This window comes from Nannobrachium achirus (genome assembly GCF_963921795.1).
Source record: "Nannobrachium achirus genome assembly, chromosome: 12".
NCBI classification, from domain to species: Eukaryota; Metazoa; Chordata; class Actinopteri; order Myctophiformes; family Myctophidae; genus Nannobrachium; species Nannobrachium achirus.
The window spans coordinates 54815789-54887877 of record NC_137832.1 but is presented as its reverse complement, the minus strand read 5'-3'; the positions used below and the strand labels follow the sequence as shown (position 1 = coordinate 54887877).

The 72089-nt window shown below is 42.7% G+C and overlaps 2 protein-coding genes across 2 annotated transcripts; one reads left to right on the top strand and one right to left on the bottom strand.

Annotated features, from left to right (window-relative positions):
• Nucleotides 1-9272: 9272 nt before the first annotated feature.
• LOC308295722 (zinc finger C2HC domain-containing protein 1A-like) lies at nt 9273-10268 on the top strand (the record flags this gene model as incomplete). The annotated part of the gene is made up of 1 exon (XM_080738769.1): nt 9273-10268. The coding sequence occupies one exon, from the start codon at nt 9273-9275 to the stop codon at nt 10266-10268; it is 996 nt and encodes a 331-aa protein (XP_080594895.1).
• Nucleotides 10269-31935: 21667 nt separating this feature from the next.
• Nucleotides 31936-62467, bottom strand: apba1a (amyloid beta (A4) precursor protein-binding, family A, member 1a; the record flags this gene model as incomplete). The annotated part of the gene is given in 18 exon segments (XM_080738768.1): nt 31936-32007; nt 35222-35320; nt 35322-35363; nt 36268-36387; nt 40443-40655; nt 41756-41935; nt 42468-42653; nt 46378-46464; nt 47553-47585; nt 48100-48245; nt 48731-48770; nt 49730-49831; nt 53781-53906; nt 55119-55369; nt 57370-58108; nt 58383-58550; nt 59354-59586; nt 62266-62467. Coding segments are annotated over 18 exon segments (3039 nt in total).
• Nucleotides 62468-72089: the final 9622 nt, after the last annotated feature.

Here is a 72089-nt window from a genome sequence, read left to right as displayed (position 1 = left end):
GACTGTGTCATGGAGCTAAAACAGGGCTATGTTAAATACTCAAAATGACTCTGATGGACCAATCAGGGTGGTGGTGGGGGGAGGGATCAACAATAGACAGAAACTGGATAATGCTTTGTTAACTGTCCCACCCAAGTCCCTGCTAGTCTGAACAAACATCACCTTCCCTCTCATAACACTACTACTACTACATTTATATAAAGCTGCTCTTGCATTTGAATTCAAGTCTGACACAAGTTAAGGTTAACTTAGGTAGTATTTCATTTTGCTGGCTTTTAGGGTCTGTGTGTGAGTGTGTAGGCTCACAAATTATTATAATTGTCATTAAGTGACTCTATCTATCTATCTATCTATCTATCTATCTATCTATCTATCTATCCATCTATCCATCTATCCATCTATTTATTTATACTTACTGTTTACATTTTCTATAAATATTTATTTCTATATAAAACTCAGTTGTGTGGAGTTATTGTGTGCCTTTTCTTGTAGCTAAAGAGTCCATTTGTTCACTAGACATTAAGTCAAGGTTACTATTTTGAGTTGAAGCTAAGTGTTTTATTGCTTTGTGGTTTAACATGATTTAAAAGGCAAATTCATTGTTATGGTTACTTTAGAAGACTGCTTTTGCATTCATGAGTTAAAAAGAGAGCCAAGCTAATTCAAAGAGTTAAGTTAAAGGAACACAAAACATGACCTAACTCGCTGCCATTGGACAGACAGTTACAACATAGGCCTACTCTTATCTTTCACAGAACAGACAATTATCATTTGTTTTATCTATTTGTCTATGGGAAATAGAGCATTATATCAGCCTATTCAATTGATAATGACCAATGGGTGCCAGTTTCTAAGTAGTTAACCATATTAACTAAACAATATATGTGGCCTAGACATGGATATTGCCCAATCAACTCGTAATCTACAGAAATGTCCACCACATCACACAGTATAAAACTTAGTAGGCTCAGTGGATTCACCTATGTTAAATCATGTCAGGTTAGTTTGGTTCAAGGTTCAAGTATAATAATTTATGAGACAAAAATGTAAACAGCACAAATGTACAATCACATCTCGGCTAGAATGATAACATAAAGTCCTGACTACTCCTTGTTATTGTGGTCCTAAATACTACAATGATTAGTTTGGATGCATTGCTTCTATCATGTCCAATTAAAAATAAATACATTACATACATACAGAAATCTGCCTTCTCCTGTATTGTATTAGTGACATTCATTATAAATAGTAAAATAACACGACAGAGCAAAAAAGGCCTCTGTTGTGTCTTTATCTGATCACATGCAATCAGACACTCACACTGCACAGCAATATATAAACTTTATTACAGGCTCAAGGCCCACAGGGTAAGAAGACAATACATTACAAAGATAATAATAAAAAAAAACAACAACAGAGAGTACATTCACAAAGCCCCACCGGAGCTAAAGAGGCACTCATGCCAGTGTCCTCTAACGGTAGACGTGTACCTGACAGAGCTTTCCCCACATTGGTTACAGATATAAGGTTTCTCTCCGGTGTGAATTTGTTGGTGTATTTTGATATGTTCCAGTCTAGGAAAGCTCTTTCCACACTGGTCACAGCAATAAGGTTTCTTTCCAGTGTGATTTTTCTGGTGTGCTTTGAGATGATGCATATCACTGAACCTTTTCTCACACTGGACACAGCAGTATATGGCTTCTCACCAGTGTGGATTTTCAGGTGTCTTTTCAGAGCCGTCTTCAGAGTGAACCTTTTCCCACATTGGTGACAGCAGTAAGGTCTCTCTCAAGTGTGAATCTTCTTGTGTTGTACGAGGCTAGATTTTACAGTGAAACGTTTGCCACAGTGTTCACAGCAGTAAGGCTTTTCTTCGGTGTGAAATCTCTGGTGTACTTTCAGAGCAGCCATTAAACTGAACTTTTCCCCACATTGGACACAGCTGTATGGTTTCTCTCCTGTGTGAATTCGTTCATGTATTTTGAGATAAGACAATCGAGTAAAGCTTTTCCCACACTGGTCACAGCAATAGGGCTTCTCTCTAGTGTGAATTCTCTGGTGTTCTTTTAAAATCCCCTTTTGAACAAATATTTTCCCACACTGGTCACAACAATAAGGTTTCTCTCCAGTATGTGAACGCTTATGATCTTTTAATTGTCCAGACCGAGCAAAATACTTGCCACATTGTTCACAGCTGAATGGCTTCACTCCGGTATGAATTCTCTGGTCTACTTTGAGATAATAAATTGAGCTGAAGGCTTTTTCCACATTGGTCACAACAGCACTGTCTTGGTTTAACTGAGGACAGCACAGGACAGGGAGAGAAAACACACACCTGATAAGAGCCAGATTCACACATTGATCAGCATTTAAGTAACATCATCATTATTATTGTTGAGTCTGAAAAGAACAATACAATGTGATAGATCTTTACACATCTGACCCATAACATTATTAGCAATTCACATGGTTACTATAATAGGTGAGTCTTCTAGCTTTTTAAAAATGTAATATTTCATTAATTCTTTCTCTTACTAAGTGTAACATCCCACTTCTTAATTGTATATTATTTGGAAAGGGTTAGCAAAATGTTTGCCATAAATTCAAGGGAAAGTCCTGTTCTGGCGAAGCCCGAACTGGCGAAGTGGGGATTTGTCTCCTACCGTAGCGATCTGGCGAATCGATTGTCCACGACACTGCAAGCGGCGCGAAGGCCAGCGGACCTTGGTCCTGCTCTTCGCCCCCGAGCGCCGCAGGCGCGAGTGGCCGCGAAGAGCGGGCCAGGGCCGCGCGGCCGGCGGAGCGCCGCGCGAGTTACGAAGCTGTGGTGAATGCAATCGTTATATTTATGCCCAGGCCGTAAGGCCTGGGCAAGCGCACGATAAACGCCCTGTCCAGAAGACGTTCGCCAGATCGCTACGGTATCGGACATTTCCCCACTTCGCCAGTTCGGGCTTCGCCTAAAAGGTACGTGCCCAAATTCAATGCTGAGTTGCATTTGTTTTCCTACATTTTCCCCTTCAATGTATTATTATAATGTATTTACTATTTCTTACTTAGGTCTACTTAACTTTGTATTTTTACATTATTATATTGATCAACATTAACACATAGTGTGTGTTAGGTTAGGTTAGTTGCAGAGTGTCCACAACTGTCCAGAATACACTGTACATAATAGACTCCAGACTTCAAGTGAAGATGAAATCTCTAGACGGCACCAGCGGCAATTCTGATGAACGGGTGGAACCCAAAGACCATCAAGATCTCTGTAAGTCACAGACTGAGTAAGTCTCCAGATAAACTCACACACATCAAAGTGTTTAAACATTACTTTTATCATTCATGACATAATATCATGTTACTGTTACCTACATGCCTTTATATGGGGAGAACCAAGCAATTTTGACCCAGTTATGATTTTGCTTTTAATAGAAAGGAATCCCTTACATTGTTGTATGTTAAATTACTTTCTGATCTGTTTGTGTTCATTATAACAGCCACAGGAAAGATACATTGTTTCAGATTGTTCCAGAGACTGATGACAGACCCTGGATGTAGCTCTGTCAGGTACACGTCTACCATTAGTGGACACTGGCATGAGTGGCATGAGTGCCTCTTTAGCTCCGGTGGGGCTTTGTGAATGTACTCTCTGTTGTTGTTTTTTTAAATTATTATCTTTGTAATGTATTGTCTTCTTACCCTGTGGGCCTTGAGCCTGTAATAAAGTTTATATATTGCTGTGCAGTGTGAGTGTCTGATTGCATGTGATCAGATAAAGACACAACAGAGGCCTTTTTTGCTCTGTCGTGTTATTTTACTATTTATAATGAATGTCACTAATACAATACAGCAGAAGGCAGATTTCTGTATGTATGTAATGTATTTATTTTTAATTGGACATGATAGAAGCAATGCATCCAAACTAATCATTGTAGTATTTAGGACCACAATAACAAGGAGTAGTCAGGACTTTATGTTATCATTCTAGCCGAGATGTGATTGTACATTTGTGCTGTTTACATTTTTGTCTCATAAATTATTATACTTGAACCTTGAACCAAACTAACCTGACATGATTTAACATAGGTGAATCCACTGAGCCTACTAAGTTTTATACTGTGTGATGTGGTGGACATTTCTGTAGATTACGAGTTGATTGGGCAATATCCATGTCTAGGCCACATATATTGTTATGTTAATATGGTTAACTACTTAGAAACTGGCACCCATTGGTCATTATCAATTGAATAGGCTGATATAATGCTCTATTTCCCATAGAGCAGCTACATAGTCTCAAATAGATAAAACAAATGATAATTGTCTGTTCTGTGAAAGATAAGAGTAGGCCTATGTTGTAACTGTCTGTCCAATGGCAGCGAGTTAGGTCATGTTTTGTGTTCCTTTAACTTAACTCTTTGAATTAGCTTGGCTCTCTTTTTAACTCATGAATGCAAAAGCAGTCTTCTAAAGTAACCATAACAATGAATTTGCCTTTTAAATCATGTTAAACCACAAAGCAATAAAACACTTAGCTTCAACTCAAAATAGTAACCTTGACTTAATGTCTAGTGAACAAATGGACTCTTTAGCTACAAGAAAAGGCACACAATAACTCCACACAACTGAGTTTTATATAGAAATAAATATTTATAGAAAATGTAAACAGTAAGTATAAATAAATAGATGGATAGATGGATAGATGGATAGATAGATAGATAGATAGATAGATAGATAGATAGAGTCACTTAATGACAATTATAATAATTTGTGAGCCTACACACTCACACACAGACCCTAAAAGCCAGCAAAATGAAATACTACCTAAGTTAACCTTAACTTGTGTCAGACTTGAATTCAAATGCAAGAGCAGCTTTATATAAATGTAGTAGTAGTAGTGTTATGAGAGGGAAGGTGATGTTTGTTCAGACTAGCAGGGACTTAGGTGGGACAGTTAACAAAGCATTATCCAGTTTCTGTCTATTGTTGATCCCTCCCCCCACCACCACCCTGATTGGTCCATCAGAGTCATTTTGAGTATTTAACATAGCCCTGTTTTAGCTCCATGACACAGTCATGACACAGTTACATGTGTGCAAGTTCCTGATGCTGAACTCTCTTCTGGACTAAAGGTGAAGTATAAATAAATAGATGGATAGATAGATGGATAGATGGATAGATGGATAGATAGATAGATAGATAGATAGATAGATAGATAGATAGTAGGTTGATGCACCAATTGATGCAGGTTAGAGTTGTCCTATCTAAAAAAGAAGGTAACATTTGAATTCCCCATCAAAAAATACATACAATAGACATCCAATTTGTTTTTGAGATGGATACGGTACAATTGGCAATTATAAAATACCAATTGATGCAGGTTAGAGTTGTCCTATCCCAAAAAGAAGGTAATATTTGAATTCTCCATCAAAAAATACATACAATAGACATCCAATTTGTTTTTCAGATGGATAGGGTACAATTGGCAATTATAAAATACCAATTGATGCAGGTTAGAGTTGTCCTATGCAAAAAAGAAGGTCATATTTGAATTCTCCATCAAAAAATACATACAATAGACACTTTTTTTTTTTTTTTTCACTGCTTTTTTTTCGCGGCCTCGTCCATGGACTCGTCCACGGCCGGCCGTTTGCGTCCACGTCCGCGGCCTCGTCCACGGCCGCGTCCCCGGCCGTCTGCGTCCACGGCCTCGTCCACGGCCGGGACGGCCGGCCGTTTGCGTCCGTGGACGCGGCCTCGCGTCCACGGACGTTTTTTTCGCGTCCGCGTCCATGGACGCGTCCACGGCCGCGTCCATGGACGTGGACGCGGCGGCCAACGGCTCTTGCTGTTTACTCCACTGTGAATATCTGAATATTTAATCAAACCTCTTGAAAACTGTCTGGGGTGCACACAAAAGTCAGTGTAGACATGTAAATGAATTGTTTTGAAATTAAATTAAATGCTCTAACATAACATAACAATGTGAACCCATAGTGTCCCTATTCTGGACATGACACACAATAATAGGTGAACATTGGGTGAAAATAACTGATCTACAATGTTGTGAGCTTGTACATCAGCTATTTTTGGCTAAGAGGTTTGGTGTGGAGAGAGAATAAATAATGAGGAGGCCAACTACAGAGCCCTGGGGGATGCCGGTCAACAATGTGTATAGGGTTTTAAAGGAGTAGTTCACCGCCAAAATGACTTTTTTTCTATTGATTACTCAGGCCATGGAGAGTAGAGTTCAATAATATTTTTTGGTTTTTGTCACATTCCTAAGACAAAATTTTGATTCGAGTAAATTTACCCCCATTGATTCCGGATGGTGACCCGTTTCGAAACGGGTCACCATCCGGAATCAATGGGGGTAAATTTATTGTTATCACATTTTTGTCTTAGGAATGTGACAAAACTATTATTGAACTCTACTCTCCATGGCCTGAGTAATCAATAGAAATAAAGTCATTTTGGGGGTGAACTACTCCTTTAAGTTTAATGGAGACGGCACTTGTGACAGAAAATGATAAATGTTTCCATCCAGGTGACTTTTTTTTATGATAAAAGTGTTACACAGATCCATGCATACTGTCTGTTTTTCTTTTCCAATAAAAGGGAATACTTTTGAAAATGGTTTGTGGTTTTATTTTAAATCTATGGGTAGGCCTACTGACTATATGGTGGGTACAGACTGGTTGATGGTTGACAATGGTACTGACGGACAATGCATTATGGACATTAAATGGACACAATTCAAATGTACCGGATTTAGCAAAGATGCTAATTTTCATCCGCAGTCCCCACACGAAAACATAAAACAAAACAGGAAAACAAGGAAGTACCTTACATTAGTAAACACAACATAAATACATACAAGAAAAAAGTACAAAGTGTAAAGTGCATCTATATAATTTAACAGCGATTTTTTTAAAGTCAATTAATTATTATAAGTAACTTAATAAAGTGCAGTATTGCTCAGGATCCAAGTATTCAAGTAACTTGTTGTACTGAGTAACTATGGTTGACTATCTATAGGTACTGACTATATGCTTGAGTGGTTGACTATGGGTACTCAGCTACTCTGTTTGACTATGACCACACCATACTAGATTTACTAGCTCTGCCTGACTCAACACAAAGCCCAGCATGATTATGGGAGATTTAGTGATATTCAGGTGTCTAGTGACCTCTAGTGGTGCTTGAGGGTATGTACTTTCTTTTTGTGTGGAGACACATCAGTCAAACCAGACAAATACAGATGGAAGTAAATAAAGGTAAGCTTTTAAAAAATCGTCTGTCAGGTGGAAACCTCGTGTCCAAAGCTGTTACTTTTCAGGATTCGAATAAATATAGCAAAAGCAGTAGATCTGCAAGCTCAAAACGTGTCGCTTCGCACCACTTTTCAAATTTGTAGATCTGCTACATTTGTTTGACACTGTTGTATGATCAAGTAGGTCGTTAATTTATGAAAAGGAAAAAAAGAAATGTCTGCCTTCATGCTCACATTGTGAAATGGAGGTATGGTGCCTTATTTTTTGCCACCCCATTTCTTTCAGAAATGACACCTCTGCGTGTGACCTCCCTGTGACCTTTACTCTCTGCATTCTGGCCTTATCTACAGCTGGTGTTTTATGTGTCCATGATCTCAGCTCTCAAACTCAAGAGTATGCACTGCTAAGCAATAGAATATAATGATATAAATTCACTTCATCAAGACCCATGAGTGCTGTGTTTCCATTGTTGCAATGTAACACACACACACACACACACACACACACACACACACACACACACACACACACACACACACACACACACACACACACACACACACACATTACAGGTAAAGGCTCAGAGAGCAAGAAGAACATAATTATCAGTAATGAATGTAAGTATCATGCTTTAAAGTAATTAAATGTGTCTATGGAGTTAACATTACTCTAATAGACCCCCAAGTGTGGTTATAATATGTTTTGCATGTGTCTATGGAATGAATATTTCTCTAACATACCCCAAGTTGTGGTTATAATATGTTTTATATGTGTCTATGGAGTTAACATTTCTCTAATAGACCCCTCTAATAGGTTATAATGTGCAAATATGTCTTCTCTGTGTATTTTTGGTTACACTTAGTAGATATTATAACTAGAAAGATACAATTGGAAATTGCAAGTGTGGTTGCCGTTGACTCTAATGGGGAGCCAATCAGAGAGGGGGGAAAGGATGACATCACGATATCAAGGTATCGTGATGTCTGATTGGGTGAAGGGTTACAGCAGATGATGAGTAACTCGGACAAGTACTTGAATGGAAAAACCCTTGGAGAGAAAAAAGGTTACATCAGATGATGAGAAAGCTAGACAAGAACTCAAGAACTATCGTCTGGTTGCCCTGTGGGGCAATATACTATCATTTATATATTATTATAATTTATAAATTGTAAGACGGAATTCAGTTCCCAGTGGATTTCACAAGGCCACAAGGTGCAAGCAGGTATAAAAGGACTGTAATTTCTTGTTAACAGACAGACACAGATACAGAGGTCTCTAAATATTGCATCAATTACTGATTGATTGATCCACAGTGGTTCTCGACCTGTGGGTCGGGACCCCCAGGGGGGTCCCCAAATTATTTTGCGGGGCCCCCAGATGATTAATTTAATGTGCAACATTGTTTGCCTCACTCAACAGTAAACAAACCAACATAAAGTTTAAGAGTATAGAGGGTATCTGCATGTTTTTAAAGTGACAATTTAAGGACTTTTTAGTACCTCTAAAATGATAAAATAAACATTGGCCAAATTGTCATATATTAGAGGCAGAAATTGTGAAAATAGCCGATCTACATGCTCACAACGCGAGGCGTTGTGAGCATGTAGATCTGCTATTTTCACAATAGAACCGTGTTATACAAAGTGTAATGCCTCAACTCTTAGTGCTTGTCAGTTTTGGGGGGTCCCCAGTTAAAATATGATTATTTTGGGGGTCGCGGCCAGAAATGGTTGAGAACCACTGATGCACCATATATGTTTGTTGACGTCAGGTTGCCTTGGTTACATGATATTTCTGCCAGTCTGGAGCTTAGTGGAACTCTATTGGCAAGGATGACGACATTTGATGGCGCATGACATCGAGGCTTAAAGGACCGCTGGACACCATGTCAGATCATTTTCCCGTTTGTGATAGGTTAAGATGGAAGTAACAGTGTTAACCAAGGCGGATGAAGCAAGGAAAAAAAAAAATGATGAAAAGTCTGTTCGTGTGTCCATCTATATGGAGGATGAGAAACTGCAGGACGGAACACTGCAGGACAAAAAACTTCAGAGAGAAACGCCCCAGGACAAAACATCTCAGGTTCAACAGGACAAGGAACACAAGGAGGATGAGACAAACATACCAGATGGATCAGAAGCTCCTCCCAACTTTGAAGTTGAACTATCTCCATGCCAAAACTGCGGAAGGAGTTTTTATCCCACAGTGCTGAATAAACACCTTCGCATCTGTCAGAACATGAAGAGCAGGAAGGTATTTGACGTCAGCAGATGGAAAGCTCTTGAAGGCCAAGATCCCGCCACCATCAAACCCAGCAAATCAAAGCCGCCAGAAGAAATGCCCATAAAGAAGCAGTCCAACTGGAAAGAAACACACGAAGAGTTCATCGCCAACATCCGTAATGAGAGAAAGCTGGCAATTCAGGCTAATGCCGAGCCTCCTCAACCAATCAATGCATATTTTATGAAGTGTCCATCTTGTTCATTGAGAAAGTTTCCCAGTAGGGCCGCATCCTACACTCACTTCAGGACCTGCGGGGAGAAGAAACTACCTGGAATGTTAGCAGCAACCAAGCTGTCAAGTACTCCTGTCAAGAAGTCCCCCACAACGTCCATTACTCCCTCATCCCCTTCTCGTTTACCTCAGAAGACTGGCTCTGGACAGTCCACTGGAACCCCACCTAGTAAGACCTACTCTTCTGCAACGATAGTAAAGACTCCTGCCTTCCCAAGCCCACCATCCCTCCGTCAGGTAATTAGACCTGGCCATGGCACAGTGAGGAGCACTCCGCCTTCATTGGGACTCAATAAGAGGAATGTCTACAACAATGTCTACAATGTCCCTAGGGAAGAGGCCAACAGTGTGAGTGAAGTGGACAATGGCGGAACGAAAGGCAGGTACTGCCATTCGTGTGGGACTAAGTACCCTATAGAGTCTGCCAAGTTCTGCTGCGACTGTGGGACCAAGAGAATGTGCGGACTCGGAGGAAGAAAGTGAAAATTATAAGTGCTGTAGAAGAGTCTGTTTTGTGTGTCCATCTATATGGAGGATGACTTTGTGGACTTCCAGTGCCGGATCATTATTCCTGCCATGTTTCTGGGAGTGATAAGCATTTGTCCGTAGTCTGGACGAAACTATTACAAGGTCATGGAATATCAAAGAACATCCCTCATTTTGACCGTCTGTATGAAGCTAACAACCAATCAAGTTCCAAAGAACACGTTTGAGTGGAAAGTTAATCAGAGCACAGCGGGAGAGGGAATCTTGACAGCGACATTATCACAGCTGTGGCGGCAAATAGAGTTGGGCGGAGTTGACTATCCGTCAGACATTTTGGCGTGACTGGACAACCCGCGACGCGACGGCACATGTCGAACATCCTCCTTGTTTTTTTAGTAATTTCTATTGACAACGATTAACCAGAAACCGCTTCACAAACGAAAACAGCACAGCAACAAATTGAGTTCAGAGAATAAGGATGAGCTGCTGGGTGAGTTGGAAGAGTTGGGACGTCCTCCGTTTCACCCGATCCCCAGCAGGTTCTTGTTCCGCTTCCACTATGCCTTCAACTTCTTTACCTTCCAGACCCGCAAAGAAGAGATTCTCTAAGCCCCACTGACAACCTCAGCTTTTAACCTCTAATTTCTTCTTCCTCCAATAATACTTTAGGCCTATATGTCTGAGAATAGATCTCGACCACAAATAAAGGTGAGGGGGAAGTAATAATTATTTCTCCCCAGTTTATGTGTGTAGAGTATGTGAGTCCAGTGCTAATCTTAACTGCTGGACCAATCACCGCCAAACATTCTGCGCATGCTGCCAGTAGACACTAAGGTAGACACATGCCAAATATATTTTCAACCCGTGAATGGCTACTACGTTATTTGTTTATTTTTTTGTGCGTGCATTACCTCCTCTAGAGTAGTCCTTCAAGCATTGACCCACGGTGGCGCTTTTCAATCAACCTTGTCCACGGTAACATCATCAATGGTCATATCATCGTCGAGTCCCTCAGGGGTGTGTCCTCAGTCTCTTCTATACCCTCTACACTAGTGTTTTATATCCCTGCCCCACTCCCGCGGGGAGTTCAGAGAAGCAATATGTTTGGGGACGTTTGTGTTCTTATTTTTTGTATACCACTGCATATTTTCATTTTCCTTTCAAGTAAGGCATGGGCTGCAAATCCGTGACTGTTGTTGTTTAGTTATGCATTTGTTGGGGTTATTATGTTAGCTAAAGTAAATTGTTGAATACAAGGGTGTACTGGTTGATTGAATGGACTTTTGTACAGGTGGTAGTCTAGGACAGCTACAACTCCGTAGTATGACAGTAAGTAAGTAAGCTTTGCCAAGCCATGAGGCCCATAGGGCAGGAGCCTATCTCCTGTTTCTGTATAGCGTGAGGCAGCTTGATGTACAAGAACATGACATTAGACACTAGTATGTCGCAGGGACTTAACCCCAATCCAAACCTTGATGCTGTGTGTCAAGCAAGGAGGCACTGGGTCCCATTTTTACAGTCTTAGGTATGACCTGGCCAGGGATCGAACCCGACCTCCAAGTCTCAGGCAACGTGTTGTTGACTTGTAGATGTGTTCTTTTCGGTAAGCAACGAGGTCAATACTGTCAGTCAGCAGGTATTGTTTCCCCACTCTGGTCTAAACTATCACACTAGTGCTGTAGTGGTATTAGCCTGTTGGAACATAAGTGGGACATAAAAGATTTACCAAGTCGTGCTGTTTGCTGTGTACCGAGCATCCAAAGTTTTCCTCCTCCGTTGGTCGACAGCTGATCTATGTGCACTGGCCTATGTTTTTGTTGAAGTTAAAGTTGACAGTTGCCAACCAGAGAGGGAGAGGCAGCTTATGTTCTTGTGTACCATGAATTAAGTCTGATGTATTGTCCTCATAACAGCCTTTTTATACAGTACATTTTGTGATGTTTAGCCTATTTTATGTCAACCCATCCACCAATGAGAGGCGACATCTGTAGCTGCATGATTGCACATAGACCTTGTTTGTGAGGTAGGCAGACAGGCATGCATACATACAGGAAAGGGGGTCCATTGTGACTGGCTAGACATGGATTCATGAACTGCAGATCACCTAAACATAGTCTGTAATGCTGTTCTGCACTAAAGCAATTAATAAGAATGCTCGTTCAAATTCTTGTTTGGTTCTGTACCTGCACCAAATAAGGAAACCAAAGTAGTGTTTTTAACATTTAATAATTGTAGCTGTTGTTTAACATGATATAATAATCATAATAATCATAATAATAATAATATTCATAATAATAATATAATACATTATGTTTACTCTATATACAATTCTAGTTATAATCAACAGACGTTTCTGTTCTTTTTTTGCTCCCTGGGAAACAGGCTAATACTAGGTGTAACATGCCTGTTATTTGGCATTGACAATGATAAACATACTAAATGTTTGCTAATAAACACCAAATACTAATTGGGTGTGAGGGACGGTAAGGGGCCTGGATATTGGGTATGGGGGACGGTGGCCCAAAAACACCGCTCTACACAAATGACTGTGCTGGGCCTCACCCTTCACCCCGTACTTACCAAAATACTCTGATGACACTTTCATCGTCCGACTACTCAGTGACATTACTTTAATCAAAACACAATGTCCCACTTCACACATACTGAACGTGGACAAAACAAAATAATATTTTTCAAATGTTTACGTTTTTTGTTGTTTTTTTGTTTTGTGATTTTTAAGACAAACAGTCAGTCAGTCAGTCAGTCAGTCAGTCAGACAGACAGACAGACAGACAGACAGACAGACAGACAGACAGACAGACAGACAGACAGACAGACAGACAGACAGACAGACAGACAGACAGACAGTCAGTCAGTCAGTCAGTCAGTCAGTCAGTACTGGGTTCTTCAGCTCAGCCCTCATCTTGTTGGGAAACTGGTTACAGGCAGCAGTCTGTCTAAAGTTTTCAGTTCAGAGGAACTCTGAGCACAGACAGGCAATACTTTCATTGAGGGTTAAAAATCCAAGCATTCAGGACAAACACAAATGTGTTTTGGACTGGATGGGTCCTTCATGTCATGTCAAAATCATTAAGAAATGAAAGCAGAGTGATTCTCTCTTACATCTGTGATGATGCCTTAAAGGAGTAGTTCACCCCCAAAATGTCATTTTTTCTATTGATTACTCATGCCATGGAGACTTGTAGTAAATTTACCTCCATTGATTCCGGATGGGGACCCGAATGCATTTGGGTCCCCGTCCGGAATCAATGGGGGTATATTTATTGTAATACATTTTTTGTCTTAGGAATGAGACAAAAAACTAAAAATATTAATGAACTCAAGTCTCCAAGGTGTGAGTAATCAATAGGATAAAAAAGTCATTTGGGGGGTGAACTACTCCTTTAATTATGTAAATCAGTCAGTTAAATTCGATGTTATTGATACTAATGGTTGGTTGAAATGTCACTGATAGACCGGTCACAAGTATGATCGCCATCATAATCCTCTCCATGTTGCTAAAAATATACAGTACCATATAATGTACCAGTATATCTGATCTATAAGCTCACAATGCATCGGAATGCGACATGTTGTGAGCTTGTAGATCGGCTATATCCGCTACTTTTAATTTTGACTATAAAATGATTAAATATGGCCTCTTTTGGCCGTAGCATATTATTTATTTTGAAAAGCTAAACAGAAATATAATTTATATATTCCTTCCAATGTTCAAAGGACAAATTCAATTAAATTGTTGTGCAATTATTCTTATGACAATCAATCATCAAGTGAAATGTCACGATGGTGACACTGATCTAGGATCTGATCCTTATTAAACTCCTTACTACCAGTAAGACACCCTATAAGGGAAAGAAGCGAGGTGTGCTGAAACAACAGAGACTGACATCAAGGACCTCCATATATGGGCATGAAAGGGACTGTCTTGGCCACATATGCAGCGTGACGGACTGACGCGCGCACGCACTCACATGATCTGCAGGTTTTCATACTAGTAAGACGCCTCAGGGCGACTTGCGACCTAGGTTGTGCCAATTCTTGGCCATTTGGCCAGTGATGTATATCGGACCAGTTACCCATATATGGAGACCCCTGAATGATAGTCAACAATGTTATGTCAAAACATGCCCTTATATGGGCATTACCAAATATGGGCTTTCCCAGATACAGTATGTCCTTAATATTGATGACATTGGGATAGGGATCTCCATATATGGGCATAAAACATATGTTAACTAGAAGCAGTGTTCTTCCGAGCACAGGTCTCCACCAGGCCACACAAATCGGCCTGTTATAGCGCCACCATGAGGCTGATTTAAAAAATGTGGGGCAGAGGTTCTGAATTAGCATCCAGGGAGTGTGTGTGCTCAGTTTGGCAGCGATCGGGCCAACGGCGCCAGAGATTAGCTGGTAACAAGCAGGCCACACAAATCGGCCTGTTATAGCGCCACCATGAGGCTGATTTGAAAAATGTGGGGCAGAGGTTCTAGATTGGCATCCAGGGAGTGTGTGTGCTCAGTTTGGCAGCGATCGGGCCAACGGTGACTGAGATTAGCTGTTCACAAACTGCGAGGACGCACGCACGGACGGACGCACGGACGCACGGACGGACGGACGGACGGACGGAGGGGAAAACATACTCTCCCTCAGCCTTCGGCTGGTGGAGACAATTAGTAAAGCCAAGCAGGGCCATGGTGAGTTAGGGCCTGGTTTTGTTGCCTGGGGATCTCCATATATGGGCATAAAAGGGATTTTGTTTCTGGGAATGCCCATATATGGACTTTTTCTTTTATTTTATCCTTTATCAATAATAATATGTATCCATATACATATGGAGTTCAATATTGACGTTTTCGGGGAAGGTACAGTATGGTGTAAATGTATGCTACTTAGTAAGAGCCCTCGGGTCAGATACTACATCACAATTTGAGATAGTTTGGCGGTTCGATTTCTTGGCCATCTGGCCAGTGATATATATCGATGACATCAGGGATCTTCATATATGGGCATAAAAGGGATTCTGGGGACTTTTACATAGGTGATGTTGGTGACCTGTGATATCACCTGTGATGTCACAGTGATGTGTCAAGGTAACCAACCCATAGACACTAAAAATGTGTACACACACACACTGACACACGGAGACAAGCTGTGACATTTCTCATGGTAAACTGCAACCTTCGGTCGCAAATTAAATGCGACCTACAGTCGCAATTAGTTGATTGTAACGCAACAGTTTTTCTCTCACCACTCCTCTGCCACTCAGGTTGAAGAGGGCATCACTGCATGTCTGGCTGACATCTCACAGTGGGTGTTTTCTTCTCGCCACCTCAAGCTGAACCCAGACAAGACTGAGCTTCTCTTCTTCCCAGGTAAGTCCTGCCCCATGCAGGATCTCACTGTTTGCATCTCTGGTGACTTCATTTCCAACAGCCAAGAACCTTGGTGTTGTCCTGGACAGTCATTCATTCATTCAGAGCCTTGGTGTTGTCCCGGACACTCTTTCATTCATTCAGATCCTTGGTGTTGTCTTGGACTGTCAGCTCTCATTCAAGCCTCCCCCCCCCCCATCCTGTAGGAGTACATGCATTGACCATCACCCTCCTCCCCGCCTGGCTTCTCTCCCCTGAACACAGGCCAGTTGTGTTCAGATGTTTGCCTCTTTCTCATGTAATATTTGGCCAATTTGGTATTAAAAAGGCCTTAAAAGTAATTGAATTGTAACTTAAGAAATGTGCTGTAAACACCTATACTGTATGTTGGTTTGTTTTACTGTTGAGTGAGAAAACAGTGTTGCACATTAAGCTAATAATCTGAAGACACCCCCAAAAATAATCTGACAGACAGTTTGGGAACCACGGCTCAGTAACATTGTAAGGTTCAGACCCTTCCTCACCCAGGAGTCAGCCCAGCTGACCAGCTCCTTATCCAGACCTCAGTCATATCAAAACTACTGCTATTGTAACTCTCTCCTCACTGGCCCTCCCAGCATGTTTGTGCAATGAAACCAGACAGAGCTTTCACTCTAGGACAACATCCGGGACCGGGACAACGCTCCACACGTCCCGCACTCTTCTCCCTGTCCTGGCTCACAAACTGTGGAACTACAGTAACTCCCCATTGCAGTTAGAACTGCAGACTCACTCCTGACTTTCCATCGTAATCTTCAGGCTCACCTCTTCAGACTCGGCCTCAGCCCTTAGCACTTCACGTAACCCTTCACTCAGTGTTTCCACCATAACCAGCTGAAATTAGTGACTACAGAGTGGGTTGTGGCTGCTCCACTAAGGTGCGCCACACACATATGCGTGAAACATCTTCTCCGTATCGTCTGAGAATGGCCACTGGGGGCGCCGCACTAATGCATTGTCAATGGAAGGTTGTTTGGTGTTTTGTCGTTGCCGTCCCACATAGCAGAGGGGTCTGGCCCAAACGTGGCTGCAATCCGGCATGTCTGGCCTACCTCTGGCTTTGGCAAGTGCTATGTGAACCGGATGTCTCTTGGCCAAAAGACAGGCTGTGGTTGAGCTAGAAACACGGCAACGACAAAAAACCAAACAACCTTCCATTGACAATGCATTAGTACGGCGCCCCCAGTGGCCATTCTCAGATGATACGGAGAAGATGTTTCACGCATATGTGTGAGTCCAGCCTAACACATTAGTGACTACAGAGTGGGCTGTGGCTGCTCCACTGATACAGTGGTTCTCAACCTGTGTGATTTTGGAGGGGGTAAAAAAAAAACAATGCCTATCCTTACCTCCCCTCTGACCTGTCTACTGTAAATACCATTAATCTTTAAGAAGAATATCAATATTATTGTATCAAAATGAATTAACTATACAATAAAAACTCGTCAAACATTGTCAAATAATATTAAAGAGACAAACATTTTGAAAATAGACGATCTACAAGCTCACAACCCCTCGCAGCGTTATAAGCTTGTCAATCTGCTATTTTCACAATATTTAATATGATATCTGTGGAACCGAGTCAAACTAAATGTAATTCCTCAACTCCTACAATTCCAAATGCTTGTCAGGGTGGGGGATCCCCAGTTCAAATATGATTATTTTGGGGCTCGAGGTTGAGAACCACTGGACTAACAAACTAGCCTGGAGGAGAAGAGAGCGTGTCCCTTCCACATTGTGCTCGATTGATGTTAGTGACACTGACTGACCTAGATATGACGACCATGCAGATGTACATAATATGTACATCTGCATGGTCGTCATATCTAGCATATTATGCTGGTCATTCTTGTTTTTGTTACTTAGGCTAGTTTTTCTTGACCACAATGTTAAAATTGTAATTGAGAAGGCATGTTATTTAGACTGATGCTAGGTTCATTGTTTACCTGCTATCCCATAGTTTCAGTGTACAGATCAAACCTTCTGATGGATTTCATAGACTTGTTTGACAGCACTGTCATCGTTGTTGAGTAGGATTCATGTTCATGTGTATTTTCAGACATATAACATGACCTTTGGCTACTTGTATTGGTTCTGACATTGGTTTTCCCCTCTTCACCAAAATGTTGTGAGCTTTGTAAATTGGCTATTGTTGGCGAATGTTCCCACCAGAATAGAGATGCTATTGGGTTCAGGTGGTTAATGTAAAAACAAAAATAAAAAGAAGTTCCTATCACACAAAGATATTGTGGCCCCCTTAGGGTCCCGGGTGGACCCCCTGTTGAAGACCCATGGTTTAGCACTACACTGTCTCTACTGTATGTGATCCTAGTTTACTGACACATGACTATGCTGTCTCTATGTGATCCTAGTTTACTGATACACTACACTTCTATGTGTGTATGTATATGTTTACTTTGCTTAATGTAAGTCGCTCTGGATAAGAGTATCTGCTAAATGCCTGTGTCCTGGTTTTCATCTATTGTTTGATTGTGTTGTTATTTATCAGTGGTGTAGCGTTACGGCCCCAGTGCAGGCTATGTAGGACAGATGTAACTCTTGAGCGGTGCTCCTGGAAGGAGCTAAGCTCCAACTTCTGGCTTTGTCCGGGCTCTGAAGCGTGGCCTACATCTGGCCTACATCTTGGCACAAAGCGCTCAAAGTGTGTTGTACGCCCAGGGTCACATTGGCCAAGCTTTGCGGGACGCTTGATGAAATTAGCTCATGAATGTCAACGCTCACTTCACACTGTGTCCACGTGTGCGCGTGTGCACGTGCAGCTCAAACTTTGCACGCACACTCCCAGTAGATCAAGGAAGAACCTCTGGCCCAAATTGAGCATAATTATGTTGTCATCATACTATTTTACTAACACAAAGTAAAACCATGGCTGTGAGTGTTCTAGGGTATATGCTGTATAGCAAATGGCAGCAGGTCACTGATTATAAATGAACGTGAGTTGTTAACTTCTTTCAACACAGACGTTAATTACAATCTGAATCACTCAGAAAGGGCCGTTCTCCTCTCATTAAGATTTGAGGCCGATTTAGACCTCTTAAATCACGGGTGTCCAAACCTTTTTCAAAGGGAGCCACATTAGAAAATATTAAAACACCCAAGAGCCGACTATATCTCCTGACAAAATGTACTTTTGGTCGGACCATAACAAAGTCAATTTCTTAATTTGATTTAACTATCATCATCAATATTCAATATCAGGTGTTAAGCGTGTGTGTGTACATTATTCTACTATTGAAATTAATAAATAATAAATATCACTGTGCATCAGTTTGTGACCTTTGTGTTTGACCTTCAGGGTGGATCCACTTTTGAGGGAGTGGATCAGGAGATGCCCACCTTCTCTACGAGACCACACCATCTGTTGTGTTACCAGAGGGTATGAATTCAACCCACCGCACAATATATATCCTAACACCTCAAGAATTTACCCCAACATCAAAGGGCCATTCACACTATGACAATATGGTTCACTGTGTTTCATAGTGCTCAGTGTGAACTGCCCTTAACACCACTAAACAACACTATTTGGGACATTGAAAATGGGTTCTATACGCCCATATCGTAAATGTTATTTTAATTGAATGGTTAATTGGAAATGTTATTAATGTATTATTGATTTTGTTTTCCTGTAATAATTATATCTGCTCTCCTCCCAACAGACACACACACACACACACACACACACACACACACACACACACACACACACACACACACACACACACACACACACACACACACACACACACACACTACTAAATCCTTTTGACAGGCGTTTATTAATATACATTTGTGTCAATAAAGAAATTAAATCAAAACCCACCTTTGTTTTTGTTTTTTGACGACATAGGTTAGTTAGGTTCATGTTTTTGACAGTATTATTGTCTCCACCAGCCGAAGGCAGGGGGAGAGTATGTTTTCGCCCCTGCCCGTGCGTCCGTCCGTCCGTGCGTGCGTCCGTCCGTCCGTCCGTCCGTCCTCCAAGTTTGTTACCAGCTAATCTCCGGCGCTGTTGGCCCGGTCGCTGCCAAAATGAGCACACAGCCACACACACTCCCTGGATGCCAATTCAGAACCTCTGCCCCACATTTTTCAAATGGCCCTGTTCTAGCGCCACCATGAGGCCGATGTTTGCAAAACACATTTCTGTACACTACTCCTACAGATTTTGTCCAAAAATCACGCAAATCGGTAGACAGTATCTCTACAGTCATGTGATCAACATGGATCTGATTGTCCATATTCCATCCTGATTGGCTGAGATTGGCTTTCAAAGTTTGTAAGATTGGTCCGTTTTGGACAAAATGCCTCAAATCACAAACGCGGAGTGCAATTAACATGAAATCGCACACACACATTCCCACTAGGCTGAGGAAGAAATGCCACTTCAACTTTTTGAAATCAGCCTCATGGTGGTGCTATAACAGTCTGATTCGTGGTTTTACGTATAACTCCACCGATCGGTTTCAAACTTTGTAAGCGCCCTGGATGCCAATTCAGAACCTCTGCCCCACATTTTTCACATGGGCCTGTTCTAGCGCCACCAGGAGGCTAATTTGCGCAAAACTACCTTTTGGCCAGTACTCCTACATATTTTGTCCAAAAATCACGCAAATCGGTAGACAGTATCTCTATAGTCATGTGATCGACATGGATCTGTCTGATTGTCCATATGCCATCCTGATTGGCTGAGATTGGCTTTCAAAGTTCGTAAGATTGGTCAGTTTTGGACAAAATGCCTCAAATCACAAACTGGTCTACTGCCTGTTCATCACCGCTACAGACCTACAGTACTTCATCATGTTCTGGACGGTAAGCAGGCTCTGATATTTTTCTCAGTAATTTCATGAATAGACTAGAAAGAAGAAGTGTGGTTGCCGTGATGCGAGTCACACTTGAATTCCGCCCTTGTCGTTTTATGCCCAAAAATGTATTATTTTTTTATTATTCCCAGTGTATTTTTCCACCCCAAAAAATACAATTCATTAACTTTAAGCCTTGGTTTTCATTTCTGTGATTCTCTGAGTGAGTGTGTCCGAACAGTTCTCTCCTGAAAAGGGGACTGGTGTGATGTCACACAAGGGCCCATTTCCTATTGGACCCCCTCGAGAAGGGGGCAGTACTTTTTGGGAGGCTATATTTTATTGAGACTAGGCCTATATGAGGTGGAACCATGAGTTAAAGTGGTACTAAAATTGGAACGATACAGAGAAGTTAAGTATGGTGCCATGCTATAATTGGAACGATACAGAAAAGATTAGCATGGCGCCATAGTATCAAAGACAAATGTGGTCTAGAACCCCAAACCGTGAGCTAACAAACCACTGACATAGGTCTGCTGCCACAGAAGCATGGAAAAGCTTTGACATTAACCATCACCATAGTGGTTAGTCAGTACCATGGAAGAGCTCACAAGTCTTGATCATATAAATGTTGATATGGGTTCTGTATTCCTTAATGTTTGGATGCAATATGTTAAAGAAATTAAACGTTTGGCTAGAACCGAGAATAATTGTTGTGTTTTATTTTGTAGCATTATTTCAAGGTGTCCTGTTGTTTTTTTAAGTTTTACTTTATTCTTGTGTTCCTTTCATTCTGTAGGCATTATTGTTCCTATTTTTCCTGTTCCACTCTGTTACTGTTTCATCTCACCTCACTATGCTTGCTAGTTACCTCCACCTGTGTCCTGTTAGTCTCTTAGCCAATCCCTGTGTTGATTGTCAGTTGTGTTCACCTGTGTCTGGTTAACCCTGTGAGTATTTAAACCCTCAGTTTCTTGAGCTCTCTGCCAGTAGTTAAGTGCTTACACAGTGTTCAGTAGCAGTAGCTACTATTTAGTGGTCTCAATATATGCCTATGTTTATTCTTGTGATCCTGTGTTTGGTGGAAAAAAACATTGTCTATTAGATCTGCTCTGCCTCTTGACTAACACTTGAGTCACACCCTTACTAAAGGGGTTTAGTATGTTTTATGGGAGTAATCTATGAAAAATGTCACTTAACGTCATGCTAAAAAAAATAATGTCATACTTTCTTGTGAGGCTAAATTGTTTGCAGTAAAGCTATCAGTTGTTTGTTTAAATAATTGGTGTTTTTTGCAATAAATACATAAAATGGAAGTGGTAGTTTTCAATTTACGTAATTTATTAGAACAGCTCAAAGCAATGCAGTTCAGAAGTTTTCTCGAATAAACTTAATTTAGCTAATCAAAGAAGCTATGGTTATAATACCACATTGAGAAACTAGTTGCAAACATAGTGAAAACCACAAATGCACTTGATTTAACAAAAAAACATTTAAGAAAAATAACTTGGTTGAAACTGCTATAGTCTTTCTTGATCATCTGAAACTAATAAAATGTGCTTTCAATGAATGTGTAAATCTGGATGTTCTAATAAGATGGTTTTAAAGAACAACCTAAATTGCAGTTGTCATAATGAACCCTGGTCATAAGAGGGTGTATCTAGTAGATTCAGTCACTCTGTCAGGGGTAGAGGTGTTTGCTGTGGATTTTCATCTATTGACCTGTCGGCTATCCTTTTAACTTTAATTATAACCTCCGACGTGTTATTAGTGTGAAAATCCTGGTGGTGCAGAGGTAAAGCAGAGGACTCACAACTTGAAGGTTGTGGGTTTGAATCTCACTACTGGAAAGTCTTCAACTTTGGTCTTTTTAAGGCGAAGAGCATGGAAGCAGCCCACCGCCCTCGTCACACCCTCTTTTAGCTCTGGTAGGAGAGGGAGGGGCCCAACCTCTTCTTCACGCCCTCTTTTAGCTCCGGTAGGAGAGGGTGGAGCATACATAAAGCCTGCCCCCAGGGGGAGGAGTTTAGGACATTTACATATTAATTATATAGGAGAGGGTGGAGCATACATAAAGCCTGCCCCCAGGGGGAGGAGTTTAGGACATTTACATATTACATTTTATTGTATGATACTTTTGAGGGGATGGTTGTTGTTTAATTGTGGTTTTACCACATTGCAATTTTTTTTGTTCACCTTTTATTATATTTGTTCACCTTTTATTATATTTATTTATTATTTAATTGAGGCTTTTGAGTTTTTTTTTTGGTTGATTTTGAGTTTTGTTTGAGCTTTTGAGTTGACTTTTAGTTTTGTTTGAGCTTTGAACCTGCAACCTTTGATAGATGAACCTTTGATTCATCTTTTGAGCCACGCTGGCATAGGAGGACAATCGGGAATGTTATATTTAACCCACCTTTTAGAATTCAAATGGACAGTGAAAAGGCTTATCTTGGGTTTCGAACCCCAGATCTTTTACATATAGACCCTAGACTTATGTCATGTGCCATGCTGACATGAAGAATCAATCAGGAAAGTAATATTTAACCCACCTTTTAGAATTCAAATGGACGGTGAAAATGTTGATCATGAGTTTTGAACCCCAGAACTTTCATATTTAACTTTTACTTTAACCACTGCACCACTGTGGTTCTTACTTAATCTGTTCCCTTGCAAACTGTTATGTGAAAGATAAGAGGCAAAGGTATGTGAAAGATAAGAGGCAAAGGTACCAGAGCCAGGTAAAACTTTGAAAAATCCCTATATTGGGTTTGAACCAGGAACCTTCTGCTTGTCAGCACTGTATCAACTGCACTGCACCACCATGGCTTGCACATCAATGATTGAGAAAATCCCATTCTGGTTTTGCCTGTGGTAATGCTGTTTCAAACTTGAAAAATACACTTTTGAATCCACAACCTTCAGGTAGCAAGATCTGTACCTTAACCACTGCTCCATCATGGATCATACTGAATTACTGTCTTGCATGTTCTTTATTAAAAGATTAGACCAGGGTGAAAGAGGCAGGTAAAACTAAACCAAAGATCCTTACTGGGATTGTACCAACAACCTCCTGGCAGTAAGGCCCATTTCATAACCACTACTCCATTAGGGTTAACATTTTGTAATGTTTCTTGCATGTTTTTCACTAAAAGAAGATTAGTTAAAGATATAAGATCCAGTTAAAACTTTGAGCAACACTCTTGCCAGGATTAAACTAATAACCTACTGGTCACAAGGCTCTCACCTTAACCACTACTCCATGAAGGTATGTACAGATTTTGTTCTCTTGCACATTTTCATTTAAAAAAAATGTAAAAGATCCAGGTAAAAGTTGGAAAATAGTCATTACTGGTTTTGAACTCAGAACCACTACTCCACCATGGTTCCTGATGACAATGTTCTTTTGTATATTCTTCACTATTAGACAAAGGTGAAAGAGTCATGCTGACATTGAACTGGGGACTTCCTGGCAATAAGCCCATATCATAACCACAACTACTCCGTCAAGGTTATCTTAATGAGACTACTCTTTACGTCTTTAAAGGGGCCCCACCATGCTTTTCAAAATATATATTTTATATAAATATTGGTCCATAATATGGTTTTATACAGGTTTTAGCGTTAACAAACTTTTAGATACTTAAATTTCATGTTCTATCTGTCTTTAATTCCAAGCCATTTCAGATACAATATCAATATGCCCTTTGTTGGCATCGGGGCACTGTCTTTGGGCTTAAATGGTACCATGGTGTATGCTATGAAGAGTCAATCCAACCACTTTACCTCATGGTTCCAACTCATATTATATAGTGTCAATAGAATATAGCCTCCCAAAAAGTACCGCCCTAAAAGTACCGCCCCCTTCTCAAGGGGGCCCAAGAGGAAATGAGCCCCTTTTATTTGTGACATAAAGGGCTTGTGACATAAACAAGGGCTCGATTTCAAAACCGTACCGTTCAGACCCGGCCATTCAGAAAATCACTGAAATGAAAGGCAAGGCTTAGAGTTAATGAATGTTCTTTTTTTTTGCTGGAAGAGACACTGGGAAGACCAAAAAACAAGAAAAAAATGTGAAATTCAAGCTCTCGCAACTGTCTGTAGCGCGCCTAATTTGTTTCTGGGCAAGACTGGCGTCATAGTTGATGACGCCAGATTCAAAGCAGCTCGGCTTAAAAGAGTCGTCGTCTTGAAGTAAGCCTTTTTGCATATCCCTTTTTAAAGCATGAATGTGGAATTAAATGAGGGAACTTCATACAATGAGGAGGAGGATGATCTATACCAGATCTTGGACCTGGAGAAGGGAGCTTCCGATGAAGACATCAAGAAGGCATACAGGAAACTGGCGTTGAAGCATCACCCTGACAAGAACCCATGCAATCCACAAGCTGCCGAGAGGTTCAAGGAGATCAGCAACGCCAACAGCATCCTCGGCGACCCCAACAAACGGAAGGTCTATGACGAGCACGGCTCCATGGGCGTCTACATGGCAGAGCAGTTGGGGATGGTGGATGTTCTGTCCAAAACCTGGTTCAAGGCGCTTGTTTTTTTATGCACCATTTTCACCGGCTGCTGCTGTTGTTTCTGTTGCTGCTTTGGCTGCTGCGGGAGGTGCCGAATGTGCTATCAAGTAGACAAGTCTGGATACTGAACCTAAACACGCCAAGAGAGCGGCCCTGGCTGCAAGCGGCAAAGGCCGAGTGGCCAACTCTCTGGTACTGCAGCTGGGCCCAAAAAGCCATTTCTCCATAGTTTACGATGGCATGGGTCTTCAACAGGAAGTCCTCCAGCACCCCCAGGGGGTCCTCATGTTACTACAGTGACTCAAATGTTTGCGTGATAGGAACCTTTTGAAAGGTGCTAATCGCCCCAGATATGTGACTTTGTGTGCCCTAGATATGTGACTTTGTGTGTACAGTATGTACATCCATATCCGTATGCTTAGCATGCTACTCGAACCCACGCTGTTTCTTCAGGAACAGTATTTTCTAGTGTGAAGTGAGCACCACTCACTTCACACAGCTGTGATTTTTTTTTACGTTAACCACTTATACACTAGCATCCCTAATAAACAAATATTATATATATTACACTTATACGGTATATTGGTGGAGTGGCTCCACCAATGTCCAATGTACATTTGTCTGTAATTCCAATAGAATCAAATTGTGGGCCCTATTGTCTTGTGTCTGGGATGACATTGACACAACATTCCAATTAGTATCGCCACAGATGTCTTTTAAATGGACACCCAGTGTGAAGTGAGCGGTGCTAGCTATCTAATACACGGGTCTTCAACGTTTTCAGGACAAGGACCCCTTAGTTGAGAGAGAGATGAAGCAGGGACCCCCACAACCTTATCATAGATTCCATATATAGTTTAATTGTTTGACAGCACAATTGTCAGTGTATTTTGGATTCATGTCAATTTGTGTTTTCAGATATTTAAAGCTATACTGTGTAAGATGCCCAACTAGTGGTCATTAGCCCTATAGCAAACCGCGGTCGCGTCCGCGTCTTTCGGCCGTTTTTCGTACCTTCAGACCCCCGCGTCTGCCTCCACCTCGCTGAGATCTATCTTTTGAGGGGTCCCTTGTTCCTGTGCGTTCAGTAATTCCAGAGATACGGACTCCTTCACCCTGCCTGGTAGGCGAAATTACCTAGAGAAGGGATGGTACAAACGGGCGACAACAAATATGGCTGCCATAGCGACCCCACTTCAAGATGCGCTGTGATTGGCCGGCAGTTGTATAACCCTCGCTGTGATTGGCCGGTAGTGTGATGACGCAATTTTGGTGCGAGATCCGGTCCACGGCAAGGATCGCAGTTTACATATATATATAGAGAAGGCTTTACAGGCTGAAATTCACGGAGTGGGTGTTCTAAAACTTTAGCGATTTAACAGTTAGGACAATTTTAAGATTTGTTTTATAAAAAAAGTTACATGGTACAACTTTAACCACTTGAATTGTCAATACTTAAAAAACTTGACCTATCACTCTGTACTTGTTCTGCTCTTTTTCCCTCTACACCAAAGCTCTTTGCCAAAAGTAGCCGATCTACAAGCTCACAATGCCTCGCAGCGCAAGGCGTTGTGAGCTTGAAGATATGCTATTATTATGCTTAAGTTCTCCGAATATGGACAGTAGGGTTCAAATGGTTAATATAAAAAAAGAGAAAAAAGGTTTCTATCACATAAAGATTTGGAGGACTCCCTGTAGTAACTCTGAGGACCTCCAAACCCCCTGTTGAAGACCTTTGATCTAATACATTAGCCCAGGGGTCTTCAACAGGGGGTCCGCGACCCCTAGGGGGTCCGCGGAGGTACTGCAGGGGGTCCGCGAAATTATTGCTTAAAAAAAAAAGAAAAAAAATCAAAAAATGTTTTTTTTTTATTTTTATTTTTTTACATTTGTTAAAAAATAAATCATGATTCTATCCATTTTGAATAGCTTGAATACATGATTACTATGCAATTGACAGATTGTTATTGATATTATTGACATTGGTTCTCAGTTAACACCTTCAAAGCCGTCCGCACTTGCCCGTACTTGCCTCGACCTCCAATTAGCCGTCCGCACTTTCCCGTACTTTACCGTAATTTATGAAATTAATCATATTTTTTTGAAAAATACAGTCGCAGGTCGTGCTCTGTCTCTTTAAGAGACGTTGTGCAATAGGATCACGTCAGAAACGTGATGACGTCATCGGCTGGCTCTGCCACTGGCTCCACGAGCGGCCATTACGTTCCTTTCCTTTGTGTGTGCGGCAGCCTGGCTTAGCCCATCCCCTCGTCTTTTTCGACCAGACGACAGGCGAAATCAAGGCTTCGGAATGAGTGGAATACATGGAATTAGATCGATGTGCGTGCGACGAGGACGTAATGTACTTTCGAACGCTGTTTTTTCTCGCGGATTACCCCATCTCGCTCCATGCAAATGAACGGCAGAAATACAGCCAGCAGCAGCTTCTAAGTAAGTGGCCGCCCAAACACGTAGTGTGTGCACGTCCTGCTGGCTTGCACTGAACGACCCGCGCGCGTTGTTTATCATTTGGTGTGTTTGTTTTTTAAAACATGTTTGTAAATAAAACGCTGATTGCACGGCAGTACCGGGGTTCAGGGGGTTCTGCCGGGGCTTGGAAGGTGTGTTAAGAAGTAGTATGTTTAGAAATGGTAGTGGTACGGCCCACGCTGCTCGCTGTAACTACATGTTTAAAATAAAAAAATATGTCGTAGCCCCGACCACCCCACCCTACGAGGTGGTAGGGGGTCCCTGCTCCATCTCCCCATCAGTTTGGGGGTCCCCGGCCTGAAAACGTTGAAGACCCCTGCGATTAGCCAAATCGGTGTCTGTCTGTCTATGTTTACGTCATCCAATATGGGAAAACCCTTGAAATATCACAGTGACGTCATCAACTAAGTCATGGTGTCACCATCATTACCATCAACAGCCAATGAGGGACCAGTATTCTTGGTGACGTCACCATCAACAAGTACGGCCTGATATAAATTACAACGTGCGCTCTGTTGGTGCAGAAGTAGGCCATGCAGGCCATACATGAATTAGTCAAATCTATGTGTCTGTTTGTGTGTCTGTTTGTGCCATGGGCCCGTAGCCAATCAGAGAGGGACAAAGGGTGACGTCATAATATCAAAACATACAGTATATAGGGGCCACGAGTCATCTATGTCTGTGTGTGTGTCTGTGTTTATGCCCATAGCCAATCACAGGCTACGGGACATGGGCCATGGGCCCGTAGCCAGGAGTACTAAGTTAGTACTAAGTTAGTACTAAGTTATTAGTACTAATTGGGGTGACGGATTTAGGAGCGGTTAGCACCGCTCAAAAAACTATTCTTTTTGATTTCCTTCCCAATAATAATGCTTCCTTGTAGTCTATATATATAGGCCTAGACATTTGGCCTATTAGTCCTATGAAGTCAATGTCAATAAAGACATACAGAAGTTACCCCCCAATAATAAAAAATCACACCCAATGTGAAGTGAGCGGTGGTCGTGTTTGCATAACGTCTTCAGACTAGGATTTGAGTCTAGCATGTACAGGCTATGCTACACACACGTTTGCTATGGCAAAACGCTGAGGAAAAAGGCTACAGACACATGATGATGACATCATTTGCTATGGCAAAACGCTGAGGAAAAAGGCTACAGACACATGATGATGACATCATTGATGCTACACACACACGTTTTGCTTTGGCAAAACACTGAGGAAAAAGGCTACAGACACACACACAGCCACTCTATGGAGCGGTTTACCACCGCTCAAAAATAAATGACACCAAAACAGTTTTCCTGCTGAAAGTCCTTTATTGTTGTAAATACTGTTAGAAACATTCTGGCTCTGGTACAGGAATGTAGCTTAACTAGCCATAACATCACAGTAAAAGCTAGCGAATAAATTAACAATGCCATTACTTTACACAATTGTTTTTTTTTCCCCTTGTATGATTTTTTCATCTTTACACACGCTGATAAACAGTATAAGATTTAATTACATTCAAAATGAGTTCCATTCAGAGATACTCATTCTAAGCCTAATTTATACCTGGAAAATGGCTGATCTGCAAGTCCGCTGCGTGTTGCGCTGCGACGTGTCGTGAGCGTGCAGATCAGCTGTTTTCATCACTATAAATCAGCCTTTCTTAGCCAACCGCCACACCAACGTGGGAATACCCTACTGTCCCCTATGCCAGTGTTTCTCAAACCTTTACATTTCAAGGTCTCCCCTTAACTCTGACAGTGTACAAATGGAACCAAATGAACCCTGACAGGGCCGTCAGGGTCCAAATGATTCCATCATTTGTACACTGTCAGAGTTGCAGACCTCTTTGGGTCCATTTGGACCCCTCTAAAGGAACCCACAGAGTCCCTGTTTTTGAGAACCACCGCCCTATGTGCCACAGGGAAGCCACTATTATCGCTACATTTTGCAGTCTTGTGCTAAAGGTGAATGTGCACATAATAATAATGTAATTTTTACACGTAACTTCTTTTACATTCCACCCACCTCAGTAGTACTGCGCACATTTTGCTTTTCATTCACTTGAAGCTTGCCTATGTGGTCGATCCGATAATATTGTATATATCTTTAATGTACAGTTGGTTTAGCTTTTGAATGTGGAGTACAACTTTTTCATGTTCACACAACACACACTTAGTAGAAGCAAAATAATTGGTATAGCAATAATCCATAATCTGGATCGACTCCAGAGGGAAAAAGCCCATTCTTTCTAAAACGGCTACCTATAGGCAACGTCTTCAATAACGTCAGTTCCATATCATCATAAAGTACAGTAACAGTAAGGCAGAATGAGCTTCAGAGGTGACAAAAACAGACTTTTTGACTCAGTGATTTGTGTACATTGTATAATTGGAGGAAGTGGGGTGACAATGTTGCACTAACCTACATAGGCTATACTACCATGTACTGTAGCCTATTACTAACATATAGTCTGAGGGTGTGGCGGGAAGCACCTATATCCTGGGGTGGTGTACCTACCTACAGCTTGGGAGTGGGATGCACATATAGCCTGGCGTGTGTGTGTGTGTGTGATGTACATACAGTATAGCTTGGGGGTGAGGCGTACATGACAAAAAATAAATAAAAAAGGTCACAGCTCCAGAAACTCAATAACAGAATTGGGGGAGGTTAGATTAGAAACCTTTTCATCTTTGTTATCCGTTTTCCAGCTACCCATGTCATTCATCATTTAGTTTCACTGTCAAGTAGTGCTGGGCAATTACAGCTTTCTTGATACAGGTCGCTTTCTTACATTTTTTCTGAGGGATCAATTCGCCTTTGCCGAGCTGCATATCCGGTACCATTTTAAACCCTCTATAATTGGTAAAATGGACCTGGAAATTTCGTCCCGAACAAATCTCTTTGCCAAAAGAAATCTGATCTACGAGCTTGTAGATCTGCTATTTTTTGGCAAATGTTCCACCTCCAGGATTATGGATTTTGGGGATATTTTGATTATCGTGATAATATTGTAAATCACATTTGTTTCGGTCACACTAATTGTGACAGGACATTTTCCTATCGTCCCATGCCTAATGACGTGAACACCAGAGCAGTGAAAACACAGGAAACTAAAACATTGGAATGCTTCCATCATTGGTCTTTTCCTGTTGGAGTTCTTGAAGCAGGGAATGCTAAAATAAAAGGATGCTTACGATCGTGCGATCGTAAGCATCCGTGTAGCTATTCGAGGCGTTGTGGATAGAATCCCAGGAATGACAAATATATATAGTGTGTATTTAGGCAGGTTATCGCTATTATCGGCCGGCATACTTTATAACCTTATCTGGCTAGTTAGTTACAGCAGCAAGCTGACCGGTGTCCGCTGACAAACGCGCCGCTCTTCGGCAATGCTCATCTGGGGGAAACGGCTGTGATGGGAGCACTGTCAAGACTTTTTTTTTTTTTTTTTATGTGAAAGAAATATGAATTCAGGCTACGTAAAGGACGACTATGAGAGCACACATCTTGCAGGGCCATCTGGGATAGGAGGAGAGACACCGACGCCGGTCACACCACAGCTAGTCAGACTGGCCGCGCCAGGAAGAGGAACACAACATGTCCCATCGTAAGGCTGTATAGAAGCTTTGGTAGCGTCCAAAATCACAGACTATACATACTAAACAGTATGTTATTTTGCAACATACCTTTTGAGTGCACGCACGCGCACGCACACGCACACGCACACGCACACACACACACACACACACACACACACACACACACACACACACACACACACAATAGTACAGTTTCATTTCAAGGACATACTTGTGAGACTTGTGAGAATGTTAGGAAAGTGCCCCATCTTGTGACAAAGCACAGGTACTACACATAGGGGGTTCCCATTTCGTTATGGGATATACAGCAGTTAAATGTTTATTATTGGGCGTTTCAACTAATAATAACTACACTCTACACAGGCTTAATACTTGGTATCGGAAATTGACGTTACGACAGAGGTTTTGGTCCAGTATGTTTGTTTGTTGGACATTCATAGCAGCATTGGGTCCACTGTCGCTGTATCGCATAACTGTGACATTCCCGAATTGAGTATGCATTTCACATACTACTGATAGCTTACTAACTAAGCTTTCGGATCTACAAAGTAAAAAAATCTCATGTACTAACTACATAGTATGTTAGTATGGAATTTCGGACATTTCCCCCCCAATCGCTAGCCAGAGAGTGTGGCATACTTGAAATGTGTGCTTCCTTCACACGGGGACAAGGTTTCAGTGGTGCTGAAGAGAAGTTTTTTGGGGGGGTCAGGAGTCAGAGGAGGAGGGGTGAGAGGTGAGTATAGATGTGCGAGGTCAGGTATTTAGTTTAGCTTTCTTTAGCTTTCTGCGACGTCTCGCTCTTAGATGTAAATAGGTTGCTCCTGGGCGGTTAGCAGGCGGTACATGGCTGCTGGCATCGTCTTCATGTGGATCTGAGGGAGAGAGAGACAGAGACAGAGAGAGAGAGAGAGAGACAGAGACAGAGAGAGAGAGAGAGAGAACAGAGAGAGAGAGAGAGAGACAGAGAGAGAGAGAGAGAGAAGAGAGAGGAGAGAGAGAGACAGAGAGAGAGAGAGAGAGACCAGAGAGAGAGAGAGAGAGAGAGAGAGAGAGAGACAGAGAGAGAGTGAGGGGGTTTTATTTACTAGATTTTATTACGTATTGCCGGGCAGTGTTGGGCAACATTACTCAGGAGAGAAATATGTTACTTATTACATTTTACTCCTTAAAAAGTACATTACTTATTAATTGGAATCAAGAGTAATATATTACATATTATGTATATATCTATACCTATTAATTTTGCTCCCAGATCAGCAAAAAAAAAGAAGAGACACAATCTGTTTAGCCAGCTCCTTTTGGAACTGAATCCAATTTGGAATAATAACCAGTAAGGCTCCCTAATCGGGAGATAAGCGACCGTAGGTCACTTATCTCCACAAATAGGGCAAAAATGTGTTTTGCCAAAATCTTCCTGATCCATGTTGATGACATGAGTGTAGACATACTGTGTAGTGATTTTCGTGATTTTAGGGCAAAATCTGTAGGAGCAGTGTCCCAAAAATGTGTTTTTAAAAATCGGCCTGGAGGGTGGCGCTATATGGGACAGATTCATGTTGATGGGATGAGTGTAGACATACTGTGTACCGATTTGCGTGATTTTAGGGCGAAAATTGTAGGAGCAGTGTCCAAAAGCCAAAATTGCTAAAGGAAATCTTTTTTGCAGTAATCTCTCTTGACCTTTTAAACGAAATGTTCAAGAGAGATGTTCAAGAGGCAGCCAACAAAACCAGAGTAATATGTAATATATATATTTCTTTACATAGTAATATGGTATAATATTACTGTTTGGCAGAGTAATCCCTTACACTACTCGTTACTTGGTAAATTAATAATATTACAGTAACTTGGTGAGTAATACAGACCATAGTCAGGACCATAATCAGAACTACATGGCTGACTTATATGCAAACACCAAAAGGAAAAATAAAGGATACACAGAAAAACACAACCAGCCCACAAAACCCAAATCGGAAAGAGAAAGACAGCAGTTCATCATCATCATCCCCCACTGTACACCATGTACTCCAACCCATTCTCACCCCCTTTGCTTCACCCTCCCGACACCGTGTCTTTCTTTCCTTTGCTTCACCCTTGTGAAGTTTTGGGAGTGACTATTGCGTCTAGGGTGCGACGGAGACGGAGAGTTTTTGGACGAGACAGAGTCTTAATACGCATGCGCCGACATGTGTTTACTGGAAGATTTTCACTGACGGCCGTCACGGGGAATCGAACCCCGGTCTCTGGATTTGTATCTCCATGCTCTACTGACTGAGCTAACGAGAGTGACTGGGAAGTACCTTTTTTTTGTGCCTTTTATCTTTGACAAAACGTGAAATGATAACGTAGTCCCTTCTTTGAGCCACATTCGGAGCGGAAGCAGTCCCCTGGTCAAGATTTACTATTCTGTCCATAACGGCACGTAATTCGGTAACGCGCTGAGTCGGCTCATGCGGCGTTCCACCGCTCGTCGCGGCAACTCGGCTCGCTATCGCTCGCCTCGGTGGCGACTCACGGGGGTCATCGCCGCCTGAGACGGCACCGCTCCGTCGTTATAGTGGCGTGAACGGTAGCGACGGGTGGCTGGTAAACCAAGAAGCCTTCAGAGCGTATCGAATCCCGCATCAGGAACTACTTTTTTTTCTTTCTTCTTAGACCACCCAATGCGTCTAACCCTTGAGACATTAGGCAATCCGTCCGCGTCTATGGTGAGAAGCATTCGGTATTTAAGATCGCGTCAGTTGTATGACGCAATAGGGGTGAGAACCTGTTGTGTACTCCCCTAATTACACAGAAAGCCTCCAGACTGTCCACCATCTTACAGGCATATTCAACCCTGAGGCGTGTCTTTAACACGTTGCAAGCCGCGCAGAACCCATCTGAACAGAGGTAGCGCCGAAGAAATAAGCCATTTATTTACAAACATGTTTTAAAAAAACAAAGCCCACATGATAACAACACGTACTGGAGTGCTCGACACAGCGTACATATTCATCCTGCAGAGGTCGGCGATCTTACTTTGGCGAGGCGGAGGGGAGATCAATTCCATTCGTTTACGTGCGGCGAAGCAGGGAAAGGAGCGATAGAGAAGCGGCGCCCGAACGTGATTGAAACCGCGATCCACGAACAGAGACAAAGACCAGCCATCTTGTTTGAGCTTCTTGCTGAGTTTCAACACTGGGGAGAGGATGAGGGCTCCTCCTGGCCAGCCATCCATCCAGAATGTGAGTCAACGGCGTGGCCTGCTGGATATTAGAGTATCACACCCAGCACCAGAAAATGACTGTCAGAGCATATTAACCCTTTCAGATCGCTCCAAAAAGACACAGAGAAGAATTTCCGATGTTTTTTTTTTTTTTTATTATAATTTATATCAAAAGTCCGGGAATAGACGTGTGGCTGATGGGACCCAGTAGGAAGTCCGAGGGAGTACGGCCAGGCTTAGAAGGTGTTAACAGTCCAGTCAGCATGAGCACAGCTGGTCCACACAGCCCACCTCCTGAACCCCATTCCCTATATGGCTCAGCCAGATGGCCAGCTTGTGGTTATAGACAGAAAGTTTACCAGTGGAACAGGAAAAAAAACATATTTTGGGGCAAATTGGGGTCCGCATCAGTGTGCCAACGGGCCGGTATTCTGACACTAAAAACTAACCCTACCCCTAACCCTAAACTTAACCTCAGTAACCGTACCTCAGTAACTAACCTGTCGACGCTAGTCGGAACAGCGGCCCGTCGGATAGTGAGCGGCCCCGGCAAATGGGCATGCGAAAACAACCCAGTGTTAGGACCTGTTGTATAAAGCAGTGGTTCTTAACCTTTTCAAGGCCTTGACCCCTAAAATGAACATATTTTAACTGGGGACCCCCCACCCTGTTGAGCACTAAGAGTTGAGGCATAATATTTGTATAACGGTTCTATTGTGAAAATAGCAGATCTACATGTATGTAGATCGGCTATTTTCAAAATGTTTGCCGCTAATATTTAACAATTTGGCCACTGGTATAAAGCATCCCTATTCTGGGGGGGAACATTCACCAAAATAGCCCATCTGCAAGCTCACAAGGCGTCACAACGATGTCCTCACCTCTCCCACGGCGTTGGACAGGATCTGGACGATCTTCTCGTGGGGCGTGGCCACCACGCTCTGGCCGTTGATCTCGATGATCCTGTGGCCCACGCGCACAGCCTCCGCGCTCCGCGATGCCACCGCGCATCAGGCTGCAGATCTGTGGGGAGAGACAGACCACACCCATGTGTGAAAATCACCCTGGAAAAACACTGTTCCTGAAGAACCATGGTGATTGATTGATTGAATATTTTATCAGACAAAACATTAAGAACAGCACAAGTATACAAAAATAGAATGTCGCCAACCAATCATCAAGGACGATGATACACAAAAGAAGAAGTAGTAAACACCCTGCCTAAAAGGAACACCCGAAATAAGCCCTTTACGGTCTTGTTTTCGTTGGAGGACCTTGGTATTCAATACATGGACATAAACAAAGCAACAAAAACATTAAAATATCATCGCAATTATAAAACACTATATCTACAGAGTAGGGTAAAAAAGGGAGAAGTGACTACCTCCGCCTCTGGCCTCCTGAAAGGTGAATTTTCAGGGCAGTTTTGAAGGAGGCCAGCGAGCCACGTTTTAAGGGACGTAGTGTGGGTTCGAGTAGCACGCTAATTACTGTATGATGACATACATATGTGCTCATCATTATATTGTCCAATCAGAATTACCCAATCAGAATTCTTGTTAGTTGGTACTGTAGGTGATCACTTATTTCATGCAATAAAATGAAAAAGGCTAGCACCGCTCAAAAATATATGGCCGTGATCAAGTGTTAACTAATCAAGTGCCTTTTGATTCGTGTATTTAGCTCTCTTATTACTGACTCCCAAATGCTTTATGCAGCGTATTACAGAATCGTACTGCCTTATGCTCCCTTATTAGTGACTCAGTAACTCCATACTCCCTGGTTTCGAATCCAGGGTAGGATATGAAAGTTACGTGTAGTAGCTTTAAGTGGTTAAATGTTCAAATAAAGTGAAACACTCAAATAAAAGTCAAACGGATATGTCAACATTCATGTTTGAGTGTTTTCCCACGGTAGGACTACCCACAATGCCATTCTGGACGCTGAAGCCCAGCTGGTAGCGCAGGTCGGGCCGTCGGATCAGCACGGTGGTGACTGGAGGACATCTGACGATGTTCAGCTTGATACGAGGCTGGCTCTTTAGACCCTGGATACATACGGGACACACAGTATAGTGTTAATAAGCTCTTTAGACCCTGGATACATACAGTAAGGGACACACAGTATAGTGTTAATAAGCTCTTTAGACCCTGGATACATACAGTACGGGACACACAGTATAGTGTTAATAAGCTCTTTAGACCCTTGATACATACGGGACACACAGTATAGTGTTAATAAGCTCTTTAGACCCTGGATACATACGGGACACACAGTATAGTGTTAATAAGCTCTTCAGACCCTGTAAAATTGTTTGTGCCAGGGACCCCAGAAGAGATTTGTGTAAAAAAAAGGCTAAATTATTCAAAATAAAGTATTGAAAAATTGATAGGCCTATATTCAAGTAAATTGAAAGTACCTCAATGTTACACTTAAGTGCAGTACTCAAGTTTATTACACGGCTTGGTTGAATGCTTGATTCTGATTGGTCAATCTCTGAATGAATTGTGTGTTGAGTGTTGAGTGTTATTTCTTGATAATGTCCGCTCAGCTCAATAGCAGACCAATGACAGCCATGTAAACAAACACACAATTTACAGCTAAATGTTGCTCTCAAGAATGTTTTAGAAAACATTTGAAGCGAAGAATAGACGATGCAGTAACCACAAAATGTATTCTATTTGACCATATATAGGGCTGAAGTGGTTGATGTATGTTTTGTAAAAAATAATCAAAATCTACTAAGTAACTAAAGTTTTCAAATAATTGTAGTGGAGTAAAAGTATAATATTTGTCTCTGAGATGTAGTGTAAAAGTACAGAACATTGGAAGTACTCCAGGAAAGTTAAACTACTTCAAAATTGTACTTAAGTACAGTACTTGAGTAAAAGTACTCAGCTACTTTGCACCACTGGTATTCAGGGTTTAAGTGTATAATTAATACGGTAGGTTTTAGTGGATTGTGCAACAGAGAGCAGTTGAGGACACTAGAGTGAACCCATTAGATGTGTTCAATAATGCAGGAGGTGATGATATAAAACTCAATAATGAATGAGACAAAGTCCTAGAATTATTGAATGCTTTAACCAGTAAAAAATAGCAGATCTACAAGCTCACAGCGTGGCACAGAGTGCCGCGCTGCGAGCTTGTAGATCTGCTATTTTTGAAAAAGTCGTACAAATGTGTGCAAGTCTTTGACTATTATGTATTTTCAAAGCGAACGTTTGTAACTCAAATTTTGCTTCTGGGTGGTCCCTGGAACAAAATATTTTGAGATGGGGGTCCGTGGCCAAATACATATCATTTTGGGGGTCCTTCACATGAAAAGGTTTGAGAACCACTACTGACATAGTAGTCTCTCAAGAACAGACTAACTGAGCTCCAGTTAAGTGAAAAGGACCTTTTCTTTGACGATGGCTGACCAGATTGCTGACACAGAAACATAGGGTTTTCAAAAAATCTTAGAAGGATTCAAAAGACACTTATAGAATCAGGTCAAAATTCTAATTTTCACGATTTTTCAAAAATAGCAGATCTACAAGCTCGCAGCGCGGCACTCGGTGCCGCGCTGTGAGCTTGTATATCTGCTATTTTTCAATAGTTAAAGCATAAAATAATGATACACAATATAGTGTACCCGTTCTGAATGGGTTATAGGACTGTAAATGATGAACCCAATGACTATAACTCAACTGTGTACTTTAGTGGTTCTCAAATGGGTCATGTGAGATACAGTAGACACTAGAAACTCATATGTTTCTGTTCATTTTAATGAAAAAAAAGAGAAAGAAACATTGACAAAATGTGTGTGCCTGCTGATCTGTTAAAGTGTTAAGATTTTGAACACAATTGAAATCTGACTTGAATTCACCCTTTGGGACCCTCTGGTTGGTCCCTGACTGACCAACCAGAAGGCTCTATCAGCCTTGTCCCGCCCTGGTTCCGCTTTTTTATGTTGAATTTGCTAAAAGATAATTTTTGGAGAAATGAAAACATTTAAAAACATGCTGAGACACTACTGCCGCTGAGCAGCTCCATTTTACTGAAACCAAGTTTGAAATTAGAATTGAACACACAGAATAACAATAAGAAGCAACTGAATTAAAATGGTAGGATGGTGGATGGAGTGTCCCACCGAATGTCCCACCAAGACACAGCAACCAATGGGTGTGAAGAGGGGCGGGACTTGACAAAAGGGTGAATTGGACTTCTTGAAATGTCAGGCCATAGTTTCAAATAAATCTGCTCAGGAGGCACCGATTTACAGTTCACTCCATTTCTTATTTGTCATGGTATTGTATTATTCATACAGTAGGATCTTGGGTTATTATTAATTCATATATCATAAATATGCTAGCTTTGCAGTTTTCTAAGCAAAATGTTGAAGTCTGGTAAAGCAGTTAATTGGATCCAGAAATCAGGAGAAAGGAGACAGTGAAGTATAAGAAGTTTGAGAAACACTGCTTTACCTTGATTACTGTTGACCATTTTCCAATGCACCAATTGACCTACCAAACAATCTCTCTAGGGGGCAGTGCTTACCTTTTTCTCACTGTCAGAATGTTTTTGAGCGGTGGTCACAACGCTCCTATACGTGGCCGTGTGTGTGTGGGTATGTCTGTCTGTCTCCGTGTCTGTCTGTCTGTCTGTCTGTCTGTCTGTAGCCTGCAGTAACCTTTTCTGACCACACATGTTAAGGGAGGGGCGCTGTTGTTCAGGCCAGGCCAGACCAGGCACACACACACACACACACACACACACAGGGGGGGGGGGGGACCACCGCTCAGTTCACACGGGTGTGATTTTTGTTTGTTTTTAGCATAGTGATTCTATTTTTCATCAAGGCTTTTTTCCTTTGCATTAATCAACAAGACGGAGTAGCATACTCCAATACTGCAGTCTACAGCAGTGATTCTCAACACCTTTTCAGGCCGCAACCCCCAAAATAATCATATTTTAACTGGGGACCCCCCCACCCTGACGAGCACTAAGAGTTGAGGCATTACATTTTGTATAACATGGTTCTATTGTGAAAATAGCAGATCTACATGCTCACAACGCCTTGCTGCTATTTTCACAATTTCTGCCTCTAAGATTTGACAATTTGGCCAATGTTTAATTTGTCATTTTAGAGGTATTAAAACGTCCTTAAAAATGTAACTTTAGAAACGTGCAGATACCCTCTATACACTTAAACTTTGTTGGTTTGTTTACTGTTGAGAGAGAAAATAATGTTGCACATTAAGTTAATCATCTGGGGACCCCAACAAATAATTTGAGGACCCCCCTGGGGGTCCCGACCCACAGGTTGAGAACCACTGTTCTATTGAATATCTTCTGCTATTTTTGTCAATAGTTAAAGCATAAAATAATGGTTAAAGTGGTTAAAGTGTAAATTAATAGTGACCCAGTACGCAGGTGGACAGGGGCAGTCTACACTACCTTAATGAATGCTCTGACAGGTGAACAGGGGCAGTCTACAGTACCTTAACCCATTTAGGCCTAGAATTATTGAATGCTTTAACCAGTGAAAAATAGCAGATATACAAGCTCACAGCGCGGCACCGAGTGCTGCTATTTTTGAAAAAGTCGTGAAAATGTGTGCCAATCTTTGAATATGTATTTTCAAAGCAAACGGTTGTAACTCAAATTTCGCTTCTGGGTGGTCCCTGGAACTAGATATTTTGAGATGGAGGTCCGTGGCCAAATAAATATAATTTTGCGGGTCCTTCACATGAAAAAGTTTGAGAACCACTGACATAGTAGTCTCTCAAGAACAGGCTTACTGAGCTCCATTTAAGTGAAAAGGACCTTTTCTTTGACGATGGCTAGCCAGATTGCTGACATAGAAACATAGGTTTTTTCAAAAAACCTTAGAAGGATTCAAAAGACACTTATCGAATGGGGTCAAAATTCTAATTTTCACGATTTTTCAAAAATAGCAGATCTACAAGCTCGCAGCGCGGCACTCGGTGCCGCGCTGTGAGCTTGTATATCTGCTATTTTTCAATAGTTAAAGCATAAAATAATAATACACTATAATGTGTACCCGTTATTAATGAAGCTCTGACAGGTTGGACAGGGGCAGTCAGTCTACAGTACCTTAATGATGCTCTGACAGGTGGACAGGGGCAGCCCCACCAGGCTGGTGCCGTTGATGGACATGATCTGGTCTCCGATGGTCAGGTTCCCGGAGCGCTCGGCCGGCCCAGAATGCATCATGTTGGCGATGATGACCGTGGGCAGGATGGACCCCCAGCCGCTCTCCACGATCACCACGCCCAGGATCTCTCCCTTGGCCTTCTCCACGTGCACCTGGAAGAGGAGGCCAGGGGGAAAACAACAACAACAACATCACACATGCTTCTCTTTGCTCTTGTAGCCCATAGCACAAGTTTATCGTAGCACTTGCCTACCCACGATGGCCATACAAACGTATGCAAAGGCTGATACCAGGACATTTAACATAAATTGTAACCTTTTAACTGAAGTTATCTGGGTTGTAAGGCCTTGGACAATATAATATCCAATTAGACAGGATTGGTCATGCTTCACTTGACATCACAACAGCGACTTTAAGCAATGGCGGCTACGGCAGATGGCTACGGTAACCGGAAATGATCAGCGCTTGATAGATAAACCTGCTCGCCGTCGCAGCCGTCCCTACAACGGCAATATAGTGGCTACAATGTCTGCTGTATAGACGCGTCGTCATGGGAACTACTCTGTGCCTCATATCTTGCCCAGGCTTTTCTCTTTGCAGATGAGTAAGCCTGGCTACGCGAGGCAATCACAATAATATAAATGGTAAGACGGATTCTTTTTAATTTTTGGAGCTGTGGAACACAAGCTCCCAATAGACAGGTATGTCCGTGGGTATGTGGCTGGGTGGCTGGCTGGGTGGCTGGGTGGCTGGCCGTGTCCGTAGTCTGGCAATACCTTGAGTGGCCACACACAACACACTAGTTAAAGGAGGGGCGCTGTTTTGTGCAGGCCAGGCACACTCACCACTCACTCATTAGAACAGTTTACAGTTCACACACACACACACACACACACACACACACACACACACACACACACACACACACACACACACACACACACACACACACACACACACACACACACACACACACACATAATTTATAGATCTAGAACACATAGAATTTATATATAGAACACTTAGAATTCATAGATCTAAAACACATAGAATCAAAAGCATAGATCTGGAGCTGCTCAAATTCACAGCTCCACTTCGAACGAGGTTTGATTTTTTTGTATTATTGTTTTGGACATAATGAGGTCTTACCCTTACGCACACCGCCTTGGTGTGCGTAAGGGTAAGACCTCATTATGTCCGTGCGTGCGTCCGAGCATGTGTGCGTGCATGCGTGCGTGTCTCTGTCTCTCACGTCCTTGCAGTTCTCTGTCTTGGAGAAGTGCACCAGGTCATCGTTGTACATGTCCTGGGTGTTGAGCAGGTCGCTGTACTCCTTCTGGCTCAGGTCCTCTGGGTTGATGCCGTTGGCCCTCAGGAACTCCTGGTAAGCCACGCTGAAGGCCTGCCCGATGGACTGGGCGATCAGCTGGGCCTGGGGGCAGGGACGTGCAGAGAATGGTAGAGAAGCAGGCGCTGAAATCTTTAAGGACACTTTTGGTGACTTTTGGCAATCTCAAAGCTCCCAACGTGCCACACTGGGACGCTATGTGAGCTTGGAGGTCGGCTATTTTCAGCACGTGATACCACACTGAACTAAGCATAATCAAGCCAATATTGAGTCGTGGCGTATGGCATGGATTTCTACACAGAGAGGGCAATTCTTTCAACATTAGATGCTGCATTCAAGTTCAGGAGAGGGCACTTTACAGATGAGTGGTCCTATGTATTCAATTCATCAACATAGCATACAAAATTAACACAATAATAATATATATATATTGCAATATATGTCTTCCCCATCTACCAGTAGTTTGTGGTCTCCTGATATATGTTTTTAGGACAGTTTTGAAAGAAACCAGTGATTCACATACTTTAATGGATGGTGTCAGGGTATTCCACATTTTGGTGGCAGAGCAGTATAATGAGACTGTTCCCATGTTTGGTATAAATCAGGATGCACTCACGTCCTCGGACTCGAACACGTGGCAGACCATCTTGTACTGCCTCTTGTCGTCCTGGTCGGGCTCCGACGCCTCGGTGCTCTCCTGGGAGTCGGAGCGGGGCATGCGGCGCCGCGCCATCAGCACCACGATGTTCCCGATGTCAGCGATGTACGAGATGGTCCTCAGAGGGTGGTCCATCATGGTCTCCTGTAGGGGGCGCAAGAGGTAGAGGAGGAGATTTGTGTAGTTCTCCTTGAACAGGAGCAAATAGCTCCAACATTTGGCTTTGTCCGGTGTACAAATAATGTCCAGGCCTTAAAATAAACTGAAGCATGACCTAGATATGGCCTACATCTTGGCACAAATGTCTCAAAGTTTGTTGTACGCCCGGTGTTTTAACACACTCAAAGAATTAAAAAGTAGCATTGATATCTACAAGCATGCAAAGTGACACGTTGTGAGCTTTGAGCTGGCCATTGGGAAAAGCGGTACAACTCCCGAAAGGCGGGTCCATTCCCGGCCGCTCCAGGCCGGCCATTAAAAAAAATGGCCGGCCCACAAAGTAAATATAACTATTATGGCCCACTGGCTTGTCTCTCATGATCTGAAATGGAAAATATTTGAGTAGCAGCAGCTATAGAGAGAGATCTCTCTCTATAGCTCTGAGTAGCAGCAGAGCCCACAGAGCCGTTACATTGGCCCCAATGCCTTGTATATCATCTGAATACCGGCCCACTACTCCCTAGCTTCCTTGACTACTCCTGGATGGTCTACATACAACAACATTAGACTATCTTTGTACCAGAAAAACAACGAGACCTAAAATCACAGTAACCGTTCATCGGTTAGTATTTGGGGCCTCGCGGCGCGTTAGTATTATACAGTTGGTATAATAAATGTTGGTATTATACAGTAGGTATTATAAATGTTGGTATTATACAGTTGGTATTATAAATGTTGGTATTATACAGTAGGTATTATAAATGTTGGTATTATACAGTAGGTATTATAAATGTTGGTATTATACAGTTGGTATTATAAATGTTGGTATTATACAGTAGGTATTATAAATGTTGGTATTATACAGTAGGTATTATAAATGTTGGTATTATACAGTTGGTATTATAAATGTTGGTATTATACAGTAGGTATTATAAATGTTGGTATTATACAGTTGGTATTATAATAATGTTGGTATTCTACAGTTGGTATTATAAATGTTGGTATTCTACAGTTGGTATTATAAATGTTGGTATTCTACAGTTGGTATTATAAATGTTGGTATTATACAGTTGGTATTATAAATGTTGGTATTATACAGTAGGTATTATAAATGTTGGTATTATACAGTTGGTATTATAATAATGTTGGTATTCTACAGTTGGTATTATAAATGTTGGTATTCTACAGTTGGTATTATAAATGTTGGTATTCTACAGTTGGTATTATAAATGTTGGTATTATACAGTTGGTATTATAATAATGTTGGTATTCTACAGTTGGTATTATAAATGTTGGTATTCTACAGTTGGTATTATAATAATGTTGGTATTCTACAGTTGGTATTATAAATGTTGGTATTCTACAGTTGGTATTATAAATGTTAGTATTCTACAGTTGGTATTATAAATGTTGGTATTCTACAGTTGGTATTATAAATGTTGGTATTATACAGTTGGTATTATAAATGTTAGTATTATACAGTTGGTATTATAAATGTTAGTATTATACAGTTGGTATTATAAATGTTGGTATTCTACAGTTGGTATTATAAATGTTGGTATTCTACAGTTGGTATTATAAATGTTAGTATTATACAGTTGGTATTATAAATGTTGGTATTCTACAGTTGGTATTATAAATGTTGGTATTCTACAGTTGGTATTATAATAATGTTGGTATTCTACAGTTGGTATTATAATAATGTTGGTATTCTACAGTTGGTATTATAAATGTTGGTATTCTACAGTTGGTATTATAATAATGTTGGTATTCTACAGTTGGTATTATAAATGTTGGTATTCTACAGTTGGTATTATAAATGTTAGTATTATACAGTTGGTATTATAATAATGTTGGTATTCTACAGTTGGTATTATAAATGTTAGTATTATACAGTTGGTATAATAAATGTTGGTATTATACAGTAGGTATTATAAATGTTGGTATTATACAGTTGGTATTATAATAATGTTGGTATTCTACAGTTGGTATTATAATAAATGTTGGTATTATACAGTTGGTATTATAATAATGTTGGTATTCTACAGTTGGTATTATAAATGTTGGTATTCTACAGTTGGTATTATAATAATGTTGGTATTCTACAGTTGGTATTATAAATGTTGGTATTCTACAGTTGGTATTATAATAATGTTGGTATTATACAGTTGGTATTATAATAATGTTGGTATTCTACAGTTGGTATTATAAATGTTGGTATTCTACAGTTGGTATTATAATAATGTTGGTATTATACAGTTGGTATTATAATAATGTTGGTATTATACAGTTGGTATTATAAATGTTGGTATTCTACAGTTGGTATTATAATAATGTTGGTATTATACAGTTGGTATTATAATAATGTTGGTATTCTACAGTTGGTATTATAAATGTTGGTATTCTACAGTTGGTATTATAAATGTTGGTATTCTACAGTTGGTATTATAATAATGTTGGTATTATACAGTTGGTATTATAATAATGTTGGTATTATACAGTTGGTATTATAATAATGTTGGTATTCTAAATGTTGGTATTCTACAGTTGGTATTATAATAATGTTGGTATTATACAGTTGGTATTATAATAATGTTGGTATTATACAGTTGGTATTATAATAATGTTGGTATTATACAGTTGGTATTATAATAATGTTGGTATTATACAGTTGGTATTATAATAATGTTGGTATTCTACAGTTGGTATTATAATAATGTTGGTATTCTACAGTTGGTATTATAAATGTTGGTATTCTACAGTTGGTATTATAATAATGTTGGTATTATACAGTTGGTATTATAATAATGTTGGTATTATACAGTTGGTATTATAAATGTTGGTATTCTACAGTTGGTATTATAATAATGTTGGTATTATACAGTTGGTATTATAATAATGTTGGTATTCTACAGTTGGTATTATAAATGTTGGTATTCTACAGTTGGTATTATAAATGTTGGTATTCTACAGTTGGTATTATAATAATGTTGGTATTATACAGTTGGTATTATAATAATGTTGGTATTATACAGTTGGTATTATAATAATGTTGGTATTATACAGTTGGTATTATAATAATGTTGGTATTCTAAATGTTGGTATTCTACAGTTGGTATTATAATAATGTTGGTATTATACAGTTGGTATTATAATAATGTTGGTATTATACAGTTGGTATTATAATAATGTTGGTATTATACAGTTGGTATTATAATAATGTTGGTATTATACAGTTGGTATTATAATAATGTTGGTATTCTACAGTTGGTATTATAAATGTTGGTATTCTACAGTTGGTATTATAAATGTTGGTATTCTACAGTTGGTATTATAAATGTTGGTATTCTACAGTTGGTATTATAAATGTTGGTATTCTACAGTTGGTATTATAAATGTTGGTATTCTACAGTTGGTATTATAAATGTTGGTATTCTACAGTTGGTATTATAAATGTTGGTATTCTACAGTTGGTATTATAATAATGTTGGTATTATACAGTTGGTATTATAATAATGTTGGTATTATACAGTTGGTATTATAATAATGTTGGTATTATACAGTTGGTATTATAATAATGTTGGTATTCTACAGTTGGTATTATAAATGTTGGTATTCTACAGTTGGTATTATACATGTTGGTATTCTACAGTTGGTATTATAAATGTTGGTATTCTACAGTTGATATTATAAATGTTGGTGTTCCTACCTGAGAGTCAGCGTTGAGGACTTTAATCCTCTGTGTGGAGATGAACAGATCCACCTCTGTCATGGGCTGAGGCTCTCCTTCAGGGGCCTGTGAGACACAAACGTAAAACATTAAAACATTTTTTTTTTTAATGTTCATCTATAGCACCAAAGTCCTGACATCACTCCCGCTAACCCTGGGCCCCAATATATCATGTCATAAATAAGAACTGTGTTCCAAAAATGAACAAATCAGCCTGGCGATTTCATGACCAAGTGAGACAGCGCCCTTTAGTGGCAACGGGCTGACCTCATGCTTCCTTCTATGCATGAGGAGTCCAAGTTGCTTCTTTTCACCTGACAGGGGGGAGTTTCCCCGGTTGGACATAGCGCGTGGAAGGAACATGTTATTCCAACCAGTTCCTTTAGCCGTCTATCAGGCACCCCGGCTGGCAAGGGGGAGGCAGTATAGAGACCAGGATTACTGTATGTTTTTTTTGTGAGGGTACCTACCCTAGGAGACACGGGGAGAACATGCAAACTCCACACAGAAAGGCCCCCAGGACCTTCTAGCTGTGAGGTAACAGCACTACTGACTGCACCACCGTGCCCCCTTTTGAGTACCCCCATTTGAGAAACACTGTTGTATCTGGTCGTGCTGGTTCACTGTTAATTAGGATTACAGTTAGGTTTAGCCAAGGTTTTTGTTGCCCCCCAGCGAGGCAGACCACTCGACCTGTTTGCTCAGAACACAACAGACTACAGCAGTAGGCCACTAGAGCCGACTCAGTGCTGTTCGAGTTATGTACCGATAGGGACAGAATCATAAATTATTGCTTGCAATGCCAGCACACTATTTTCCACCACGGAGGAAAGCCGGGCAGACGTGTTCGTCTATCAATCAATACATCCGGTATAATCTCTCTGATCTATTAGACAGTGAGAGAGGGAGCAGTGAGGGAAAGAGCCCCACTTGGAACGAACGCACGCATGCACGCAGGCACACGCACACGCACACACGCGCACGCACGTGCGCGCGCACACACACACACACACACACACACACACACACACACACACACACACACACACACACACACACACACACACACACACACACACACACACACACACACACACACACACACACACACACACACACACACACACACACATTTGGTGGATAAGGTACTGCACCTTCTTTCTGTTCTGTGCTGCTTTCTGCGCCGTCTGTAGAGTGAGTTAGAGAATAGAATAGAATAGAATAGAATAGAATAGAATAGAATATATGAGTTACGAGAGAGCAGCAGCGACACAATGATGACTGATCATGTTGGCTCAACGTGTGTCGTGAAAGAATCATGGTACAATTACACTTTACTGTTATTATATATGAATAATGTTGGGTGGAATATGTTCAAAACTGTTCATTTTCAGGATCAAATTCAGAAACAGGTAAAACTAAAAATCAGATCTACAAGCTCGAAATGCGTAGTTTGCGGACCTGCTACTTTAGATGCTTTTCTGAGACACTGTAGTGTGATCAAGTAGGACGTTGACAGGGGGAAAAAACACAAAGTTAAAATATGGAGACAACAGGTTTCTACAGTAAGACCCTTGAGATGCATCATCTCGTTTTGGTCCTTAAATGTTTTGACTGTGTGTGTGTGCGTGTGCGCGCGTGTGTGTGTGTGTGCGTGCGTGCGTGTGTGTGTGTGTGTGCGTGTGTGCGTGTGTACAGTACCTTGATGCGGCTCACTGCCTCCTGAGCCTGCATCATGCGTACATTCTTGGAGGGAGTCTTGTCAGACAGCAGCTGGGTGGAGCCAAGGTAGTTGGCGGCAAAGATGATGCCGTCAATCAGGTCCTCCGGGTCACATGGGCCCGGGACTGGGAGGAGAGGAGAGGAGGTGCATGGGGGAGAGGAAAGCGGACATAGCAGGAACGTTAACACCCATTTTCCACCTGTCATCATATCGTCACTGTTGGGCAGGAACCTATTTTTTAATTTGAAACTTTTTTTTTAAATATATGTTTTTGGGCTTTATTTATGCCTTTATTGATAGGACAGTAGACTGACAGGAAACGGGGAGGGAGACGGGGAGTGACATGCAGCAAAGGTAATCGGGATCAGGAATCAAACCAGCGACATGCTGTCAGGCTACACTGAAACTATGTGGTATGCACCTGGACCGGTAGGCCAATTTTCCACACACACACAACAGAGACAATATAATTGGTCCTCAATAATGTGCATTATAAGCACATTATTATTATTATTTCAGAATGCCAACTTTCTAAACAGAAAGGCTGCAGTTTCCAATGAGCTTGGAATCAATATGAAAGGAAAATGCTTCAGGAAGTTAGACACTTACCTTCAACATAGGTTGGGAAGGATGCCAGACTTCTTCTAGACTATGGAAGTAGAGCAGATGGAACACATATAATTAATATGGTACAAAATAGTTAAGTCTAGGAATTTCACATAGAAATATATTTTAAAATATACATTCCAAAGAATTACCGGTAATACATTTTGAGTAGTTTTGTATACAGCACTTAACGCTTCCAGTGCCAGCCCCTAGAGGGCACCAAAGAATGCCAGACTTTCTCCCATAGGGGACTGCATTAGCATCCGGGGGCTCACGTTGCAGTGACGCGCGTGCTCACGTTCGTGCACGTCATGGAAAGGTCCCGGATGATAATGCTAACAGAATAGCTATTCCCATTTTGTCATTTTAAAGATCATTTTTCGGCGATTTCGCCGTCAATAAACCTCGCGCCACATCCCTAAAAACACAATCCAGAGATATGGGCCTCCAAAGATGTGGTTTTTCATTGGATTCGGCGGCGATTCGCGGCGCCGTTCGCGGCTAACGGCCGGCATGGCGGCCCCCGGATTTGGAACACTGGATTTTAAATTTAGGCTCAGGCTTCAGAAGGCCTCGGATCATTTTATTCATTTCATTAAAAAAGCCGAACATGTTCGGGATAGGCACACTGAACGTCGTTCCGGAAGCGGCGCTGAACATTTGGTGAACATTGGGGGGCTCAAATGTATTTTAAACCATTTTTAATGGAATATATCGTCGGACCATGTAAAATGGCTAGCTGGCTAGCGTAGGACGAAAAAATTGTATTGGATTGAAATAAAGCCGAACATGTTCGGGATAGGCACAGAATGAGTTAACAGACAGAGTACTATTATAATATAAAACAAAGCAGCACCTCTTTTTAAGCAGGTGGCGAATCCAGAGAGTTAATCTGATAATAAAATAACCTCTTTGTTGGCAGATGGTGAATCCAGAAAGTTAATGTGATAATAAAATAACCTCTTTGTCTTTGTTAATGGGACAATAATGTAAAAACAGCACCTCTTTGTTAGCAGGAGGTGAATCCAGAGAGTCATCTTGAAGCAGTGCATGTCTGCTGGAAGACTCTGCTCCCAGGGGGAACGAGGACTCTGAACCTGGAGACTGGACAAACAACACAGAGAGAGAGAGTCATTAAGCACCTTCACTCCAGTACTGTACTTATCTTTTTTGTGTGCTCCCCAGACTGGGCGACATTGGCTCAGGACGTAAATCGGCCGCTTGGGAATTGGGAAGGTCTACTTCAACCCAGGGCTCCCCCAGAGTCAGTGTCGAAGTGTCCTTGAGAAAGACTCTGAACCCCTAACTGCTCCCGATGAGCAGGTTGGTGCTTTGCATGGTTTCCTCTGCCATCTGTGTGTGTGAAGGGTGAATGTAATGCACAATCTATGTAAAGCGCCTTGCAAAGAGGCACTATACACTACAGGTATAAGTAAACCATTTACAATTTGCGGTAACAATAATAATACATCCAATTTATATAGCACTTTTCTTGGTACTCAAAGTGGGCTTTACAAGAACTGACAAACAAAAATCAACAACTTTATTAAGGGAATAACTAGATTAGAAGACTAAAAAGACATTCAAAAGTTAAAAGGGAAAGGGGGGCGATTGGAATGTTGTTGTAATGGGACCTGTCCATGGGACGAGGGAGGGGCCCCGTCTCGTGAGGTCGAGCGAGAAAAGATGCGGGCTGCAAGGTGCACCTAAATGTGCGCCTAAATGTGCAAAATTAACCTTTTCAATTACGTTTAAAAAAATGACAGGAATAAATGTAAAGGTATATCAAGTCTTAAACAATATCTATAGCACCTAAATTTAGAACAAATATGGGAACATTCTCATTCTACTGCTCTGCCACTCAAATGTGGAATCAGGAGATGAGGACAGTATTTTGCGCAACATCGTACCACTTCGCGGACATGAAGAGAGAAAAAAAGAAGAAAACGCAAGGCTAGGAGGGAATCCCCCTGAAAGGGGAAGATACAGTAGGCTGTTAGGCTTCTAGACTCTGAGTCACTCTATACACTAACACAGCACACAGGTCACATGATATCCTGCCAGGTTGGACAAAAGCATCTTTAATCAAGGAGCATTTTCTTCAATAATATATTGGGTACTGACCTGATGAAAGGGGCTGTAAGTTAAATGTTAAATGGCTCTACATTCCAATAAAGTTTGCTTTGAAAAATATATATTAAAAGATAAAAAAAAAAAATAGCAGTTCTACAAGCTCGCACCGTGACACTCGGTGCCATGCTGTGAGCTTCTATATCTGCTATTTCAGTTAAAGTGGTTCCAGATCTTAATGGGTTAAGTATTTGTTCGGTAACAGGTTGGGATACCGATTTTGTCCTATCAGAATAGAGGCGTCACGCAGGATAAACAAGTGGAATTGGATGTGATGAAACGATCAATGAGCGTGAGGAGAGACACAATTGCAACTGGAACACTACGTAATTTAACCGATCAATTATATTTGTAGGGTTCTTTTTCCTGATTGGATACAATTCGTATCCCAAACTGAAAATGTCTTTGGTGTTTAAACTAACGAGCTGTAGAGAGACTCTATAGCGCTGATTACTGTCAGAATATAGAGCTTTAACTTTTTCATTCTTTTAAAAGGATCCCTGCATAATAAGCCTTATATGCCTTAATTCATTATAATTGCCCCATATAACTTAACTTATTATATTAATTAAAAACACCTTAAATATTTAATTATTAGAAATAGCTTGTTTTTCCGCTCCTGTCGCAAGTTGAGCGTGACACCCGAGTGCAATAAAATTAATTGTTTTTAGTTTGACTAGATCTTCTCCACTAGTCCCTCCCAAACATTTTAGTCTAGTTTTTATTTGTTGACGAAATTGTCAATATATTTAGTCTCGGTTTTGGTCATCATAGCTTAGCTTTTATTTAGTTTTTGACTAGTTTTCGCCAGTGAAAAAAGGTAACTGACGGACATTTCTTTCTGCGCAGTTTTTTTAGCCGACAAAACGAACAGTGGAGTCCAACCTCATCTCCGCGCTGTGGTTCTGCCTCAGCCTCTGCCTCTGCCTCTGTCTGCTTTGTGGCGCTGCTGTTCTGTTGTTCTTGTTGTTCTTTCTCGTGATGGTCCACTTGGTACATCCAGTAGTTCTCCATGTTCTCAACACACTGAACAACAACCGCTACCAACTAGCAGCGATGGAACCTGCTGGCGGTTCCGTTCCAAAAAAAGCACTCTTTTTTTTTTAAAGAAAAATATCCACTATAGCCAGCTATATAGTGTATACCAGACCAGACCAGACCAGACGAGGTGTGATGTCAAGGCAGTCTTCCTTCTCGGGTACAGGACTACTCAGGTGACGCAAGCTAGGTATCAGAATTCACTGTGCGTATCACGAGTCAGTGTGTGTGTGTGTGTGTGTGTGTGTGTGTGTGTGTGTGTGTGTGTGTGTGTGTGTGTGTGTGTGTGTGTGTGTGTGTTCGAGAGGACCAAATAGAATAGAAATATAAATTAAATTAGTTGTTTTAAGGTAGAACATTTTTATATAGGTTTATTAGAAAAGGATTCAGGTTGGGGTTTAGATTTAGGTTTAGAGGTTAGGTTTAGGGGGTTGGAATTAAGAGTTAAACATAAGTGAGTGTGTGTGTGTGTGTGTGTGTGTGCGTGCGTGCGTGCGTGCGTGCGTGCGTGCGTGCGTGCGTGCGTGCGTGCGTGCGTGAGTGCGTGCGTGTGTGTGCGTGTGTCCTCAAGTCAAGTGGAGGTTGTTCTGTGAATTTTGCAAAGGTAAACAGACTGGGGCGATGATGTGCAAGGAGTCAAGATTGTGAATCGAATTAGAGTTAATAATGTTATGCATTAATGTTACGTAAGTGAATTATATTTGCAAGCTAACTGATTTAAAATGATATACATTTTCCAGAGTCTACATATTGGCAATTAGTGTGAATTAAAAGGGATATAAAAAAAGAGTTTGGGAATCGTTTTGAATAGTCTTAGAATTTAGAATCTAATCGTGAAACTTCTCTGCGAAATCCCTGGAAAAGGGATACTAGGGTTCAAGTGGTGGTCCTATCACATACACTTTGAGTAACTCCGAGGACCCCCTAGGGGTCCCCGTACGTACCCCATGCTCCACAGTGTACAGACAGACTACGGAGGTTAAAGCCATGGAAGAAGGATAAAAGGAGCTTTCTCTGCCTGGGTTATCTGAGCTTCAGCACTAAATTATTGACGCCTCTCAAAGACTCTTTGCTGTTCTCTCTCTCTCCTACACTGAATAAATAAAGCATAGATAAGGGTGTGGCCTCTGCACAATGTGCTGGCTTGGAGCCGTGTGGACGGACGTGGGGTTCGAATCCGACTCCTGTCTTTTTGTCTCTCCTCTCTCTCTCTCTGCTCTCGGTTTCCTGTCTTCGTTTACACACTCCTACCTACGTAAAGCATGAAAATCCCCCAACGCACGACACAACCACACAAATCTTTACAAAGAATTACTTAAAAAAGTGTACTCTCCACCAGGCCGGGTTGCCTACCCAGGGGCTGTGTCAGTCGCGGGGTGCAGCCAACATGACACGAGGAAGCGGCTGGGGGGGGGGGGATAAAGACGACAGACTCTCTCTGCGTGTGTGGCGTCCCCTATGGCCAGAAGTGAATGCGGTTTGGGAGGTGGCCAGTGGCCTCTCAACATGCGATTCCTATTGATTTTGACTCAACATGCGATTCCAATTTGACGATGATTGGATGTTGCCTTCATGAAATATGCCGTTGTTTGTGACAAACAGGACCCCGCCCGGAGAGGTTGAGTTGACTCACAGAGCCATTACTCTGTCAAGAGCTAACAACAGCCTGAAATGAACACCAGGCACGCACACACGCACACGCACACGCACACACACACACACACACACACACACACACACACACACACACACACACACACACACACAGAGCCTGACAATGTGACACATTGTCAACAACACCATTTAGCTTGCCTCGGCCCCTGATGGCGGCCGCTGGTCACTGACACGTTCTCAACACATTTACTTTTCGGGTGTGTGTGCTCACCTCGCCCCCTAGCGACTGCTGCAGGTCACTGCATTCTGCGGTGGGGCTCAGGTCCTGTCTCATCACCCACACAGGCTCCTTGGGCTCGTCGGGGGTGTAGGGAGACCTCACCGTGCGTGTTTTCACCTGGAGGGGAACATTGTTCAAAAATAGAATAATTTAAAAATAAACAGATGTAAAAATAGCAGATATACTGTACAAGCTCACTCACTGCGTGGCACGAATAAATAGCCAAGGAAATGGTGTTATAGACCCGTCCCCCTATATATATATATGTCACCGGATGTTAGAGAAACAGGACGGCCGAGAAATGGAGCACTCGCGGTGCCGCACGGGGCGGAACAAGCGGTCGCCCACAACAACGTCCTCCAGGCGGAGCCCATCGATTGTCCACGACATTGCAAGCGGCGCGAAGGCCAGCGGACCTTGGTCCTGCTCTTCGCCCCCGAGCGCCGCAGGCGCGAGTGGCCGCGAAGAGCGGGCCAGGGCCGCGCGGCCGGCGGAGCGCCGCGCGAGTTACGAAGCCGTGGTGAATGCAATCGTTATATTTATGCCCAGGCCGTAAGGCCTGGGCAAGCCCAAGATAAACGCTCATAGTAAGCTAATGGCTAAGCTAATGGCTAAGCTAATGGCTAAACACCGCCCAGCTAGGCTAGTAAATAAAGAAAGGGAGTCGCAAACGAGTGAGGTCAGCGCCTGCACTAGTGAATGGCTGTCTATGGGCTGTCGTCGCCATCTGGTGGTGATTAGTGTGTGGTGAACGAAACAAGCGCTCTTACAATGAACGTCCTGAGTTACCCAAACATACTGTAACATATATATATATATATAATATATATATATATATAGTGTTTGATTTTTTTTATGTTGCTTATTTAGCAAAAGAAAAATTACAGATCCACTATTTGAAGAAAAAAGTAGGCTTAAGTGATTAATCAGACACAAAAAGTGCTTCTCGATTATTCAATTAATCGGAAAATGTATCGCTAGAGCGGCGATTCTCAAAGTGTGTTGTCTGAGGACCCCCCCAGGGTCCTCCAGGGGGTCCCCAGCAAAAGCAGCTATCACAATCCTTTTAACCACTTTATCCATTTATATGTTGGCTATCCAAATATAGCAGATCTACAAGCTCACAGCGCTGTGCTGCATGCAAGCTTGTAGATCTAATATTTTAGATTTCGTTTAGACATTTATGTTGCAAAAGTCTGGAAGATTTTGAATGATTTTCATAATATAAAATATTATTATTAATATATCAAAGTCGGGGTCCTTGACGTGAAAAGGTTTGAGAACCACCGCGATGGGAGTAAACGCTGAGAAAATAATGGAGATTTTCACCTCCTCAATGGCCTCCTTGATGTCCTTGATGGCCAGCGAGATGGCGTCCCGCTTCTGCTGATTGTTCTTCGCCACGACGGGCTGCTCTGATTGGCCGACGGGCAGGCCCTCCGACAGTTCCCCCTGCTGGCTGAGTGTTTCGTCGCCGGTCGGCGACTCGCCCACTTGCAGGTCGGCTTGTGGTTTCGGGTCCCCCGGCGCGGCTAGCTCGCCGCCTTCGTCAATGGCGTGGGGCACGGAGATCTGGTTTCCTTTAAGGGCACCGGCAAACACATCGTTTTAAATTGCTGGATGGTAAAATTATATCGTTAGCCTAATTGCATAACGGCCGGGCTACACCAGAAAACGCTTGCGCACGCGTGCGCTGTCTGTGCGTGTGCGAAAAGCCCCAGGCTACACCAAGGACGGGGTATATGTGCGGGAAACCAGAGAGTCTGTGTACAAAATGCATGCGCGTGCGTACAAAATAGAACCGATCCTATTTTTACAGCATGCGTATCCGGGGCTCGCGCTATCCATGAGCCTGATGTAGCCGATATCATTGATATATATTGGATCTTTCCAAGCGCTCAGGCGCGCGCACACCCCGCTTAGGCACTGACGAAAAGGCTTGGACTCTTATGGTTCCATTTGGTTACTGTTTGAACTCAGTGGTGTACTGTGGATTCATGGACATGCACACACACACACACACACACACACACACACACACACACACACACACACACACACACACAAGCTTCGTGCGTGTGCACGTGCGTGTCCAGAGAAGATTGAGGAGGATAATCCATTTGTTTACAAACGCTCGCGAAACTAAAATCCAAAAATCGCGGTAAAATCGCGGTAAAGTGTCGCCGTGAAAACAATCAGCTCTCTGCTTCCATGGGGCTGTTTTCATGTCATTCTGAGATAAAGCCGTTCTTATGTTTCAAAGTAGAATGTAAAGCATGATAAGTCCTTCCGTGATGTCTTCCCCAGAGGGGCTGCCTTCACTGACTGGGAGACGTAATGGACTCAGGTCATGCAAAGGGCAGCTGCAGTCTCAAAAAGTTAACTGTTTGTTGCCTCGTCTGTGGACGATATAACTTCCTGTGGCAGGGGGACACCTAGTGGCCATAACTCGTCCCTGAACGAGTTTGGCTCCCCAGGTGTTAATGTAGGCCTATTTATTAAAGGGATATTCCACTTTCAACAGGGAGCAGTGGAAGGGCCTCTCTCCACATACACACCCATTGTAACTTCAAACTCCATAATAACCATGATAGATTCATTAAAAACACCCATTATTTTTTCTGGTGACTCGAGTCATTTTACCCTCCTAATACGTGAGCAGGCCGTGTTTTTTCAATAACTTTTTTTATTTATTTTTTAATAATTATTTGGGAAAATGGAAAAAAATTAAATACAAAAACATAATTATTAAAAATAAATGAAAAAAGTTATCGGAAAAACACGGCCTGCTCACATATTAGGAGGGTAGTATGAGTCACCAGAAAAAATAATGGGTGTTTTTAATGAATCTATCATGGTTAAAATGAAGTTTGAAGTTACAGTGGGTGTGTGTGGGGAGAGGCCCTGGGCCTGGAGGGCCTGGTAACATTTACATCAAATATCTAAATATTGAATCAAGCTAATTAAAAACTGTTCAGGGTATTCATAAAAGCCTGATTAGATGAGAAAATTACCAAAAGTTTTTTTGAAAGTGTAATATCCCTTTAACTCACGATATATATGAAATGTTTTTCTATTTACTTCATGAACGGGGATACTTTAGTGCACTAACCTTGCAGGCTCCTGTAATTTAGTTCAAGAATCCATCAGCCAACGTTCTCTTTGGACTGCTTCAGGATATATGTCTACACCTAATAGTACTTAGCAGGTCACACAATGGACCATTGATACGCATCCAGTCAGGGCCATTCCTATGTTAATTCACCGTGTTGATACTCGGCAGCTCTTGTAAGCTTTTGTAAGAGGTAGACACACTCGGGAAGAATACGTCAGTCCGACGTCTCGTTACTCCGACTACGTGGCTACGTGTGCGGTTAGGGTTAGAGGTAGGGTTAGTATGGGGCGAGTCGGAAGAACGCACCGTCGGAGTAATGCGCGTCGGAACAACGCTACACACCCGACGCACTCACGCGTATGTATGTGCACGTCCATACACGTGCGGGTCCTCCACCTGTCCTTGCCCCAGCCCTGTTTGTACCGTACGCAAACATCGGAAGTCGTCCCTTATCTGTTGTCCTACCTTTAACCTCCACGACAGCGCCGGCGCTGCTGTTTCCGTCCTCGTCCTGGTCTTGGCTGTCTCGGTGCGGGTACGGCGCAAACTCCGCCTCCTTCTCGGGTGTGTCCGACTCTCCGTCGGAGCGCTCGTCGTAGTGGTGCAGGCGGGACCCTACCGCCTCCTGCTGGTGGAAAGCACCGTCGACGGAGCGCGGCTCCACCAGGCGGAACCCCGCCCTCCTCTCCCGCAGCGACTTGTTGGCACTCTCTCCCGGCGGAGGCTCCTCCCCCTCGGCCGTGCGGACGGACGCATCGGGTGGCGGCGTTGGCGGCAAGGCGTCGCCGATCTCCTCGTAAACGTGTTCGGAGTGCGAGTAGCCGTCGTACGGCTCTGAGTACGCCTCCTCTTCGGGCGGTTTGGCCTCGGAGCTCTCAGAGCTCTGACCGTCAGGGGAGGCGTTGGCCCCTTCCCCTCTCCCTCGGGAGCGGCACATGGGCTGGGCGTAGACGTAGTTGGAGTAGCCGCCGGCGCTGGGGCTGTTTCCGCCGCGGTCGCCCTGGTGGCCGTCCGTCGTCGTGTGCCGGACGCCGTCGGGCGACGGGGGTTCCCCGCCACGCGGGAGGGGCTGGGGCCGCGCCCTGGGGGGGGCGGCCAGGTGGGGAGGCACCGCCGCATACTGCTGCTCCGCCTCGGCGCTCTCCGTGTAGCCCTCCGCCTCCGGACGCAGCTGCACGCCATAGCTGCTCGCCTCGTCCTCCACCTGCGTACAATTACAATTTACAGTTTAGGCAAGCAGAATAAACAACAAGTTTAAAAGAGAGAGATGTTGCTGATGGGCAGACATCTACATATACAAGTAGTATTTTTATTACATTTTTTCATAAATTAGGGAGCCAAGAGGAAGAAGAGTCTAGGATGTGTTTGAAGTGTTGTCCAGGGTGTTTTAGCTTAAGGTGTGGTAAGTGTTGTCCAGGGTGTTTTAGGGAAGGTAGAAGAGTCTACGTGGGGTTTGGGAAGCCTCGCCCTGCTCGTACCTCCGGTTGGCCCTCGGGCTCCAGTGAGGTCATGGCGAGGCCGTCGTCGCCCTCGGCGCGGTCGCTGTGCGCGTGGAAGCCGCTCTCCGTGCTGGCGGAGCGGGCCAGCGCAGAGTCGTCGCGCTCCCGCGCATCCTCGTCCTCCCGCTCAGCATGCTGCTGTCTCTCCTGAGAGGTGGGCAGAGTACTGCATTAGTGCTTATTATCAACCATTATTTGGACCATTATTTCATACTTTCTTTTTTTTAATCTTGACATTTGAAAGTATTTTTGACCCGATTATATATGTAAGCCTATGTATATCTATATGTCTTCTTTTTCTTTTCTTTTTTTTGGAAAACGCATGTTTCTATGTCAGTGGCTCTCAAACTTTTTCACGTCAAGGACCCTCTTGTCTATTTGGCCGCCGACCCCCATCTCAAAATATTATGTATCAGAGACACCCCAGAAGTAAATATTTGAGTTACAACATGTTCGCTTTAAAAAGATATATTCAAAGATTTGTCAAAACAATATGATTTTTCAAAAATAGCAGATCTGCAAGCTCGCAGTGCGGCACCTCCTTGTGCCGCGCTGCGAGCTTGTAGATCTGCTATTTTTGAAAAATCTTGAAAATGTGCGCACATTTTTCAATATATAATTTTCAAAGCAAACTTTTGTAACTCAATTGTTTAATTTAATTTTGGGGTAAAAGGTTTGAGAACCACTGATTTAGAGGAAGGATTTAGAAGTCGGGTCAAAGATCGGGGGTCAAAGATATTCAAAGACTTGCACACATTTTCAAGATTTTTCAAAAATAGCAGATCTACAAGCTCGGTGCCACGCTTGTGAGCTTCTAGATCTGCTATTTTTCAATAGTTAAAGCATAAAATAATGGTTAAAGTGGTTAAAATCTAACGCAACTCAGGCCCATTCCAGGTATTTGAGGTGTAATGCATTGTAATGACCTTGCTCTCCTGTTGCAGCAGCAGCTGCTGTGCTGCTCGCTCCACCTCTCTCTGCTGCCTCTGCCTGAGCCTCTGCTGCTGGGCCCTGAGCCGCGCCTCGCTGTCCCCCTGGCGGCGGTAGCGCGCCACTGCAGGCCGGGGGATGGGCTGATGAGGAGGAGACTGGGCCCCGTGTGGCGCTGGCGCCCCCTCCAGGTCGGACCCCTCTGCGGACCTCCGCTGCTGCTGCTGCTGAGGGGCCCCTCTACTACTGCCTCCTGGGGGTGGTCACACAAGGTCATGAATTATTATTATTTTTTTAGTTCAGGATTAATTTGTCATGTAAATGTTTGCTATAGAGGGTATGCGCGTGACATCACATTTGCTGGATGTCATGTGGGAACACGCTACTGGGTGGCAAAAAACGAATTTCTGCCATTGACAGCCCATACATCCAAACAGAAAAGTCTTATCTGATTAGTATTAAACAAAGTAAACTCACCAACATTGTGGCTGTACGGAAAGCTTGAATTTTCCTCTATCTGCCAAGTTTTTGTTTCATAAAAATCCACCATAGGCATGTTATGCGCTACTTTCTGTCAAGACATTCTGTGCAGGTTTTTATTTTTCCAAGTGTCAGAGTTTGGAAGCACTCGTTTTCAACAACACAACATCCTGCTGCCTCCTGCATTATGTGCAAATTAGAAACAGGTGGTATGCAGGGCCATTGAGTGATTTGCAACGAGCACTTCCAAACTCCAGTGCTCCATGCTGCTCAATGTTTTGCCACTCAGTCTAGATTAGGGGGGGCGGGTCCCAGTGGACGTGCATAGTCATACGACATCATCATCATACCCAGAAGTTATGTGGGGAAAAAAAACGATTTTCTGATTTTTTGACAGGCCATACATCCAAACAAAAAAGTCCTTGTGTCTTTAAACAATGTTAAACTCACTTTGCCACTCACTTTTCCACTCGATTTGCCATTCACTTTATGCATGCGCGTACCCTCTATTAATGATTAAATTGTGTGTGTGTGTGTGTGTGTGTGTGTGTGTGTGTGTGTGTGTGTGTGTGTGTGTGTGTGTGTGTGTGTGTGTGTGTGTGTGTGTGTCAGAGATTCCGTTAGCCGGTATTTACCGGCCATTGGCCGGTTAAATGTTTAATTGGCCGGTAATTATAAAGTCCACCGGCCACCGTGGCCGGCTGGGAAAATGCCTCTTAGGCTATTTTATCATTTAATCTTATTATTCACATAATTATTTGTCTAAAGCAGTAAAGCTACAACCATTAAAACCTATAATAATTTTTAATTTGTATCATGTTCTGTGAGTCTGACGACAGCGGAGCTCCCCGCTGCTGCTGCTGCTGCTGCTGCTTCATGCTGCGCTGTGCGCATTAAATCAGTCTATATTCGTCGTACGATGGTTACGGCGCATTGAAAATATCAGAGCTTCAAGCTCACAACAGCGCTGTGAGCTTGTATGTCTGCTATTTTAGATACGCAGGACGGCCATACGGAGAAGCACACATCACGTTTCACCACTGACAATTCCAGCAGCTTGTCCAAATCAGCGCTATACAGCGTGGGTTTAGTGTTATGATCCGAACAGAACTGGGGTTCTTCCGAGGTAATCTAGACCAAGCTGGACCCAGTAGACGATAATAAAAAAGGGACCCGAACTCTGTGGAATCACATGGACGCAAATTACTTTCTGATCGCATGGATGTGATGCCACTGTGGTGGTCAAAGCAACAGACTAACAGAGGCAAGTCAACCTTCCTCCTTGCGCCATCATAACATAACATTAACAAAACAAAACAAAGGTTGTATATTTGCATATTAAGGTTTAATGAGACGTGAAGCCAAAATCATATACTATTAACTTATTAATTTGTAGGCCACTTTGTGGCAGAGCACGCAAACGGTTCGCTTGAGTTGCGTCCACTTTAACCTATTCACTTCTTTTTTGGCAAGCGATCTATGCCTACATAGTTAGGCTATTATTTCGTTAACTCAGGAAAATATTGCAATTGCATCTGTAATAAAGAGGAGCCCACCGCTAACATAAAATGGTGTAATTATCAGTTGGGTGCACCATAGCCTGACACTTCAGTCCGCACATCACCCCCCCCTGCTGGTGGGTGGTTTGTAGTGTGGACTGAAGCTGCACACATTTTAATCTATTTCGAAGGCGCCCGAAGAGCGGGCGCATTGAATGGGCCAATCAGGGTTGTATGCTTGGGGCACGTGTGTGGCTGCTCCGGTCCCAGCCCCCTCCAAACAGAGCTCTTGAGCTCACGTAAGACTCACTCGTGGACTCTGATTGGTGTCCTCTGCCCACGTGAGAGTCTAGTGGACTCTGATTGGTCCGTGAAAACTGTCATGGCGGAGTCAGACTTGACTCGTATTATTTTGATAAACTATGAAATAGTGCCGTTTCTTCACGTTTTAATACCATTTTGCACTAACGTAAACATGCAGACATATAATATGTTATGAGAAATAACGTATTTTTGCAATGTCACGCCACGTCGCCGTCACGCGTGTGTGTGTGTGTATGTGTGTGTGTGTGTGTGCATAGCATCCCCGGAATGTCAGACTCTCTCCCCCCACGTAGTGTGGTGTTGAGATGTCGGACGCTAGCAGTCAGGCAAGGTGCACCATGCACACGCACATACAGTATCTCATCTGCAAACACGTATGTGACGTTCATTATAATATGTCCGATAAATTAATTGATTGGCCGGTAAAATATAATCCTGCCGGCCAACGTGGCCGGCCCCAAAAATGCCTAGCGGAAACCCTGGTGTGTGTGTGTGCGCGTGCGTGCGTGTGTGTATGTTTGGCATTGCAAACAAAACTTGCACAGGACATATCTAGGATATTTTTTGTTACAATTTCTAATGGAAATGATGATGTTTATGCAAAGATAATTGCTCAAATAATTGCTCACCGCTTCCTCCTCCGCCGGGCGCCTCACAGCGCCTGTAGCGTGCTGCAGCGCCCCCAGGCTGCCGGCCGTGGTAGCTCTTCTCCTTGCCGCCGTGGTTGTGAGGCGGCCCCGGCTCGCCTTGGCCGAAGGGGGCGGCGCCGGCGTTGGCCCCGCCCACCTCCTCGCCCACCTCCTGGCCAAGCTCCACCTCCTGTGGGTTCATGGCTGCGCGGGATTGGTTCCCTGACGACGGTGACGTGAGATGAGTTTCAGGGATGCATCGGCGACGATCTCCTGAGACGCTCCGAATTCAAGGCGACGGCTGCTGAGACGACATCAACAGGAAGAGAGGGGACATGGATTATTAAGTTGTCAGAAAACTCTCTAGTCAGGTGATAAAAAGCGGCCTGCTCACTCCTCATGCATTGAAGTAAGCATGAGCTCAGTTCGGTGCTCTCCCCAAGTTGGCAGAGGGAGAGTAGCACCCAGGATTTGAGCTTAGGCAATAGAGGTTACGTGCGTGACATCACTGTTGCTGGAAGTTATGTGGGAACACGCCTACTGAGTAGCAAAAAACTAATTTCTGCCATTGACAGCCCATACATCCAAACATAAAAGTTCTATCTGATTGTATTAAACAAAGTTAACTCACCAACATTGCGGCTGTACTGAAAGCTTGAATTATCCTCTTTCTATCTGCAAAGTTTTTGTTTCATAAAAATCCACCATAGGCATGTTATGAGCTACTTTCTGTCAAGACATTCTGTGCAGGTTTTTATTTTTCCAAGTGTCAGAGTTTGGAAGCACTCGTTTTCTACAACACAACATCCTGCTGCCTCCTGCATTATGTGCAAATTAGAAACAGGTGGTATGCAGGATCGTTGAGTGATTTGCAACTAGCACTTCCAAACTCCAATGCTCCATGCTGCTCAATGTTTTGCCACTCAGTCTAGATTAGGGGGGCGGGTCCCAGTGGACGTGCATACCCTCTATTGGCACTGGGTGAAAATGGCTTACAAAATCGTAAAAATATCCACCTGTTTCCATGAGAATTTACTGTAGAATTATTTGTGGGACACTTCCGGAGAACAGCAGAGTGAGCAGACATACAAGCTCACATCGCGTCGCAGATGCAACCGTTGTGAGTTTGTAGATCACTCTTGGCTGCGGCGCCGGAACTGCCGCACTCCTTCTGCGCAATGCACGATGGGACGTTGGAAAGTTGTGGATATATTCCAAATGAAGTTGTCAGACTGATTTCAGTAATTTTTCTTTTTTATAAGATTAACGCATTGACCGCCAAAGACGCTAGATGGCGAGGAATAATATTCTATGATTAGCAGGTTAGTGAAAAACTCAAATGGTTCGTGGTCCCCCTGTCGGGGTCCTTGAGGGGTTTTCAGGGGGTTCCCCAGCAAAAATAGTTAACATACTGTAATATCACAATCATTTAAACAACTAAATCCATTTTACAGTGTACTATTTTTGAATTTTCAAAAATTGCTTTGGACAAAAATCTTCTCTTCTGGGGGTCTCCTGGCAAAAAAAAAAGAAAAAAAAAGAATATTTTCAGATGGGGGTCCGAGGGCAAATACATGTGGGGGTCCTTGACATGAAAGTGTTTGAGAATCACTGGCCTATAGCAGACAACAGAGCTCCACACAGTGGAGACTGTTTTCTATCCTCTCACCCTCGACGCACGCACACACACACACACACACACACACACACACACACACACACACACACACACACACACACACACACACACACACACACACACACACACACACACACACACACACACACACACACACACACACTCACACACACACACACACAGTGGAGGAGGAGGCATGGGAGGCTGCATGGTTGCCATGGCGATGGTGAGCGTAATGACTCCCCATGGGGGCGCAGGTGAGGATGGGGCTGACCTTTGTAGCAGGAGAAGCATCAGTGTTCTCACACCACCACACATCTCCCCTCCCCAATACAACACCAACCCCACACCCAACACCCCCACCCATGAGTCATCATGACTGGCGGTGGAAAGAGACAAAGTACATTTTACACGTGAGCACACAGTGTAGGAGAGATAAAACACACTGTAAATTAAGTAATGCATAACAGTAATTTAACTCTTGAGAGCATAAAATGAAACCAAATGGATTTTACGCTCTCAAGAGTTAAAGATCTATAAGGGTCCATTTGGTTTCCAACTCTCCATCATTTAGCTGGGGACCACCTGGAACGCCCTCAAGGACCACTGGTGATCCCTGGACCACTGGTTGAGAACCACTGTCTATACCACAGAATTATTTTGGGTGAAAATAACCAATCTCACAATCTTGCAAGCTTAGCGCAGCACAGGTATTAATAGCTGTGCCTACTTGGCAAATATATGTAATGCTCACTATAGTGAAATAATCTAATGCTCACTATTGAACTTTTTGGACTCCTCTGTCAACTTAGAGAAAGGTGTGAGAGCCATTTGTCACGCTGAGGAAGGAAGGATCTGGCTTGGTGTTGCCTGAACCTAACAAGCACTCCAAGCACCTGAAGAGCACTTCAGTGAAAAGCTTTTCATTAAATCTCCACTCCGATGTACGTGCGTGCGTGCGTGCATGCACGATATTCAGCTGACACATTGTGCAAGTTTGCCCGGCAATGAATAATTATGAATCATGTGTTTTAATGTATTTTATATATTTGTGGGGAATTGACAGCTCAGTCCTAATAATCCTCTCACCTGACTTGAGACTGTCTTAGCCAAATGCAGGCGGACAGAGAAACAAACATTCCTCTCAAACATTCCTTCAGTGTCAGCAGATGAAAACGTCACTCGCACCACATAATAAGACTTAAGAGGCCAACTTCAACCTAATATTCTTCAATAAAGAAGGGGGGGGGGGGGGGGAATAAACTTAAACTGCCACTCTGAATATCACCACTTTTGGGCAGACACCTTGTTTCTCCATATTTCAACTTTTTCTACAATTAATGCCATACTTTGTCGTATAATATAAGAATGTGTGTGGGACGAAGGTAGCAAACATAGCCGCTCTACAAGATCACAGCGCGTCACGCTAGTGATGCTACAATGCGTTGATCCTGCAGATCTGCTATTTTTATTTATTTATTATAATAATAAAAAATAAAAAAACATTTTTCACCCGGTGCCAGTTGCCCAAGCTGTAATCCTGGGTGCTACTCTCTCTCTGCCTCTGGGGAGAGCCTCGAACTGAGCTCATGTGTCCTTCAATGTATGAGGAGCTTCTTATCACCTGACAGGTGGACATATAGCGTGTGGAAGGAACATGTTATTCCAACCAGTTCCTTTCCCCTCCATCAGGCGCCCAGGCTGACCAGGGGGAGGCAGTATAGAGACCAAGATTACTGCAGATCTGCTATTTTTGAGGTGTTAAGGTTTTGAAAGTGAAAGTGGTTAATTCTGTCTTTCAGATCCATTTTAACAAATGAAAAGTAACAAGAGCTATACTGCCCTACAAAGGCAGAGTGCAGTAACTACGTTTTAGGACACAGCATCTTATTTGTGTCGCCCAAAGGTCAAATTAGCCTTTGTGATATTGGGGGATTGCTCAATAACAGATATACAATCAGTTTAATATCACTTTTATGCCTTTATCTCATTTGGCTGATCAGCTGCAACAATTTTAACCCATGTTTTAGTGAAATTATTGTACGTAGTTACTGCACTCTGCCTTTGAGGGCAGTATAGTGACAAGAACTGTTTTGGACTATACAAGGTTTTGATGATATGAAGGTATACGTACCATCGCAGCTTCTATTTCTTTTCCCACATCACTGTATGTCATGTATAACTCTCTCTGGCCTGCCAAAGATAACAACTGACAGACTACAACTTGTTAAAAATGTGGCAGCCAGAACTAAGATAAGAGAACATATTACTCCAGTTTTAGCGTCGCTACACTGGCTTACTTGTTTATAAAGCTCTCAATGGTCTGGCGCGTTCGAACCTCTATGACTGCCTACCTAGATACGTTCCAAATGTCCCCTCAATACTTATAGTGCAGACCTGCTCGAAGAGCCTAAAATGGCATATAAAGAAATATGGTGAAGCAGCATTCTGCTTCTACGGACCCGACAGCCTGGAATAAACCCCCACTACACCTAAAGCCCGTATCAGAGTCTACGGTGGAGACCTATCCACCGCAAATTTGAGGTGGAAAGCTTTCCACCTCAAGTCAGAAAATAAGTGCAGGCCATCATAGTCACGGCCCACGGTGAAGTCCTTTACCCCGTCTAGACCGGTTCAGGTCGACCAATCAGTGAACGGGGTGTAGAGCCTGCCTGTCTGATAGTAAAAACAGAGAGATGTGTTGGGACTCAGTGGAAAGCTCTCCACCGTGAGGAATGATGTAACGTTGTAGTTTCATGACTCAAAAAGACTCGAAAAGACTACACCGCGGTGTAAAGCCTTCCACCGCGGACGCGACTATGATACGGGCTTAACTCATTGACTGCCACCATTAAAAGTGAACTATCAAGCTAGGTTGCCAAGCATTTCTTGATTTCTTACCATGTTTACCATTTTTTTTTTTATTCTGTCTAATGATGACTATGTCATGCCATGGCCCAGAGGAAAGAGGATAACTTCTAGTTTCCACAGAAAAAATAATTATGTTTTTATCATGTACACTTCTTTAGTTATAGCCATTTGAAAACCCTTGTTTCACCAAAACCAAGCCCTCTCAGAATAACAACTGGAGAAAAATACGTTTTTGTGAATGGTCTCTTTTCAAGCAAACAACTAATTTTTTTTACTCACAGCTCTTTATTTATTACATGAGATGCTTACTTTATGATCTGAAACAAAACAATATTTTCTTACAGTGTAATGGGCACATTGTCTGTCCGTCCGTCACACGTCACACTTTTGCACGTCACATCGTATCTCCGCAACCGTTGCCCAGATCCATGCCAAATTTTGCACACACACTCCTTGCCTGCCAAACTACAACCTCCACCCATCAATTCTCACATGCCCCTCTTCTAGCGCCACCTTGAGGCCGATTCTTGCAAAACACATTTTTGGACACTGCTCCTACAAATTTTGCCCTAAAATCACGCAAATCGGTACATACTTGCTCTACACTGATGTCATCAACATGGAGCTCTCATTTAGCGCCACCTTCAGGCCAATTTTTCAAAACACATTTTTGGACACTACTCCTACAGATTTTGCCCTAAAATCACGCAAATCGCTACACAGTATGTGTACACTCATGTCATCAAAATGGATCTGTCCCATATAGCGCCACCATCAGGCCGATTTTTTCAAACACATTTTTGGACACTGCTCCTACAGAATTTGCCCTAAAATCACGCAAATCGGTACACAGTATGTCTACACTCATGTCATCAAAATGTGTCTGTCTATCATCGACGTCGAGCACCGCTTGCATGCTCATAGTCAATCTCTGCGTGGTACCGTTCGAAACAAAGCCTCCTGTGCAAAGGCACAAGACACAGATGGCAGTAGAATGAGGTCTCACTCCTTTTCTTGTGTATTTTGCTGCAGATGTAGCAGACCCTTGTAGGGTTTCTCCTTCGTGGTCTGGGCGGTATCTTTTCAGGGACATGGGCTGACCTCCTCACAGTCCGAGAATCGGGCCAGAGGGGTTGGGTGGGTCGCGGGGTGCACCAGGCTTCGACAATGGCTTCGGTGAAGCTCAAGCCAACACAAACACATCAACAACACAGCAACACCTCCCAGATGAAAGCATTGACAAATCAACACTCAAAATGTTATAAAAGTTTCAACATGAACTTACCTCAGTGTGATGAGGAGAGCGTTGGTGTAACACACACACAGAGAGAGAGAGACAGATAATTCCAGTGCCGTTTAGTGTCAGTAGATCAGTAATCCTATAGTTTCATTCGTGTAGTTTTCTTTTTCTTTTTTCGTTGTTTGTGAGCGGGTTTCATGCCCTCACCGCGGAAGCCTAAGGCCCCGGCCGGGCACAGCAAGCGCCCGACGGCTAGCCATGGTTCACCGGTCGCCTCTAGTTCTGGTTCCCGTCGCGAACCAGCCCGATCCTGCCCTGGACGCGGGCGAGGTAGAGGGGCTAGAGGGCCTCCATCGAACCCCGGTCCTGGTCAGACCACCATGGATGCCTTTCTAATCGCCAATTTGCCCCGTCCGGAGACGGATACGGAGTACGAGACGGAGGAAGAAGAGGCGGCACCAAAATCAAATGATGTGTACAGGTCCGTGTCCGAGGACTTCTCCGATGCAGATGATGTCATCGGCAGCACTGGTGATGGAAGTGCTTCCATCACCAGTGCTTCTCTGTCAGGCACTGGGACACAGAGACCTTCAAGCAAAGGAACAGGCAAAGGTAAGATAAAAATAATGATATTTTATATATATATATGTATATATATATATATATATATATATATATATATGTGTGTGTATATATATATATATATATATATATACATATATATACATATAATATATATATATATATATATATATATATATATATATATATATATATATACATATACACACATATATATATATATACACACATATATATATATAAAATATCATTATTTTTATCTTACCTTTGCCTGTTCCTTTGCTTGAAGGTCTCTGTGTCCCAGTGCCTGACAGAGAAGCACTTCCTTGATCAGCTTCTGAAAACGCATACCAAAATAAAATAAATGATTTACTCCTCAAATTGAATGAAAAGTTCTGTTTCCATGTGTGTGTGTGTGTGTGTGTGTGTGTGTGTGTGTGTGTGTGTGTGTGTGTGTGTGTGTGTGTGTGTGTGTGTGTGTGTGTGTGTGTGCACGCGCGCAATGTGTGCTGCATGTGCACAACTTATGCGCAAAGAAAGAGTCATCTTTGCTCTCCGGGGGGTGCCACTCAAAATCACCAGTGCTGCCGATGACATCATCTGCATCGGAGAGGAGAAGTCCTCGGACACGGACCTCATCATTTGATTGAGTGAATAATTTAGCGAAAGTTAGCTCAGGAAAGTAGGCTACGAAGTGATGCGCTGTGAACTTGTACTGACTGCTATCTGCTGTTTTTGAATGGATCAATGATATGGATTAGGATAATACATACATCTCACTCTGGGACTGGGAGAGATAGTGAGTCTCGATATTATCTCTCGGCGACATGGGCATGGCAGAGCGTTCTTCGCGTGGCCTCGCGGGACGGCGAGCCACCGATTCCGGCGTGAGGAGTGCGGGCAGTGGAGCCGTGTCTGCCCGCGGTGTGTGTTGTTGGGACGGCGACGCCGCCTCTTCTTCCTCCGTCTCGTACTCCGTATCCGTCTCCGGACGGGGCAAATTGGCGATTAGAAAGGAATCCATGGTGGTCTGACCGGGGTTCGATGGAGGCCCTATACCTCGCCCGCGTCCAGTGCAGGATCGGGCTGGTTCGCGACGGGAACCAGAACCAGAGGCGACCGGCGAACCATGGCTAGCCGTCGGGCGCTTGCTGCGCCCGGCCGGGGCCTTAGGCTTCCGCGGTGTGGGCATGAAACCCGCTCACAAACAACGAAAAAAGAAAACTACACGAATGAAACTATAGGATTACTGATCTACTGGACACTAAACGGCACTGGAATTATCTGTCTGTCTGTCTCTCTCTCTGTATGTGTGTGTTACACCAACGCTCTCCTCCTCACACTGAGGTAAGTTCATGTTGAAACTTTTATAACATTTTGAGTGTTGATTTGTGAATGCTTTCATCGGGGAGGTGTTGCTGTGTTGTTGATGTGTTTGTGTTGGCTTGTTTTGGTATAGAGAGGCCTGAGAGGCCGGGCGGTTGCTACGAGGCTCTGATGTAGCCATTGTTGTCTTGCTGTTTTGGTAAACTTTTTTTGTAGAGACTTTGAACTTTTTTGCGTGTATATGGAGCTGTGTGTGGGTTAGGGTGACTCAGTGCAGCAGGTCACAGCTTTTCAAGTGAAAATGTTTTTGATTCATGCAGAATGGTCTGCTTGAAGATCTGCTTGTTTTGTTTTCATTGTCTGACACCACCACTGCTGCGGCCGCGCCGCACTGTGTCGGCGGAGCCGTGTCCTGATAAATGAGTTCACTTTGGGTTCATGGGGAGGTCGATTTCTCCTTTGTTTTCAAACAAGCTGACTTTGATGTGTGATTTTTAACCACCCTTTTATCATAGCAACATGACATTTTGTCACAGGCTAGAGGAAAGTGTACTTTTGCATAAACCTTGAAAACAGCCCCTACTCGTGAAACTCGGGCGTCGCAGCCTCAGACAACGGGAATAACTCGGGAAACTCGTGGCGGCGCAGTCAATGAGTTAAGACAGGCAGCCTCTGTGGATAGCTTTAAAGCACAGCTCAAGACCTATTTCTTCACTCTTGCTTTTAGCAGAATTTTTAAATCTGTGCTGTTATTCATGTCTGCACTGTTCTGAAAATGTTGTTATGATAGAGTCCTTATTGATTTTTAAATGTTTTTACTTTTCTGTTCTGCATTACTGTAATCATGTGTACTTTTTCTGTTACGCACTTGTGCTTCATTTCTTCTCTGTAAAGCGCTTTGAGCCGCATTTCATGTGATGAAAGGTGCTATACAAGTTTTATTATTATTATTATTATAACATTCTCCAAGAGCATCCGCCCCTAACAACAACAGAAGGCCCTGTGCTAAAGGAGGTCAGTGACTTTAAATACCGGGGCACATGGGTCGGCTCCACAGAGAAGGACCTTAAAGTGAGGAAAGCACTTGCTTGGAGAACTCTTAATAGCATGACCAGTGTGTGAAAATCCAACCTCCCCCGACACATCAAGATCAGTTTCTTCTCTGCGACCGTGGAGTCCGTTCTCCTCTACGGCTGTGAACGCTGGACACTAACGCAAGCCCTATAGAAGTCCCTGGACCGGTGTGTTACGTGTGGTGGTACTGAACATCAACCAGGATGAGCACATCACCAACAAGGCTATCAGAGAGGATAGCAGTCGGGAGGATGAGAGGATGAGTGTTGTTTTGACAGATTGATTAGATCTTCAGTGTATCGCAGAGGTGGTAAAAGTAATCAAATGTTTTACTATACTGCAATGTAGAAACATTGATTGATTGAAGACTTAATTAGAAGTTTGCATAGGAAAAGGTACAGTTTCATGACGGTACAGTTCACTGGTACAAGGTCTACTAAAAGGAGATCCATGAAAAGACTAAGCTTATTTCCACAGGAAACCATAAAACACACTCTGTTACAAGTAGGAGTCCGGAATGTGTAAATTTGTTAAAGTACAAAAATTAGTACAATATTTGCAACAGACTAACACTGAAACTTTTCAGATAAAATATGACTAATACTAAGTGAAATTCTATTCAAAAGACTATAGCTCAAAGTCCATAAAAAATGCTGTCAAAGTGAACAGTCTTGTGAACACATGTCCTCCACGTTATCTACAACAGACATCAACAAGACGTCACCTTCTGCAGAGCCTCAAGGACTTTTAGTTTAGTTTAGTCCTCTGGTTCTCACAGAGGAGCGCGTTTGTGACCCAAATCTGGGTGGGGAAGTGAAAGGCCACCAATGACCCTGTCCCCTCCCCCCAACACCGCCTCTGGTGTCCTTGAGCAAAGTACTGAACACGGAGGCACTGTTCACGCAACGCTGTTTTCTAGAGAAACCAGCCGTTTAGACGGGAAGAGTGTTTTTAGCAGGTCTTTCAGTCTGAGTGTATTAAAAAGGCAACTGGGTTAAGGCAGCGGAAGCTTGTGATTGGCTGTGCGAAGGTGCCAAAAGTTGGGGGGAAGGACATACACCTAAACCTAACCTTAGCCCTAACCCTAACCTC